Source organism: Papaver somniferum, chromosome 11 (assembly GCF_003573695.1).
Source record: "Papaver somniferum cultivar HN1 chromosome 11, ASM357369v1, whole genome shotgun sequence".
In the NCBI taxonomy this organism is placed as follows: domain Eukaryota; kingdom Viridiplantae; phylum Streptophyta; class Magnoliopsida; order Ranunculales; family Papaveraceae; genus Papaver; species Papaver somniferum.
In genome coordinates this window covers 12,623,524-12,695,612 of record NC_039368.1, presented here as the reverse complement: position 1 = coordinate 12,695,612, position 72,089 = coordinate 12,623,524, and the positions used below count along the sequence as shown (strand labels likewise).

Below are 72,089 nucleotides of genomic sequence, written 5' to 3'. Positions count from 1 at the left end.
AACTCCATTGTTTCAACAAAAACTCATGGATTCTCCATAACTTCAAGGATTCATGAAGAATAATATTATAAAATAGGGAAAGATGTGCGGGACCGGGCAACCTAGTCGGCCAGCCATGCCCAAGCCGTGGCCGGTCCCACACCTTGCAAACCCTAACTGTTCATAATTATTATTTTCCTCAATTCATGAAACTCCTGGGTTTGAGCAAAATTCATGATTTCTTCATATTTTCTCATATATTGCTCAAATCACGAAAATCAAAAGCCAACATGGTCACACGACTGGCTAGCCTCTCATGGAAATTTTTAATATTAAAACACTTTTATTTTAATATTTTCAAAATATTGATGAATTTAGCATACATGCTCATTCCAACAAAAATCAAGAGTTTCAGCCAAGATGAAACTCTTCTGAAAATTCACAATGTTGATCGAACGCGCATCAGAAAATACTGAAACTCTCAGTATGGAGACATAGACACCACGGAAACACGTGTATTCCTTCATGACCGACCAGAGTCATTCCTAGGGCTTGCACAAAGCCGGTCCCACGTGTTTTCATAATTCTGACATAATTTGCTCAATTGCTCATACTGGGCCCAAACTCTCTCCAACCAACTGGAGGATTCTTCAAACGGCCAACAATTGGTCACATGACCACCAAGAGCCGGTCCCATGGCCTCTTGGTCGGTCCTCCATCTCTCATACTTAGGTTTTATCACATAATGCTGAACCCAGCAATATTTCAGAAAATGATGAAACCGGCATTTAATCATCATTTTTTCACCAACTCTCAAGAATCCTAATGTGTGCTCACTTGAGCACTGGGAACCACATGGACGCTCATCATCCCATGTGGTTGGTCCCTCTATCATTCATGATCAATTTTCAGAAATTTGCCAATTGATGAAGGATTGATCAAAAATTATGGTTTCGAACAAACGCCCAAGAAATCAGCATTCTGAGCAAGTTCAAACATTAAATTATGTTGATCCAGCAATCATCATCTAAATTAATTATATAATATTCGGTAGTCTACCAATATTTTAATTAATATTTTATTGGGTCACGTCACCAATAATTAATTCACCGAATCGAGCAATACTTGCTCAATTGCTTGAATATTGACCCAACTATCAATAATTCAGTAATTTGTCGAATTGAGCAATACATGCTCAGTTGCACGTCAGATTATCAAAAATCATTAATTTTTCGAATTGAGCAATACTTGCTCAGTTGCTCGTCAAATTCTCAATATTCAGTAATTTGCAGAATTGATCAATACTTGCTCAGTCGCTCAAATACTACTGATCAATAATTCACTGAATCTACAATATTGACATCATTTCAGAGAACTACATGTTCGACTCATGAATCACTGATCATTCATCACTGATGCTCGATTCAAAAAAATCTAGACTCATTGTCTGAACGGTCAACAACTGACTAATTAAAACACGTCTGCCTTGTAGACTCCACGATTCGTGAGACATCAATCACGTCACAAATGGGGGATATCACTTAGGGTTTTGGTCTGGCGGTCTACGGCACGTGGATTCATCCACAACGAGAAGTGTGCGTAAGTTTTGCAAACGGTTGAAGGAGTTAGAAAAGTAGTGGGTGCACGATCAGTCAAGATCCACACGACATGAAACTTACTTTACCACGATCTCCCACTTTCCCACTCTTTCACTCAAGAAACCGTCACACTTACAGGGATCAATGTGTTCACTACTCTGACAGTATAAATAAGTCTCTGAATCCATGATTGAGGAACAAGAATTACATCAGTAATCATCCACACAAAATTTATCGAGTAACTACTCTCAAGAATTCATCAATCTACCAGCAATTATTCGAACTCAACAGTTCACCAATTATTGCATAAACCCACAACACATCCACAATCCTTGATCATCATTGATCCACACAATTCTCAGCTTCCCTCCTACAGATCAACCCATTTCCCTCTTTGCGACCGAATTGACTCTGGAACGGCCATTGTTTTGGTTTAGGGCGGAGTCATACAGATTGATTTCCTGAATCTAAGCACCCCTTTGCAGCGGTGTATCTGTGTGGGGATTAACATTTTTCCCGGCTGAGGAGTCTCGACAGCACGCTCAACTCTTCACTTTCCCAAAAAACTGGCGGCTCGTTTTTCCCCATCCACACTTGTATCCTTGGTGCAATGTGGAATTTTGGTTAACTTAAGCCTGATTTCGGAAATCATATTAATTAAGTACCAAGGTGGTTCGGTGTTTGAGGTTGGAAATTCCAGAATATTTTCCGAGTCTGTTTCGAATTGCACCTTTCGTCATCCTCATTTTCTCGTCATATTTGAGGCAATAAGCATGGACTAAGTTTCTTCCATGAGGGCGGCAATTATACCCAGCGGTTGGCAAATCGCTAAAATTATGATAGCTTCGTCATTCCTGCATATTATTCCTTCTCCTGCTAATCTTGGGTGTCCTCTTGCTGCCCAATTTGTGTTGATTTTATCCAATCCAAGTGGGGTTTGGTCAATCCTTCTAAGATTTTAGTTAAATTAGGGGACCTACGTGAGACGTTTATAGACGGTTACATTTTAAATAAGACCGATTAGAGGTTGTGTTGAGCCTATGTATGTTCTTGCTGGAATTTGATATCCATTTGCATTATGCTTGTCGGATTTGGTTACTTGCGGTTATACATGACATCGTTGCTGGCTAACCATAGGGACCAGGGAAGAAAGCAAAAAACTGTAATGACTCCATCATGAGTTTTTTTGTTTGAAGAAACTGGGTTATAGTTGTTTGAGGGTTTAAAGAGATCGGTAGTGCTTGATGGGTATTTTGGGGATTGGGTGTACACGGAAGTAGGAGGTTCCAAGAATATGAGGTTACCGGGACATTGTAGAAGGATGTGCGTGGCAATTTCAGGATCAAAATTGGATTGGGTACATAAGTTTGAGTTGCTAATTAACGTGGATGTGGTATAATATGTGAAGGGTTGGTAGCCCCTCGTTTAGTGTTTTACACAAGAAAAGTTGTACTTTTGACGGACATGGTAGTTTCCAGGGAAAGTTGGTGGGAGGGGGGAAGTGGGTGGTGTTGCAATTGATCTGAGCTGTCAGTAAGGCAGTTATATCCTGAAGCAGTGGTGTTGCAATTCAATATAGGTAGTATTTGGTCATTGTTTGTACATATTTTCATGTGGGATCCATTATTTCTAAGAAGGTTCATCAGTCATAAGACCTAGTTACAATTAGGGAAATGGGAACAATTTGGGATAGCAAACGTACTAGTATTGTTCTTTTTGCTGGAGTGTAAATCAAGTCCACTGTTCATCCAACAATTTGTGATTTGTGGTCTAAATAATTCGTTTTAGAAATAAGAATTCGGCACATAAAATTTGTCACACATGCATTAACATGTAAAAAGTATCGCATGAGCTATACATATTATATATGCAATATAATCAGCAAATAACATGGACGTTGGTGGTATAGGGATTAGATTGGCATATATAAGATTTTGAAAGTCAACAATGTGATAGGAAATGGTAATTTGGTGATGACGGAGTAAAATATTATGTAAATTGTACAGGTTGATAATTAGTAATACACATATAAATTGTTTTAAGTTGGAAATTTACAAATCTAAGTCGGGGTTCCAAACGTAAAGATAATACGGACGGATTCGCGAATTGTACAAGTATAATTCACGAATTTACTAACATATATATAGTAGGTCTTGGGATTATATTGTGTCCACCTCGTATCATGCCTTTGGACTATAAAAATTGGTACACTTCTAATAGCTTCTGAAATGCTTCGAATTTCAGTAGTACATATTGTACTTCTTGTTGAGTAATCCTACCTAAATAATAAAAAGCTAACTCAAAGTGTTTTTTTATTAAAAGATTTAAGGTTTAGATTGTGTTCATGTAATAGTTTTCCTTTGAACTAACCAAATTGGTCTTCCTGTAGTAGCTACTGGAATGTTTCGATTATTCATAGTATATACTGAGATTCTTGTGGAGTAAACGCATGATAGATGGATAACCATTAGTAGTTTCCATTCATAGGCTTAAGTTTTAGATAGTGTCCCCAAATATTTTAGTTTCAGAATAACCTCCTCCAATAGATTCTAAACAACTTCAAATTTCAGTAGTACGTATTCAACCTCTTGTTGAATAAACTTGACTGCATGATAAAAATGTAATAGTCCAAATATAAACTTGACTTAAGAAATTAGGTGTATTATCTTTCCAACTATTGGTAGAGTTCAAGTTTCCAAGTAGATTCAACTGCCAATTGTAAATAGTGAAAATCAAGAAGTTGTATTCATTTCATTTTCTAACGAGTAATCCAATTTTGAGGAATATAACATGCCCCAGCTAGAGAAACATATTATGCAAAAGAAATTGACCTTGTAGATTATCGAAGATGGCGCATTGGGAAATCAGAACTTGCCAATTGGCGCATCGCGAAGTTGAAGCTTTCCTATTGGGCGTCGAGAGCGAAAATCATTCGGCCTGTCATAGATGGTATCAAAGAAAGTTAAGAATCATTAGAGACTGAGTGTTTGGAAATCATCAGCGTTTATTTTGTAGCGCGACTAAAAGAATTGCATTAATGATTAGGATGAGTAAATGGATAATTAGTTAGACAATTGGGCCAACTGCCTTGTGTAAAGTGAAATGGTAACTATTATGCTAATTACTTTGTAAACAATTTTGAACTTGACCGAGCATTGTGAGTTTGATAAGCTTTAATTGGCGACCCACCACATTAGTTGTCACCTGTAAGACCTTTATAGGAACACTGGTAGGTATAAAATTGCTCTTGGCACTAGACTGGTCACCCTCACCCATATGGGAAGAACAATGGTATCAGGTCAGTCATCCTCCCACTACATTGGTGGATACCCGAAAGGCCGTCTGCGACAGTAGTTGGTATCTGACTACCATGGGATGTGAGATTGGTATGTACAATAGAACGACGAAAATCACTTTTCATACTCAACGACTCTTGTCAAACTATTTACGATAGTGTTCAAAACCCTTTTTAGGATCCCAAATTGTATATCATATGGGATATATTTTTAACCGTTTTTGTTTTGAATGTCTTGACGAAATTTTTCCTAGGGGTTGTAACACCTTATATTCTTTGTATGACGCATATTCTAGGACACGCCCTAGAATGACATAATGCATTATGTCAAATTGTGACACATACTTCTTAAGAATGTTGCATCTTGACTTTTATGTTGCTTTCATGAGAAAGCGTCATGAAGCGAATTTCTCATTATGCTACCCCACGCACTCGGAGATAAGGGCGACAACAACGATTATAGAGGACATATTCAAAGATGGACGATGATTCAACCCATCTACAAGGATGTGGGAGGATATATTCAAAGAAAAATCATTGACATTCCAAGGGCCATTAAGAAAGAGATCCTCTAACCAATTATTTTTACATGCGTGTTTTCCTACTTCCTTGTTTATGGCATGTGGTGGATCAAGAAATCTTTAAAAGTCAGAGGTAATTCTCGTAGGGTAGAAAAATGATGTACCAGGTGTGGTAGGGGTGTAAAAGATTGAAGGTGGTGCTTCTGTAAGAATGTATCAAAATCGTATAGTTGTTGTAGAGGGGGTTGTAATCAGAGTTTGCTTGAAATGACATGTTATTGTTTTACATCTATTGTATCATGTCATAAGGGATCATATCGGTAGGGCGTCTCATAGTTCCTGGAAGCTCTAGACGATCTTAAAAATGCATGATTTTGATGTGGCACCAATACATTAGCAAAATAATAATAATAATGTTTACACATCAACTGAGGTAAGATAGAAGTACTTGGTAACTGTTACTACTCTTAGAAGTACTTGGTAACTGTTACTACTCTTATATGCTGGAAGCAAAGATTTTTTTTCTCTTTTATAGAGATATTCTTAATTATTTTGCTTTCAAAAGTTATTTCGAAATTTTCCATATTATTTTTTACTTTTGAACTTAACTAAATTAAAAAGCTACTTTGTGTATCCAAAAGCGATCCAATAACAATCAGAATTATTAATCTTTTAGTCACCATCTCACGCAGGGGTCTCTAAAGTCTAAGCCCATTAATGAACTCTTAAAGCGCACGATGGCGAAAGGAAAAGGGACGAACTACTTTAATGAATCCTCTTTCCATCAGTTCGACAATTTTTGAAACTACAAGTGAGAAAAATGTATAAACAAGTTAATTACCTCAATAATTAATTTTATTTTAATATTTTGTATCTTGTTGCTTTTATTCTACTTTTACCTCAAATAGCTGAATATGATAGTTTACTTCCATTTTGATATTTCTACCTCAAACAATTGGTTATGACAATTTTCTTAAAAATAAATGGATCAAAATACATGGTTCCGATTTAAAAAAGAAATGTAAATGCGGTGTAACCATACGCACTTAACCCTTGACCGTAAATGTAGATTTCCAAAAACTTAACCGTCTCATCTCCCATTGTCTTCAGTTCATTTCCATCTCCACCATTTAAAAGATTCATCAAATCGTATCTTAGATACTCATGTGTAGGTATATATAACTTCATCTGAAACTTAGAAGGATTCAGTTTATCTCCACCTAGACCAATTATAAGACGAGTCAAATCGTATCCTGGATACTCCGCCGTAGGTATATACAAGTCCTTTTGACTGTTAAGTTTTTGACAGTTTATTCCGCTGATAGACAATCTCCGACCACTCTTTCATCAATCGCTCTCGATTGCGATATTCTCTATCATTCTAACACCGGTCTAATCAAAAATAGGTTCAGGTGAAGGTGAACGAACATCTTCGAGACTCTGGTCAAGTGGTAATCCAGATGATAACAGTCTATCAATTTCCAATATTTTCATATTAAGAGCTTGAATTTATGTATCAGGATGCCTAACACCTAAATATTAAAGTGCGAAAACTGCACGTTTTCCTGCTTCAGTCGGTGGCATACGTTTACGTTTTTCTTCACCACCGCCGGCTTTAGTCGGTGGCAGACGTTTGCGTTCTTCTTCACCACCGCCGCCGCCTAAACCATCTTTCTCCTTCGCACCACCACTATTCCTAGTATTACCACTGCATTCAGTTGGTGGATTTATTCTATTTCTTCTACTGAATACCAATTGATACGGTTCCACCAATTTTTGTGAGAAAGAAAAACTAGAATTATTCTTGAGAAAGAGGATTATGTGTGCGGATAACAAGAAAAACTAGAATTTTTTTAGTTCATCTTCTTAACATAACTTAGCATTTTTTTTATTTGATCTCGATTAAAAGTATAATATAATAAAATAATGAACTCAAAAAATATATTGAACAAGAGTGAACATGTCGCTGTAAAACATTATAAAATAATAAGACTTTTTGATCACTTTATATTAAACCATGCATTTACCACATGCAATAATATTAACTTGATTATAAAATTGTGATTTAAACACACAATAAATAAACGTGATTTTTTTTGTTTGAAAAACATAGAAAAGTGGGATATAAGTTGTGTTCCTTCATTTTTAAACCATTATATATTTTGCTACATCAGTTGTGTCCATTAATTTTAAACCCGTTATTTTGCACTTCGCTATATATATGTATATATAAGTTTTTCCCCTTCATTTTAAACTCATTGTTTGGAAAATATTGTTGATTCTTGTGAAAGACATGTCTATAATCTGGCAAAAAAAAAATGATTATGTCCCTGTATTTTAAACTTGTTGTGTCCTTTAGTTTAAACCCATTATTTTTCCACATGGCACTTTAAATTATTAGAAAATATAAAATTGAATGTAGTGTTAACATGTCAAATTAACAAAGTGATCCGCCTTTTATAAAATATAAGATAGGATGATTAGTGAATTAGTAATCGATTAAAAGAATTGATGAGTTACCTAGTTACCTTGTATTGTTTTAAAGGAATAGTAATTCTCTAATTCTTTTTGTTTTTCTTCCCCTTTTATTTTCTGATCTAGAAGAAAAAAAGAAAACAAAAGGTAAAAAGAAAAAACAAAATACATGGGTTGCAAAGAGTAAATAGGAAACACGTTTATTTACCTAGGTAGATTTTAGAAAACAAAATTCTTTTGCTACCCATTTTAATATAGTTCAATTTTACCATAAATACCAACAAACTAATTAACATGGGTATATTCGATCAAGAGTTTCATGGATAAGTGTGGATTCTTATTTTACATGAATTATACGGATTTATAAGGTTTCATTATACATCCATGAACTAATGGTAGACTATCATGGATTAAAATATAATCTTTTAGAGATTTGTATGGAATACAAAAGTTCAAAATCAAGTTGTCTGCATAAAACACGGTTAGCATTTAATATAATGTCTGATTGAAAGTTATTATCATGGTCTTCTAATTGATTGTGTTTTTAGTTTGCACACAGTTGAAAGAGGTAAAACAAGTTATTCAAGTTCATGTGTTCGCTATAAAAGTGAGTTTTGATTATGATGAATACGTGGGTACTTTTTGTTTGACAATTATTATAAAAACGGAAAAATTAAAAGAACTAAATTTCTTTTGATGATTTACCAGGGAAAACTAATATAACTTGAACTACTATAATAGCATATAATTATTGGGTATTGACGAAGTGGTAAGACTAACGATGATTGGGTATTGATTGATTTTCCTATTCACCAAAATCAGATTCAATTGATTGATGATTTACCAGGGAAAACTAATATAACTTGAACTACTATAATAGCATATAATTATGGGGTAGTGACGAAGTGGTAAGACTAACGATGATTGGGTATTGATTGATTTTCTTATTCACCAAAATCAGATTCAATTGATTGATGATTTACCAGGGAAAACTAATATAACTTGAACTATTATAATAGCATATAATTATGAGGTATTGACGAAGTGGTAAGACTAACGATGATTGGTTATTGATTGATTTTCCTATTCACCAAAATCAGATTCAATTGATCTTGGCTCCGATACCAATTGTTGGACATTTGATTAAGATTAGTAAAGATTTTGATAAGGATTTATTGAATGGCATAAGCTTCACTTCCCACTCTTCTATCCAATTGTGTTGGATAGGTTACTTGGTTTGTTCCTCTTTCATTATCTCTTTCTTTATATACTAGGTTTAGATAAGCCTAATATATTGAGACATGCGGCTACACTACTTTAGATCTAAAATATAAACTTCACATGAACTAACACACTAGTTCAAGTGCAAAATGTAAATTTCACTTTAACTAAAAAGAATCACGATGGTGAAACTAAATTAATGAACTATATAGAATCTTGGATATAATAACGTAACCCAACATGCATAACAACAGAGATTCACCTGATTCACGTACTAAGCTGAAGCGCGTTGATATTATCATATATGTCACTAGATGATCGATATGTCATTTCAGTAGAAATAGGATTAAGAGTTTTACTCAATGATTTTTTTGTTTTGGTTAATTGCAAAGGAGATTAGTGATGGTAACAGATGAATAATGACAGTGAAACTTAATAATAACAACTTGGATCTTTTGCAGACGTAAACAAACCTAAATAATATGAGAGATGCAAGTGATTCATAAACCTCATATTTCGTGGATATTAAATATAATAGCGAAATGAATGCTTTGGTTCCCCAAGGTTCTGACTTCTACCGGGCCATGTAAATGTCGCTACGTGCACCAGACTGATATCCGCCATTTCGTATGTTATTATTAAATTTACTTATAACCATCTGAATTCTTTTGAACTTGTAGGGTCATAATTACTAGGCTTATATCATCGCTTCTCATCAGGAGGCATACGAGAAGAATTTGTTGATAGTAAAGGAGGTAGGAGCCGAGCGGGCACAAATCTGAAAGGTAAAGAAGCAGGTCACTGAGCAAGAAGATGATTTCTTTTTATCTTTCTCTTTCTTGCTTCTTTAGGTTTCTCGTACATAGGCTCAAGAATTGTAGTTTTTGGTGGTAGCTATCATCAAACGTCTAAATAACTCAGCTGAGTTTACGTGAAAAACACACGGTCATGGAAACTATTCCGAGATAGATCTCTTCATTTTGTATAATAACAACTAAGCAAGAGTTATGAGATAGACTATTAAAAACACCATATCCCTTTGCAGTAGAGAGGGTCGAAAAAGGTATTTCTTCTACCATGGGATAGCGTATGTGATGGAGTGATAAGAAAGAGATTAAATATAAAAATAAAAATAATTATTAAAAAAAAGTGATTCTGGGGCAAATGTTTAGCCGCATACAAAAACTTTCGCCTCACCACTTCATCCGAATTGCGTGCAAAAGACCTCCTCCTCCGATACTGCCCCACGACTACCATATGGTCGGGTTATATACCCTTCCTACCTTTGGACATGTCATGTAAATTAGTATTAAATTAAAAAAATTCCTGCTTTTTCTCACAAACTAGTTATCCTTAAAAAATAACCCCTTCTAAATCTCCGTAAATAGAAGAAAATAACAAGCTTTGAAAGCGTGTCAAAAACTTAAGAAAGACTGCATACTTGAAATACATACACTGGCCGACCACATTGTAGCTGTGGATTTTCTCTAACCATCACTACCTACATTGAGGGTAAAGATTTTTCTGCTTTACAAAATTTACATTCTTTTACTTTCATAGTAATTCTGGAAATTTCCACAATGTCTTTTTTTTAACATTTTGATTAACTAAATTAAAAATGCAACTTCTTTTATGCATCCAAACGCCGACCCAGCATAATCAGAGTTAATCTCTCGGTCACCGTCTCAAAGTCAGCTTATGTTAAGTTGCAGTGTCGCACTCATTGGTATATCCACGCGTGCGTTTCCAAGTCTAAGCCCCACTAATGACCTCTCAAAGGGACGTTGAATTCCAATCCGGCTCTATGATAGAGTTAGGCAACAACTTTGGGTCATAAATACCTATTCCACAGCCACCATATATACAGGTAGCATGTGCTGTTTAATTATTTGCCAGGCCTCGCACGAGTTTTCGTAATTAAGTAGTAATCATGGCATGCATGCTTGTCACGTCTTAAACCTTATAGTTCACCTGAGGTCTGTGGGAGACTCCGGAAAGGTCAACTAAATCATTCCCGCGCCAGCCAGCATCAGGATGTGGATGCAAACTAGCACTTTCCACATTGGCATGTGGAAGGTGATGTGGTTATATTCCTTTTAGAGGTGGCAGTGGCACAGAGTCCATAGGAGGTTTGAATGAAAAGGGAAGATTGCCAAACCTTTATTGGAAAGTGCGACCTTCTTTTGACACGCTGCAAAATTTCATATGTTTATTTTTTGAGCTTTGCAAGTGGCTGAAGCAGCTGTGATTTTAGAATGACTAACATGAATAAACATTAAAAAGAAAGGGAAGAATCATCCTTTGTGGGAATCGATGTAAATATAACGGCCAAAAAACACCGATTTGATATCACTCTTTAATTCAAATTAGCAGAAGCAATGTCACTTGAAATCAAGGTTTCAAAAACGGGTCACGCCCCAGGTCACGGTCGCTGGGTGTGACCGTTATATCACATTTTGTTTATATCACATTTTGTCGAGTGTGAATATGTTTCGGGCAAAAAAAAATATTATTTAGAAAAAGAAACGCGTTTTTTATATGCTATTTTAAAATAACGGGCATTATAACAGTTAAACAGAAAATAAAAAAGAATTATGATCTGAAATTCCTATTTAACGGTTATAACGTGCGTGAAAACAGTTATAACGGGTCTAATAACGTTGTTACGACATTTTTTATATATCGTTATTTTATTCTTTTATTTTCAAAAGTTTTATTGTAAATTTTTAATTTTTATTTTAAAAAATAAAATTAAAATTTTTTTTATATAAAAACGGTTATAACTGGCGTGAAAACGGAAAAATGGTCTAAAAACTTGCTTTAAAATGTTACTTAGAAGCAAAAAACGTAAAATTCAATTTTAGAAAAACAGTTATAACGTGTGTGAAAATGGAAAAACAGTGCTAAAAAACTGTCGTTATTTCCTATTTATCGGCTTTATATAGGCACGGGGTTCGGGGACCCTCACGACCACGGTATATGGGTGTGACCGTTATAACGGCCGTTTTTTCTGAAAAACGGGTGTTTTCAAACCTTGAAATAATATATCGATCTTAGCATTCATAAACTTTCGACAATTTTGTGCAATTTATAGAAACCCTGCGACAATTTTCTTTGTGATGTAACTTTTGGCTTATCAAGCCTAGGTGCAATAGCTTTTGGCTTATCACATCACTGTATTTTAGAAAGAGAAATTGGGTCAACTGTCCAAATATTTTTAAAACATGATTTTAATTGACGAGTAAAAATTAGCCTCGCGTTTTTAGGGGCAACCCGAAAGGATTTATGGGGCCATCAATTTATACCCAGCCAAAGACTCTAGTTAAGGGGTACCCTATATGATATTGAAGTTACATAAATGCCCTTCTGGTAAAACTGTATAAAAACCAAATCAAAAAAAATTCTACTCATTTCAACTCTTCTTCTTCCAGTTTCATATTATCTTCCGATTGTGGAAGAAAAAAACTTTCCCTCGTTCTTGTGTTCAACCGAAACATCGTCGCGAATCGTAAAATCAAAACATCGTCGATTCGTTTATAAAACAATGGATAAGGGAAATGAAACCCACAGACCTAGAACCAAAAACGTTGCTCGGGTATCGATCCAAAGATTGGGATTTTAGCAAGAAATAAAGAAATTGTTGCTTCAAATGAAGAAGAACGCGAAGAACGCGAAGAAGAAGTACTCGTCAATGTAGTCGGTGGTTGCGATTCCGATAGTCAAACACTTCGTCAACTTTAAATGGCCCCAATTAGGTAAGAATCTATCATTTTTGGGGTTTATTTCGCTTTAATTCGACGAATCGAGAAAAAAGATTTCTAGGGTTTTCGGTTATTTATCCAGATACGGCCAATATTCATGCTTATTTACTTCCGAATGTAGTCGTGTTCTTCATTTCTCAAGAACATCGACAGTATTCGGGAGAAATATTTGATGGTTATCGGCCGAATATTGTTGGCCATATCTTCCTGGATACAAACTGGTAATAATCGGTAATTTAATGAATTTTTTGGCTCCCGAATATATTTAAGTAGACACACAGTATTCGGAAGTACACTCACTACCGAATATATATATATTGAAAAAATCTCAAAATTTCTGATATAGGAAAAATCCCATTTTGGGGCCAGTATTTATTCGGAATACAATATAATGTTTTATACCTCCGATTGTGTAGGATAAAATTTTAGAGTTTCTGAACTCCAGTTGATGAATATTCGGTTGTAAACATGTTTAGTTATATTCCGATTGTTTTTCATTCGGGAAAAATATGTGTCTTCTTACTTACGAATTTGTTTATTCGGGTTATAGTTTTGTACTTTTTCTTCCAATTGTGTAGGATGAAAAATTTAGAGCTTCTGAACTCCAATTGATGCATATTCGGTTGTAAATATGATTAGTTAGCTTTCGATTGTTTTGTATTCGGGAACAATATGTGTCTTTTTACGTCCGAATGTGTACATTCGGGTTATATTTCCATACTTTGTCTTCCGATTGTATAGTTTGTAAATATTGTTCCTTTCTTTGTTGTTTAGACAAAGTCGAGAAAGGAGGAATAAAGTGACATCTAGTGCTAGGAGGGAAAGGAGTGCAAAGATAATTCAAGTGCTCAACAAAGCTTACAAGAACAAAGCAATCAACAAGGAGTGCAACCAAGTGCTGAAAAAAGTGTAAAACAACAAGGCAGTGAACAAGGGGGTGCAACCAAGTGTTGAACAAGCCGCTCAACAAAGTGCAGAACCAACTGCTCCACAAGTTACACCCCACCATGAAATTGAACCAGTTGATCCAGTGCCAAGAGTAGAAGAAGAAGGACAACCAAGTGGTACCCAAAAAGCCAAAAAAGGAAAATATGGTGTAAAGAAGGATATTGCTAAGAAAGCATCACATCTTGTCCCTCAGCACTTGAAGAAGAAGGGTATTCCAGCAGGCACAATCCTTGGGCTACCGGCGGATGGAGGAAAATTGCTATTTGGATACAAAGACTCATGGGACAGAGAAATATACGAAACCGAGGTAATAAAATTAATATTTTTTATTAATGTATTGTCTATGTGTTATATAGTAATATTTGTATTAAGGATTTTTTTATGTACTTTAATAGGATCATCAAGATGCGGTCCGTCTACTCAAACCTACCTCCGCACCAACAAAAATGCTTGCGTGGCCTTTATCCGATACTTTTCATATGCCGTTTGGGGGGATGACGATTACTCCGGATGATGTTGTGAAGATTCTTAACCTTCCCGACCAAGGCACAACTGTGAAGTTTAACTACACAAAGCAGTTAACTTGGGCACAACTTTATGCTCTAACTAAAAAGTGCTTAGGTTGGGATGAAGAGACAACAACAGCAGAGTTTAGGAGGCATGCAAGTTACAGAACAAGACAGATCAACATTACAGCTTTGATGAATATGTTCCGAGGCACCTTGGAGAAGGAAAAGAATGGAACGTTAACTGATGAGCAAGTGAACCACGCTGCCACCGCATATCTCATTTGTGTATTGGGATGTGTCATATTCCCCAATACTTCTGGCAACCGGATCGCCGCCAACCTTATACAACTTTTGGATCCTCTCCATGAAGTCGGTGACTATTCTTGGGGCACGGCATGCCTAGCATTCTTGATGGAAGAGTTGAGAAAGGCTTCGAGGCTAGGAACCTGCCAAGTTGCCGGGAACGTGGCTCTATTGCAGGTTTTTTCTTTAACACTGTAACTCACTCTATAGTTATTCGGTAGATAATACATATGATGCATATTCATAACTCCAAATGACGCATATTCGGTAGGAAATGATCCATCTCTTTTTCCGAATGTTGGTTATTCGGTGGCTAGGTACTTATTCTGTTTTCCGATTATATATAATCGGAAATATTCTTTTGATATTAGAACCGAATATACAGGCCAGAAAAACTATAGGTTACTGAACTCCAAATGACGCATATTCGGTAGGAAATGATCCATCTCTTTTTCCGAATGTTGGTTATTCGGTGGCTAGGTACTTAGTTTTATTTCCGATTATATATAATCAGAAATATTCTTTTGATATTACTACTGAATATACATGCCAGAAAAACTATAGGTTACTGAACTCCAAATGACGCATATTCGTTAGGAAATGATCCATATCTATTTCCGAATGTTGGGTATTCGGTGGATAGGTACTCAGTTTTATTTCCGATTATATATAATCAGAAATAATTTTTGTAAATTACTACCGAATATACACAATCTATTTACTAAAACTTGGTTTCTTATGTATATAGGCATGGATCTGTGGCCACTTCCCTATCCTGAAGTTGGCCGGAGAGAACCCGGGGTGGTGCAAAGGTACTCCTAGAGGAACAAAGTATATATTTGAAGACAACCGTTCTAGGATAAAAGAGCAGCAGTTGATTCGCATGAGGGAGATTTTGGACCAATTGAAGGCCTCGGACGTATGCTTTGATGCATACAAGGAAGATCGAGCCAGTGGGCATATAAATGTTCGGTCGTACTTGTCCCTTTATTTTGGACCATTGTGGCACCCCACAGGATATGTGATGTATAACCCCTCTAGGGTGATGCGACAACATGGGTATATACAACATCAACCTGTGGAGAAAATGGGGGATTACTACAAATTGGAGTTGGAGTTGTGCTCTTCTAGTGGTGATAATCTCACGATTGTTCACACAGGCCCACCTACTATTCTTGATAACTGGGATAAGAGGAATGACTTCATTATCGACACTGGTAGACGAACCACCCGAGGTGATGAAAATTCTCCAGACTATATGAGTTGGTATAACAACGTATCACATCCTTTGGTTATCCGTGAAATCAAATCCAACACTACTGAGGCGGGTTCAAGTTATAATTGTATCATCAAAGACAAACCAGCTGGTTATGATAGACTGGTGCATGTTTTTATATTTTTGTTCATTTTATATTATTCCTATAAATCTTAGGTAATTACCGTTTGATGTTATGTCATTACGTATAAAAAACAGGTGAATAGGTTCAAGCGTGTTTCCAAAATGTTAACTGCATGCCTGAAGAGCGGAGATCCCATGCCAGCTGAGAAGATCAAAGAGGCTAGAGACCTAGTTGATAATATGGATAACGAAGATTATGCTGCCCAGTTTGGGGAGAAAGTCACGAAGAGGCATCCGCCCAAGGTGGCAGTATCAAAGACGGGTAAAAGAACTCGAGCTTTATCAAGCGCTGAAGGTGCTCAAACCCGTGGTCGTGCAGGACTGGGAGGTAGTCACGGTCGTAAAGTAAAGAAGAGCAGATAAATGACAATTATTTGTGTTGTGCATTCGGAAGTTTGGGCAACTAAGTTTACTTCCGATTATTGCAAGTTCAAAATTTGAAAAGTATCAGTTTTTCCAAATTCTGATTTTTGGGCCATCGTACATTCAGGACTTTACAAAAAAAATTTATCCTACGAATATTAAAAGTTCAAAACAAACCATGCAGGTTAGACAACCCATATTCAGAAGTTTGGGTAACTAAGTTTACTTCCGATTATTGCAAGTTCAAAATTTGAAAAGTATCAGTTTTTCCCAAATTCTGATTTTTGGGTCATCGTACATTCGGGACTTTACAAAAAAATTTATCCTCCGAATATTACAAGTTCAAAACAAACCATGCCATGACTCTAGGTGGTTCCAAGGGCCAATATAGAAGGTTAGACAACCCATATTCGGAAGTTTGGGTAATTAAGTTTACTTCCGATTATTGCTTTTGAAAAGTATCAGTTTTTTGATGAGTGCCAAATATTGTATATATTTATCCCTTTTTGTTGGCATTTTAACTCATCTTTTATGCGTTAATTCTACATTTTATCCCATATTCTGTATTGTCATTGTTTTCAAGAATAAATATTTTTATTAATTAATTTTGCATTTTTTAGGTAATAAATAAAGTTCGGATGAGTCGCGGAGCGAAAAGAGCAGAAAAGTAGTGAAAAGCCGGGAGGAATTACACAAGGAAGCCGCGAAGAATGTTGTGCACAAGACCAAAAGGCTAGAAATGGGCTTGAAGAGGAAGAATTGTTCTTAAAAAAGATGTGGGCTTGGCATACCCAAGGCCCAAAACCCTCACCCAAGTCCATTTCCTATATCCATACCCGTTTCCCTTTCTAGCCGTCAGATTGGATCATCTCAGCATCCTAAGGTCGCAGCATCGCCATTACATCAAAGTCTGAAGCTCCTGTCTAACACTACAGCACCTAACTCCATCTTGAGCCGTCAGTTTCATTGTATCAGGCATCCAACGGTCGCTCATGTTCTGTCTCCATCTCGCCGTTAGATCCGTCCCAGAAGATAGTATCCCACGGCTCAGCTTCGCAAGACATCAAGATTTGCTGTATCCGCCTCACACCCTAGCGACCGAACCTATACCAGCTAACCAAACACGCCTCCTCTGCCAAACCATCGATCTCACCCCATCTCCTCCCCCATTCCCTCTGCAGAAACCATTCTCGCCACCAGCTCCGCCTGCCTCTGCCTCAACCACCACCACATCCACCACCAAAGCCATCATGGCTCCTACCAACCCTAAACCCCATCGTTACTACCACTTTCACCTACTTTATAGCCTTCTAATCTATCAATTTCACGCCTCACCGATATCAGAAACCCTAGAGGTGAAATTGGTAGATTAGATTGGAATAAAGTTGCAATTAGAGCATGGGAAAAGCAGGAGAAGGAGAGAAGGAAGCATGGGTCGAGACTATTGAGATGAAATCAGAGAGTTAGGTGAGTGAATTTCGTTTTGGTGAAACCCTAATTTTTGGGGATTTTGATTTTTTTTAGCTGGCATGTATAAATTGAAGCTTTGGGTGTTGTTATTAGGACATCTCTGGACTAGCCAGTGAACACTGTAGTAGTTTTGAGTTTTATTGATTTCCAAGTTCAGTTGATTTTAGTTCCTGTTGTAGTTAGAATTTAAGTTAAATTCAGTGCATTTTCCTTTGTTGTTTGTTTCTCTGTTAGTTTTGTAGTTCAGTTTATAACTTCATGTTAGTGTAGTTTAAATAGCATTACTTAATTGCTTTCAATTTCAAATTCAGTCATTTAAGTTCAGTTAAAATTTGAAGTCATTATTCAAGTATCTTGTATGATGTATGCTGTTAGTAACATGTTAGTTATGAGCTAAACCTCATAGCTAAGGTTCAATGAAACCTTTAGGCAAATGCTAGTCAGCTCAGTTGTGAATTGGAATGCTTGTGTGCTTGAGTGCAATAGGTTAGCTAGTTGTGCTAAGTGAACAACTACACTTGTGATTGGTTGTGCTTTAAACAGACAACCAATGCTAGGGGTGTATGAGTGAATTTAGAAGATTAGCAAACTAGTATAAGGAATCTTGGAACACTAGGAGGACTAGAACCCCAACCTTTTGTTCCTTAAGAACAAGAATTCTAAAGAATAACTAAAACTGGTTAGCTCAAGCCAATAGGTGGATTTGATGACCTTAGTTTCACTTTCTCACTATTCATACCCTTAGCTATTTTCTCCACCGTTTGCTGTGAGTTTAGTGCTCAAGTTACACTGCAGCTATTTGCTGCCAATTTCTCTAGTTGTCTAAAAACAACAACAAACCATTTCTAAGTCTCTTGTTACTGTCCTGGCACTTAAAATCAGTGAGGAACAAATTAGAAGCAACTAAGCCCATAGAGTCCCTGTGGACAAACCCCTATTTACTATTTCTTGCTTCAACTTCCCTGTATACTTGCAGGTTAGTTTGTAGGTTACTTTTACCTGCACACCAAGTTTTTGGCGCCGCTGCCGGGGACTCGGTAGCGGTTTGCTTGTTCTCTGATTTTTTTTCCTGATTCCTGTCTTACTTTTGCTTCACTACCTTGCACTGCTGCAGTGCTGCTACTGTTGGTGTGCAAGTGTTGGTGACTCTGCTGGTGCTGCCAACTTGCAGCTGCTAACTGCTGCTGCTGCTGGTGTAGAGCTGTTGCTGCCAAGTCTGCTGTTGCCAACTTGCTGCTGGTGCTGCCAACTTGCTGCTGGGCTTGTGCAACTTCTTCTGAACTGGGCTTGTGCAACAATCTCTGAGCTGGGCTTGCAACTTCAGCTGGGCTCCGTTGCTGCTGCTGCTGGGCTCCGCTACACTTGCTGCTGCTGGGCTTGTACTGAGCTGCTAGGACGATCCTAAAGCCCAACTGGGCCTTGCAACTAAAAGGGGATTAAAAGCCTATCTTTTTGGGCTTCCCTCCAAAACAAGTAAGCCTAACCCATGAGTTAACCCACTTGGGCCTCATTTAAATTCAAATTTGGGCTTGTAATAATTTATTTAATTATTTATTTTGGGATTGTAATAATTTTTATTTTTATTTTTCTTTTTATTTTTTTTTATTTATTTGGGATTGTAATAATTTTTTTTTATTTTCTTTTTTTTGTTTTTCTTTATTTTTCTTTTATTTTTCTTTTTTCTTTTATGGGTTTGTTTAAATTATTATTATTGTTTTTATTTTCTTTTATGAGTTGTGATAATTTATGATAGGTTTAGTTCAAAAATTTTCAAAAACCCAAAATTCTTAAATCAAAAATTCAAAACCCCTTCTTTAAACCAAAACCCATACAAAACCAAATCTTCATAACCCTTGGGCCAAATTGTTTCCGATTGCTCTGTCTGACCAACATGTTAGTTAAGGTACCTACTAGGACATGATTGTGACCTACAGAGACCAGACAAACAGACTTGTTAGAATTAACCCAGACGAACCTATCGAAATTCTAAGTTCTGAGGGAGACAGTCCAGATCAACCAGAAACAATGGGAGAACCACGTACCCTCAAGGATTACATGTACCCAACTAGAGCCAGTCAACCGTCTTGTATTTTGCTGCCCGAGGCTAATGGCCATTATGAGCTGAAATCTAGCACAATACAGATGCTTCCTATTTTTAGAGGTGTTGAGAATGAAAACCCTTACCACCACGTGAGAGAATTCGAGGAAATTTGTGGAACTCTGCGTTTCACTCAAATGACCGACGAAACCTTGAAGTTAAGGCTTTTTCCTTTTTCCCTGAAAGATAAGGCAAAGGCCTGGCTCTATGCTTTACAGCCTCAATCCATCATGACATGGGATGACCTCACAAAGGAGTTTTTCAAAAAGTTTTTCCCGAACCACAAGACTGCGACAATTCGTCAAAGTCTGAATAGCTTTGTGCAATTAGAAGGTGAAACCTTAGCTAGATACCTGGAGAGATTCAATGAATTATTGCTCCAATGTCCCCATCATGGTTTTGAAAAATGGAGACTTGTGCAAATTTTGTATGAAGGTCTAGATGTGTCCACCCGAACAACGGTTGAGTCGATGTGTAATGGTCTATTCGTAGATAAAACTGCTGACGCGTCTTGGGACTTCTTGATTGAAGTAGCTGAAAAGACGCAACAGTGGGAATCCATCCGTGAAACCAGAAAGACTACATCCGAAGCAAAGGCTTTTAGGATTGAAGCGGATTTTGAGGGTAGAGCAAACATGGCATCAATAGTTAGGAGATTAGAAGAGTTAGAACTACATAAAAATTCAAAACCTTCCACCACTACTCTCCGAGAACATGTCGCTTCATCTTTTGTGCTGCTTGTAACGACCCCAACCATCAATTCCAAAATTGTCCAGATTTGCTTGCAGTCCAGGAGTCTAGGCTTGAACAGGCACATGCCATGTTTCAAAACCAGAGCATAACCCTTATTCACAGACCTACAATCCAGGATGGAGAAACCACCCTAACTTTTCATGGTCAAAAGGACCCACTCAAGGAGGACCATCTCAACCCAATCAGAGCTATCAAACAATCAAAACAATCAGGGATATCAGAACAATCAAGGTTATCAACACCGAGAAACCCTCAACAACAATCAAACTCTCAACAACAATCATATCCTCAACACAATACCGACAAGAGATTATCCACCTAGAGGAAATGTTCCAGAGTTTGATGCAAAGTCAGAAAAATCTAGATCAAAAGATGGATCAAATATGTGAGAGAGAAAAGGGTAAACTTCCGAGCCAACCCCAACAAAATCCAAAGAGGATATTTCAAACAGGCACAACATCCTGCACTGAAACCTCACCTGATCAAATCCATGCCATTACCACCCTCCGAAGTGGTAAAGTCATCGAGAACAACGTGGGCGAACCTAATGATCTGATACAAATTCCACGTTGTCTCCACAACCCCAGAAAACCAAAGAATCTGAGCAAGTTGGAAAATCTGACAATTCTACTGCTGTGAATGTCCCTTTGCCAACTCATCTTCCTGTTGCCCATTTCCTCAAAGATTGCCAACAGAAAAGTACCCATTACAATGAGATGTTAGATCTGTTCAAGAGAGTCAACATCAACATTCCTTTTCTTGAAGCAATCAAGCAAATCCCTGCTTATGCCAAATTCCTCAAAGACTTGTGCACTCAAAAGCGCAAGCTCAATGTGCAAAAACGTGCTTTCTTAGCTGAGCAGGTGAGTTCCATCATTCTGAACAAAACTCCACCCAAGTTTAGGGATCCAGGATGTCCAACAATTTCTTGCACTATAGGAGAACACACGGTCAATAAAGCGTTATTAGACCTAGGTGCAAGTGTTAACCTACTGCCATATTCTGTTTATGAGCAGTTAGGTCTTGGGGAGTTGAAACCAACATCTATCACTCTACAACTGGCAGACCGATCTGTCAAGATTCCTCGTGGAGTGGTCGAAGATGTTTTGATCAAGGTTGACAAATTCTATTTTCCCGTAGACTTCATTGTCTTAGACACTCAACCTGTACAAAACCCAGACTGTCACATTCCTGTCATCTTAGGACGTCCTTTCTTGGCTACGTCCAACGCGATCATCAATTGTCGGAATGGAGTGTTGAAACTGTCTTTTGGTAACATGACGGTAGAATTGAATGTGTTCGATATTAGTCAACAACCTGTGAATCTTGATGATGATGATGTGCATGAAGTTAATATGATTGAAGGATTAATGCAAGATTCGTTGACTAACATTCTATCCGTCGACCCCTTTCAAGCATGTATGGAGAACTTTAACCCTGATGATGCATACTGTAGTGACGTCCTATCTCTGCTCGAATCTGTACCTCAAATGGACGTCACTGAAAGGAAATATGAAGTGGAACAACCCCTACTCTCTGATTCCAAGCTATTCCATCCATTGTTGAGCCACCCAAGCTTGAATTGAAAACATTGCCTAGTACGTTGAAGTACGCATTCCTAGGTTCTTCTGATACTTTACCTGTCATTATTTCATCATGTTTAGACACGGAACAGGAAAGTAAGCTTTTAGAAGTACTTAAGGAACACAAAGAGGCCTTAGGATGGACCATCTCAGATCTCAAAGGAATTAGTCCCACCATTTGCATGCACCACATTAACCTTGAAGAGAATGCCAAACCATCGAGGGAAATGCAAAGGAGACTTAATCCTAACATGAGAGATGTAGTCAAAGGAGAGATCCTGAAACTACTTGATGCGGGTATCATATACCCAATTCCCGATAGCAAATGGGTTAGTCCCATTCAAGTTGTGCCTAAGAAGTCAGGCATTACTGTTGTTCAGAACGACAAGAATGAATTAGTCCCTACTCGTACAACCACAGGATGGCGAGTATGCATCGACTACAGGAAGTTGAACACAGTAACAAGGAAGGATCACTTCCCGCTCCCTTTCATTGACCAAATGCTAGAACGTGTGTCTGGACACAGTCACTACTGTTTTCTAGATGGCTTTTCCGGTTATAACCAAATTCACATTGCTCCGGAAGATCAGGAAAAAACTACATTCACGTGTCCATTTGGGACGTTTGCTTATAGACGTATGCCCTTCGGGTTGTGTAATGCACCTGCTACTTTTCAGCGTTGCATGATGAGCATTTTTTCTGACATGATAGATAGTTTTCTCGAGATCTTTATGGATGATTTCTCTGTTTTTGGTTCCTCGTTTGACGAATGTTTGAAGCATCTTGCCCTCGTGATATCCAGATGTAAAGAAAAGAACCTTGTTCTAAATTGGGAAAAATGCCATTTTATGGTGAATTCAGGAATAGTTCTAGGACACATCATCTCAGAAAAAGGAATTGAAGTGGATAAAGCTAAAGTTGACCTCATTCAACATCTACCACAACCTTGCTCTGTGAAGGAGATCAGATCATTTCTAGGTCATGCTGGTTTTTACCGGCGATTCATCAAAGATTTCAGCAAAATCTCCAGACCTCTGTGCAGTCTTCTCTCCAAAGATGTTGCCTTCAATTTCGATGTGCTTGTGTGAAGGCATGGGAGGAATTAAAAACCCTTCTCACCACCGCTCCTATAGTCCGACCACCCGATTGGAAGCTTCCGTTCGAACTTATGTGTGATGCCTCTGATTATGCTGTTGGTGCTGTTTTAGGACAGCGAGTTGATAGACTACCATATGTGATATACTATGCTAGCAAAACCCTTAATGATGCCCAACTCAATTATTCAACTACCGAGAAGGAATTGCTTGCCGTCGTTTTCGCATTAGACAAGTTTAGATCTTATCTGATAGGGTCTAAGATCATCATATACACAGACCATGCGGCTTTGAAGTATCTTCTTTCCAAGAAGGATGCTAAAGCTCGCCTTATTCGATGGATACTCTTATTACAGGAATTCGATCTCGAAATCCGTGATAAGAAAGGTTGTGAGAATGTGGTTGCTGATCATTTGTCTAGATTAACTTTAGAGTCTATTGATGAATGTGAGCTGATTAGAGAATCATTCCCAGATGAACAGCTGATGTCTATCTCAGACCTTCCTTGGTTTGCTGATATTGTTAACTACCTCGCTACAGGTAGGATGCCCTCACGTTGGTCGAGACAAGACCGCTCTAAATTCCTGGCTGAAGTCAAACATTTCCTTTGGGATGACCCATATTTGTTTAAGTACTGTCCAGACCAAATCATTAGGAGATGTGTCCCCAACACTGAACAGAAAGATGTGATATCTTTCTGTCATGACCAAGCATGTGGAGGCCATTTCAGTGCCAAGAAAACCGCTGCAAAGATCTTGCAGTGTGGATTCTATTGGCCATCATTGTTCAAGGATTGCCATGATTATTGTGTTGCTTGTGAACGCTGTCAAAAGCTAGGAAGCATTTCGAGGAGAAACATGATGCCATTGAACCCCATTTTGATTGTGGAGATTTTTGATGTTTGGGGGATAGACTTCATGGGTCCATTTCCCATGTCTGACAGCAAGTTGTACATCCTAGTCGCAGTTGATTACGTTTCTAAGTGGGTAGAAGCCATAGCAACCAGAACAAATGACCACAAGGTGGTACTTTCATTTCTAAAGGAAACATATTTCACGTTTTGGTACCCCTAGAGCTATCATCAGTGACGGCGGTTCACATTTTCGTAACAAGTACTTTGAGTCTTTAGTACGCAAGTATGGCATAACTCACAAGGTTGCTACTCCGTACCACCCTCAGACTAGTGGACAAGTGGAAGTGTCTAATAGGGAAATTAAGCACATTCTGGAGAAGACGGTCAACCCGTCCAGGAAAGATTGGTCATTGAGATTGAATGATGCTTTGTGGGCCTATAGAACAGCTTATAAGACACCAATTGGCATGTCCCCCTATCGTCTAGTGTATGGAAAGCCGTGCCATCTACCTGTGGAATTAGAACATCGTGCCTACTGGGCAATCAAAGAGCTGAACTTTTCTCTGGACGAAGCTGGAATTCAAGGAAACTTCAACTCAACGAGTTGGAAGAATTGAGAAATGAGGCTTATGACAGTGCCAAGCTGTACAAGCAGAAGATGAAGATGTTTCATGACAAGCGTATTCTGCGCAAATCCTTCACTCCTGGTCAGAAAGTCTTGCTGTATGACTCCCGATTACATCTTTTTCCAGGAAAACTGCGTTCCAGATGGAAGGGTCCGTACCTAGTACGCACAGTTTTTCCTCATGGAGCTGTAGCTGGAGGATGTCTCCAACAAGAACGTTTTCAAAGTCAACGGGCAGAGATTAAAGCCATTCCTTGAGCCATTTCCACCCGACATTGAAACAACCAACCTGGAGGACCCAGTCTATGTGGACTAAACTGGTCCACTCTTTCCCTAAATAACCAAAAGTTTTCCAAATTTCCCTAAAAACCAAAATTTTTCTTTTCCCAACAAAACCAAATTTTTCCAAAAAGTCCAATCCCATTAAAAACCAAATTTTCTTGTAGATAATGTGTTAGTTAAATTTCCTTTTGTGTATATTTTGTGCTCATCCATTGTGACTGCTAATATGATGGATTTTTGCCTTGAATAACGGAGTTTTAATCGAGCTCGCCGTACAATCGGGTATTCTCTCTCCTTTTACTCTACTCAGCATGTTCCTCTTCATATATTGTTTTATAATTCTTTCCATTTTTGAAACATTGAGGACAATGTTTAGTTTAGGTTTGGGGGTATAGAGTAGATATGATAGCATAATGACCACGATAATATGACAACAACTCCTTCGAAAAAAAAAATTGAAAAAAAATTAAAAAAATTGAAAAATTCAAAAAAAAAAAAAAAAAAAAATGAAAAATCATAAAAATGGAGCTCATTTACCTTGAAATGTTGACTCTTGTGCAAATATGTATTTTATTAGGAGTCTTAGTCTAGATATTTAGGCACCCTGATTCTAGCACAATTCACATAGTGATAAGAAATTTGCACGCGCACGATCTACCAATACATGTATGGCCTCGATCTTCAAGGTGTTTGATAGGAAGTTACGATTGCCAATCACTTTAGAATACTGAACGAAACTTGACTAGCTTGTTCTTTGGTTGGTTGGGATAGAAGGTGGAGGTTACATTAAGAAAGACAACCATCGAATTTAACTGGGTGCATCAAAAAGGGCTACCTCTTGCAAAGTGTCATGTAATCTTTTGTTTCCTTTTGTTATGTATCAAAAGTTTTTAAAAAAAAAAAACGATGTATATATTCAAAAAAAAAATATCAGAAAAATACAAAAAAATCAAGTATTTATCAATTCCATCATCTCTTGTTCCAAAAATAAAAAGAGATAGTCAATGTAAATAAGAGTCATGTAAATAGTCATTTTGTTGTTTGTTGTAATAAGCAAGGAGGGTGTATGCCATTGATGTACAACGCGAGTAATTGTGAAATACCTCCAACTCATTCACAATTCTCGTAAAGTCCGGACAGCTAGCTAGATTTCGACCCAGTTCTTAGCCTGAGAAACTATCTCTTGGTGATTAGTAGTCATGACTTCAGATCTTTCTTTACACATGTGTAGATACACTTTACACTCTTATCACATGTCTTTTTGTTATCAGTGCTAGGATTGTGCCTTCGATAGCTAGATTGACATCTCCATTTTGCTGTGAGCTTAACTGTTTTGCACATGTCATTTGATGGAATGAGCTTATATTTTGACCTAGAACTTTGTAGGTACGTTCTAAGCAAACCTTCACGAGACTTCAACTCGTCCACTAGGGACACTTAGTGGTTTAAAAGGCTTAGTGCATACGCTAAATGCATTCGAGAGACCAGCGACAGTGGTATAGTTAGGATTTCCTTAGTTTTGTTTTACTTGAGGACAAGTAAAATTTTTCCAAATTCTGATTTTTGGGCCATCGTACATTCGGGACTTTACAAAAAAAAAATCCTCCAAATATTACAAGTTCAAAACAAACCATGCCATGGCTCTAGGTGGTTCCAAGGGCCAATATAGAAGGTTAGACACCCATATTCGGAAGTTTGGGTAACTAAGTTTACTTCCGATTATTGCAAGTTCAAAATTTGAAAAGTATCAGTTTTTCCCAAATTCTGATTTTTGGGCCATCGTACATTCGGGACTTTACAAAAAAAAATTATCCTCCGAATAATATAGTCGTGTTTAGAAATACCAACCTAATCGGTAGATAAAAATTTAAGTTCGCTACCGAATGTCCTATTCGGAGGGAATACGTGTATCGTTAGCACCCGATTGTAGTGCATCATTGATACGAAACCTCAACGGCCATATTTTCAGAAACCTCAACGGTCATATTTTCAAAAATTAGAGTCGTTGGAACTCTAATCTATATAAGGAGGGTAACCCCTCTCAGTTATTATTAAGTAAAACATCAGAATGAAAAACCTTTTCAATGGAAAGTCCATCATCAATCGATAACATACTTCGAAGATGCAAGCGAACAACTATATCTTCTTAGTATTGCTTCGATATTTCCTATTCGTCTTCCGTACGTACTTACTATTCTTTCCCTCGTGACTCTTTCGCGTCCCACCTCGCTCACAAATCATTTCAAATCGATTGTCACTGACTTGATTATTTTGAACTACCACGCACATGTTATCTTTTGCCTTGTTCATAAGCCATTCCTTTACCTCCTTCTTACTTCCAAATGTGTAAACGTGCATAAAACAAAACAAATCTAATAAGCATAACCATTTAACATATAAATTTTGAAAAAAAAAAGAAAAGTAGTAATGAGTATACCAAATCGTTTGCATAGTATAGGGAAGTGTCGGGCCTCAAATAGAAATCATCAACAAACTCTTCAACGGCCTGCATATGAAAGCAACAAATTATTATACAATAATCGGAGGTTATTAAATAAGTCAAACTGCCGAATATACTATATTCGGAATCCTATCGATTACCCAAAACACCCGATTTATGCAAATGAATGTACACAGTTTACTGAGTGCAAAAAATGATATAATCGGAATCTAAAATATATAGTAAAACAGCCGAATATAAATAACCGGGAGATAACTTTAATCGATAAACATCCGATTTTCAAGTTTTCGAAAATTTTATTTTGAGGCCACTGTTATATTCGGCAGTCAAATAATGTTAAACTATTACCGATTGTAAAGGATAAGAATATTGAGTTTTGAAATTTTTTGAGGAATTCGTTTTTGGGGCCATTCGGAGGTAAATAACTCTACATAACTACCGGATGTAGATTTTTTTGGAAAACCAGTTTGGGGTTTTTTCTCATATTCGGCAGTAAACTACTATCTTGGAACTACCGAATATACATATTGGTACTCAGTGTGTTATATTCGTAAGTTTATTCGAGAAATTATCTACCGAATCTGGGTAGTTCATGGCATTCAATGCATGCAATAATCGGTTTTTCTTGTTTACAAAAGCACACAAACGCATGCAAATCGAGTATTTGAGTTTCTTAACACAATACCTGTGTTTTACATGCATCGTTAGCTTCAATATCAGGCGATTCTCCATTTTCTTCCATGAAAGGGTCGTCTAGGTTTTCCTCTCCACAAAAGTTTGGATCATTCAACATATACCCCAAATCGTCTTCGCCATGATTCTCACCTTCTTCTTCATATCCATCCATTTTTGTAGTGATAAAATGGGTTTTCCCTTTTTTCCTTCACCTTCTTCTCTATAACTCTAACAACTCAAAAATGAAAAAGAAATGGAAAAAATGAAACAGAAATCATTCTAATACTGCACCGACTACAATCGGAAGTCTGGGTAAATTTTTGTCTTCCGATTGATATCGGAGGATAAAAATGTTATCATATCCTCCGAATATATAAGGGTAATTTTGCCATTACGAATTATGCGAGATAAGGGCTGGCTACATTTTCCCTTCTGGTGACCTTTTTTGTTTTATTGTTGGCCCCTAAATCCTTTTGAGTGGCCCCTAAAAACGCGAGGAAAATTAACATGGGTGAAATGGACACCAAACAAATAGCGAGGGTGAAACTGGATGCATCCCATAGCTATTTTTACATTCTCGTCCATTTAAACAATATCAAATTTTACATGTCTTTTTCACTTAAAAATTATCGTTATTGGATTAATGATCAATTTTGTGTGTTTTAGAAATTGGTTGCTAGCGTAATACCTTGTCTATTTTCTCTGACTCAACTTACTCGAATATGTTTGACTTGTGTGGATACGGTTGAAATTACCTAAATCATCCGGTTTGAGTCAATATATTTGTTTTCGGTGAGATCTTGTGTGACTCAAAAATATGACCCCCGTTTATATTTTTCCTATTATTATTTTTACCCAACCAGGTGACCACACGCCACATACGATAGGCAAACTTGGTTTTGACATGAAAGACAAAAGTTAAGATCCTCAAAATCCTAAACCCCGCCCCAAAAACAATTAGGGAACAAAACATACCCTAAATATTCGGACACTCCACTCACTAATGTCCACATGATACATGGTCTTTGACTTTGAATTCCTTTGACCCCCTGGAAGTTAATCCCAGAAAAATCATCTAATCTCAATCCTAATCCCTACCCAAATCCATACTAATCCCAAACACAATCCAAATCCCATTTTTACCGTCAAAGTTGACTAACAAACAGTTAGTTACCATCTTCCTGGTAACTTTTTCAGAAATCAGAGTCATTACTTATATAAACCTTTAATCATGTTAAATCATCATTCTCATACCCACTGAAAAAAAATAAGAACCCTCTCTGCTTTTCTCTAGAGAGATCTCATCATTATCTTTTCTTGCGATCTAAGATTGATTTCTCTGATTTAAAACCCAAAAACCCAAATCAAAATTAAAACCCAGAAAAATAATCAATGGGTTCGATTTGTAAATCAAACTGTGTTGTTGATGATGTTAGTAAAGTTCATCCAAGAAGGAAAGCAAGTTATGCAGATTTACATACTTGGCCAGAATCTGATAAAGAGTTTTTGAAATCAGTAAGTCTTTCTCAAGATCAAGAACAAGGAGGAAAGGTGATGAAGAATGGTCCTCCAAGGGTTTTGGATTCTATATCTTGTAGAAACATGTATATTCGAAGTTATAAATTTACTACAGAGAAGAAGAAAGAAACAGTTCCTGAGAAAACTAAGAGATGTTTCGGGAAAGTTAAAGATAAAGTTGTTCTGTATAACAAGAGATCATCATCATCAAAAGGGGGTAGTGTTATCGCCATTAATGGCGGTAAAAAATTAAGAAGAAGAAGAAGAAAGTGTACTATTGTGAGGAAAGTTAAAGAATCTCTGTTTTCTTTGTTCCGTAAATTACTTTCTTGTTCTACTAGTGTTGATGTTGTTGATCATCATCATCTTAGTAATAAAATCTTTTAGATTTTTTATTTTTCTGGGTCATGGATTTGTTTGATTTGTTCTTGTTCTTAGTTATTCGTTTATAAATTTTGATGAGGATTAGATTAAACCAAATTTCTAGGAGTAATTCTCTTTCTTTTTCTTTGTATATATTGGTAATGATTTCAATTCAAGTTGAATTTTACATTCTGAAAGATGAATTTTTCTTTGATGTTCTTAATTGTTCATGAGAGTTTGAATTTTTGTTTGATGATCATAATTTTCTTCTAAACATAGTGTTTAGATAGTGTGGAGTGGGAGGGTGAGAATTAGGTACCATCGATAAGGACCGAACTGCATTGCCAATGCCGCCACAAGGAAAGACGCCAAAAGTCATGGTTATTCTGTTTGGTGCATCCGTACATGCCCGAGTTGACAAAAAAAAAATACTGCAAAACGTGACTTTCAACTTTGAATGTTGGGGGTTTTCCGGACAAGTTTTGGGATTAACTTAGCATAGGGATGATTTTATGCGGAACTTTAAAAACCTAGCATTAGCAATGTCTGCGATATGTCTGATCTCACTTTCCGCCAATGCATACTCTTTATGATTATTCCCACGTTGTGGATCGTCTAGTAGAGTGGTAAATTCAGAGATCTAGAAAAGTAAATACAGTGATTAGCTTGTTGGGTGTTGAAAACTCACATTTTCGAACTAATTAAATGTCTAAATCGCGATTTCTGAGTCAAAATTCATCGATGACATTGGTATGGTACCCTATAGGCTGTAGCAGTAATGCTTCCAATTATGTCGACCGCAACATAACTGATGACTTCCAGAAGTAACATTTCTGCAAAAAAAAATTTATGTACGGCTGTTTCTTGTAGCTTCTTGTGATCTCTTCTCATAAAAAGAAAAGAAAAAAGACATCAAGAAATCAAATATGTACCTAACAAATATAGAATACGTTCCGTACTCGGATTGACGGAGTCAATCAGGTTTCAGACCCAGTTAGGAATGAGTTTATATGCTCTAGCCAGCTGGTATGGTACATAGCATGATCATTTCACTGCATTGCTGTTTCAGAGTGAAACCGAAACCAAATCTATGAAACACGGATTTGACATGGTATGTACTGTACATTAGCTATGACTAAACAGGAGGAGTGATTAGCCATTAATCTCCAATCAGTTGAAATTTGATGCATCAATATATTGTTTTTCATCCCTTTAGAAACCAATCAAATTACGGGGAAAACAACTCAAGTGCAAGACTAATATTGGAGGGAAGTCTTCGTGTAGGCTGTCAAGAGTGGCCTAGTGGCTTCCAGAGAGAAATCATTTGACTTATGTTTTAATGTTGGATAAAAGCACCCACAACTACTAAATCCATGTAGGGAGTAGGAACATCAAATATGGTACCGGCCAGTTGTGTTGTGATGTGTGGCCTCATGTATCACGTATTGTGTTGTGTCAAATGTGCCGATCAACTCCACGCATCACGCTAATATCTTAATATTGCTAAGAAAAATTAATCATGTCAGCATTAGGTATGCTTTTTGACACGGATTCATTAGATAATTAGTAAGTTGATATGCAGTATTAAATAGTGAAGTTATGTTTGGATCGTGCCATAATGGGGGGATAGTCAATGACTCATAAACACTGAATTCCTACGCTTCTAAATCAAATGTACAACACGTTTTAATACGAACTCAGCAGGTCGGTCCTCGAGCCTATATAATTTTACATGGCCGTAAAGAGTCGAGGGAAAGTTAGGACGAAAGGTCCTTTTATCCTTAAATATATTCACTTTAGTAGAGGAACATTTCATTAATACTCAAAAGAACCAGTTACGTAAGATCGATTAACTAAGGACACACACATATATTTGATTGATAATGATACACAAAATAAGGTTAGGTGCAACATATGATGATGATAATGATAATGAGAAACCAAGTTTGTAGTCTTACTTATAATAGAAGATGAGACGATGTTAGTTAGCTTTCGCTTCAAGTTGTTATCTTTATAATTTCAATGCCAAGAAGAAAAAGGCCAAGTACTTTTTGGGCGGAATTAGTGGCAGTATTAGGTGTACGTCCTTTCCTTTTTGACATGAATGAATTTAGACACATTAATAATAATAAGTTAATCAAGATTAGCTTAGTATCAAGTGAAGTTATGTTTGTATTTAGGGGGGTGCCTTGGACGCTGAATTACTACGCCTTTAATCGAAAGTGCTTAATTAAACAACACGTTCCATTGTTGCCTCGATCACAGTATGTTTACTTCTGCTGCCAAAAATGTGGTGATCCAAAATAAAATCTCACTGTATCATTGTGGCCTTGTGATCCTCTGTTAAAAAGACTTCTCTCGCACCGTAACTAAAAATTACTCAAAATTACTCGGTGATCAGTAATCTACAGTGCGACAAAAAATCATTACCATAACTAAAATCTATTTTGCTTCTAACTACTGAAAATCCAGTAGCACACCCAAAAAAGAAAAGAAACAAATCTAAGACATGATAAAAGTTTCGGATAAGATATTCTTTATTGTTTAACCACTCCAAGTAGTGAAAATACAAGTTCTTGCCTACAAGGAAACCCTAATCACTCATCCCCACACCAAAGAATCCGACCTCTATACATTGCCTAAGGTCCTCTATTTATAGTCCATCTTATCATTATGGAGTACATTTCACTTTATTTCGTCTCATCGTCTTCGGGTTCTCGTGGAGATGCTTTATACTTCGCCCATATCATTTTCCCTAAAGTTTTCCCTTTTCTTTCGCTGAAACTTTGGGTGTTTGTCGGGACAGCTGTCTCTTTTCTTGTTCCATAATTTACTTACTTCGCAAGTAATCTTTCCAGCCAAGTAACCTCACTTCCTCCATCTTTAATTTGGTGGTTGGTGTCTTGTCGGGTACTCCAACTGATTCTTCACATTTTAGATTCCTTATACGAGGTACTTCGTTTTTAGGATGCTTCCTCTTCGTGCTTTGTGTTATTAGTTAGTAGCGAGTTAATTCTGACATTTGATTTGACAAGTCACTGATCGAGATCTTTGAATGAGATTCTTCAGTCTTTTCTTGGGCCTTCCTGTGCGGCCACGTGGCGAGCCTATTTTGTGTACCCACAATGCTAATGCAAAATATATTAGTGTTGATGGGCCAACTTTCTTTTTCATGATAATTGTTTTGACTCCTGTCCCAAAATATGCACCGTGACATAAATCAACCATCATGTCCAGAACTTTTTTTGTTGATCCAAAATTTACATGAACTTAAAAATTGTTAGACAATCCAAATTTTTGTCATGTGATCAAACTTGTTATCTAATCTGTCCCTATGAGTATATGGCGTTAAAAAATCTGACTTATATATGACCCAAGTTTACTTGGTAATTCAAAATATACTTTGCAAAAATAAAACAACACCATGTTTGTTACTGATTCATTTGAGTCGTCTGGATCTGAGTTATTTGGATTTGATTTGATATGTTTATTTCGAGTCTGATTCATCTGACTCAAAATCATACGAATCACTGGTTTGGTCCCATGAATCTGGGATCTTTATTACTTGATACAAATGAGTTCGAATTAACGGTTATGTCTGAGTCAAATCTGGCTCAACAAACGGTCTGACTGCTGACTCGGCCCGAATCAGAGATTGACTCAGATCCAGAAGCTGAGTCATCCGTAAATAAACAAGGTCTAAAAGTAACATTAACATCTGACCCAAAATTGGCCCTTATAAGCCAAATGTATACGTAAATACGTAACCAAAACAAACTCTAAGAACTCGATACAAGTATGATAAAACATTTTTAGAATATAAAAACAACTTTGAATCCTATAACAGCATACTGCTGATTCATTGATCCCTCAGCCACTTGACTGAAGCCATTGCCAACATATAAAAGAAAGCTACCTATTCATCCCACCCTCAACAATTGGAGCCATTGTCGACAAACGCTTCTGTCTTTGGACGTTCCCGTGCCAGCCTACAAAAAATCAGTTGGAGAATATAAATGAAAAATCGTCCTCAAAACACCAGTTCTCGTACACTGATTCAAGACATTATCTGGGATTACCAAATTCAAAAGGGGTTACCAGTCCCATTGCGAACCACCCCTTCAACAATGTGGAGTTTGGCAACCCTTCAACAATTTCTAGCCTCAAAAATAAATAGTGGTATAAGATAACTTGTGAAAAGAAAGAGAGGGTTCGTACCAATAGACATGTCAAACCCATGTTTCTTGAGTTCTCTATACTCTTGACATAAAGAACATTCTTCACAGCAACAATGAACAAAACAATCTGTGCATGGACTCTCCTTCAAGAAATATTGCCCTCTCAGTTTCGAACGATAAAAACACGAATACAAACATGAACACCCAGTCACACACATTATCATCATGTACAATGCTCCGCTTACTCCGCATGCTATAAAATTACCACAAAAGGTGACACTTAATTAATTGCTTGCACCAATAATTGAAGAAAATTCTTAAATTCTAATGAAATGCTTACACTTACAGGTAGAACCCCTGTCAACTATCTCAGCAATCCGACCGAATGTAACGCATGGGCACCAAAATGTTAAGCAACCTGTTGCATAATTTCGTACTATATTAAATCTTGCCACAAATAGTTATTACCGATGGGATTAAGTTAACTTACAAGTATGACAGTCGTCGAAACAATCACATAGACCGGAGGACCAAGGGACCGGAGGTTGAAGTTGTTGATGTTGAGACTGATCAAGTGTTGAAGCAATATTGCCACCATTATCATTACCAGCAGAAGCGTAGTTCGAAAAATGGTTATTTGCTGAAGGATTATCCAGTACTACTGGAATACCTGTTGCTATGGTAGAAGTTGATGACGATGGTTGCGGTGGTGCCGAGGGTTTTGGAAAGGGTGTTGGTGGTGATCCCTTCTCAATCCCATTAAAATCACTTTGAGAGTACATTTTTTTCTTTTTGTTAACTGCAGCAAAAAGAGGAAAAGGTTGGTTCCAGTTATGGTTGGATTTGTTCGAGGTGGCCAATTTAACAAAATGGAAAAGACACGAACCTTTGAAACCAAAAGACACCAACGTCTCTTTGGGCCTAACCGCTTAACTAAATCGTCAAATAGATATCTCAATTGTGTTGTTCTACACAATCCGTTTTATCTTTCCCTACCAACGTCTCTATTTTTGGTTCGAACAATTCGAAAAATAGACATCCCAATTGTGTAGAACAACACGAAAACAGCGGTCAAATGTAAGTACTTGTTCCAAATTTACTAATTTTGTACCCTGAACCTCCGCATTATTACTCGTAGCCTCGAAAATCCGACCTGTACTTTTTTTCTCTAGATGTTTCTTCCATTGCCTTGTCTCTGCGCCTATACATCCCTCATTCATGTAAAGCTCTCATATCTCGTCGTCCAACATTTCGTGGACGGCGGGTGGGAGGAAATCACGTAGTTATCTTGTTGCAAACCCACCACCACCAGCACCACCACCACCGCAATCATGACGTCCGTTTTATCTTTCCCTACCAATATCCCTCCTCCAACGAAAACCATGCCCTTTCAACTACTAGAGATCAATTTGATTTCTGCGCAAGATCTTGCTCGTGTTGGTAAAGGAATGAAAACATATGCTGTTGCATGGGTTCATCCTGAACGTAAACTATCGACTCGAGTGGATTCTCATGGCCATACCGATCCAACCTGGAACGATAAATTTGTTTTTCGTGTAGATGATTCTTTCCTGCAATCTGATACAGCAGCTGTGATGATTGAAATCTACTCTGTTCGAATGTTTCGTGATGTATGTGTGGGCGTTGTACGCGTTCTTGTCGGAAATCTTATACCTCCGTCTGCACGTAATCAAAATAACTCCGGCATGCGTTTCGTTGCATTACAAGTACGTCGTCCGTCAGGTCGTCCTCAAGGTATCCTGAACATGGGTGTTGCTCTCTTAGATGGTTCTATGAGAAGTATGCCTCTTTATACCCAACTAAGCGCTTCGGCTGTTGGATATCGGGATCTAATGGGAGAAGAATCACATAGTCCAAACCACCACATCCACCAGAAAGATCATAAAAAAGGTTTCTACATTCGCCGCAGTGTGAGCGAGCGTAGATCAGAGGCAACCTTTACTGATCTATTCCCTCAAAAAAATAGAGAGTCCACCGTTCATTCGGAAGCCGGAGAACCACCATTCGCCGAGGTTACAACCACAGGTTCAGTATGGTCGATGTCGGATGTAGGACCTGCCCCGTCAGTGGTCGCTGCAGCAATGGCAGAGGAACAACTCTATCCGGTGGCGGAGGGGGCGGGAAGTAACAATAACAATGTTTTGGATGAATGGGAAGCGGAAGCTAGTGTTGAAGGTTTAAAATCAAAATTAGAGAGGTGGCGAACGGAATTACCACCTATATATGATCGGAATGCAGGACCGTACAACAGAACTGGCAAGCATCGACGGAGACATACAGATGGTGGAAAACTATTATCATGCTTCGGGGATATGTATGGATTTGAGTGCTCCATTTCTTGTGGCTTAAAGCCTAAAGGTAAAGGTAAGGGTAAAAACGGTCGTAACGAGAACTTCGATGATGATGCAACTCAAGTTACTCAATCATATATGCCATGAAGACGGATACAGGGATAGCGATAGGAAGAGCACAAGGTCGAGAATGCGGTGGATAGTATAGGAGAAGAAAAGAGAAATCATCACTAAACTCATTCTTCTTGCTAATTGAAATGCACATGGGTTCAGCCCTGAATTCAATTTTGTTTAAATATTTTTTTTCTGTCCATGTTCTCTGGAGACCACAACAAGGTGAAGAACCACACAGGGCGTTCATCTTCGCCATTTGAGCCCCATTGAAATATGCAACTGCAGCATGCATTATCCAGCTTCTTTGTATTTGTACAATATTGTACTATATTTATAGTGTGTCTCCAAAACATTTAATTCATTATTTATTTTATTTTTTTTGTAAATTTGCGGCATTCTCATTTTTAGCTATGGTATAATCTAGACTTGCACCTTGTTTGTTTACTCCTGAGTCGTCTGAGTCATCTGGGTCGTCTGGATCTGACTAAGTATGTTTGTTTGACTCAACTGACTCAAAAAAAAAATGTGAGTAGTGGTTTGATCCTATGAATCAGGGGTGTTTTGTTACCTGACTCAAACGGGTCCGAGTCAAGGGTTAGGTCTGAGTCAGAGGTCAAGTCAGATCTGACTCAAAATTGAAAACAAATGATCTGACATCTGACTCGCAACGAGTCAAGAGTTGACTCAGATTCAGATCGCGAGTCAGATGCAAACAAACATGTTCTTGCACTTAGAATTTGGATTGAATCATGCACTTCTAAATTTTTCTGCCTTAACTATTACAATGATTCTTCTTCCTTGGACTAATTCTAATAAAAGGAGTTTAATTAGCTAACCCAATATGAAATTGGTTTTGGATTTACATATATATATATATATAAATGTTGAATACACACCCTAGCTATCTTCTTCTTGGTGATCATTTTCTTCATCTAGAAATTTATAAATAGTCAGTTTAGTCGATGCCGAATCCGCATACTGGACGAGCTGGTATAAGCTTGCGAGATAGTACTAGTAGCAAACCGCGCATGGGATATATGATCAGAAGTTCGAAAAAAGACTGTGTTGCTGCTGTTGGACCATATGTAAATCTGTAGTTGTTTGACATGACCCTTCATCACTGAATAAGTTGATATTCCTGCATGTGAAGTTTTTAATGTTCACAATCAGAACCTACTTATGAGTTAAAGACAATAACTTACTACCAAAATAATGTACCTGGGTTAAAAACTAAGAAAAACTTACTGCTCTCGAGGTCGACTTGCCCAAAGCGAACTAAGTGCTCTTAATCGGTTATAGTATTCACCAATCGCCAGAAAACATCGTGCTGCTTGACGGGCTGTTAAAATACGACGCATTTGATGAAGCGTCTGCTGCCTCAAATTATCAGCCTAAAATATCAAGGACAATAACTCAAATCAGTAGTCCGCTTGTAAGAATTAAACCACTGAGAGGATCGAGTTAAGTTATGAGTTACTTGGCGAAGGAAGCCCTCTAAATTGGAGAGTTTGCCCAAAGCCATGGCCATATGACCCATAAAGTCAGCAACATTGCCAGGTTCATGTTGTTGATGAGAGAAGTTAGCAAGAGAAACAGGATTATTACTAACACCAGAAGCATTACTGCTATTACCAGTACCACTTGATATAGTTTCTGATAAAGAATACTGAAGTTGCTCAAGTCCCTGTGAAAGAGCTTCTTCTGCTTGTTGTGATGATTCCTGTAAACTACATATCCCAATTAACTGTTCCTCTGTCAATGGATCCAACTGTGGCATCAATATCTGCACAAAAGTAAAAGGAAAATTAGCTTTCATTTCATGCACCATGTTAGGATTTTCCCACGTGACAAAAAGAAAACATGCATACATGCAAAAGTGGTTGTTGTTATATACCTTGAGGAGTTCCGAGGGTCGGAAGCCTCCCATCCAGAGGAAGCAACGTTCGGCGGGTGTAGTCCACATTCCGGTTATGAGATGAAAAACATCGGATTTGGTGGCGAGGCTTTTGAGATGAAAGATCTGATCATAGTGAGAGAGGTATCCATCTAAGAGTATCCTAAGATGATTATCAGATAAGTGAGACTGTAACGCTGTTCTTAGCTCTGACATATGTTGCTCATCTTCTTCCAACCATCTCGCATACTCCATGTCAAACATTGTTGCATCTGTACGTAAACATGCCCAACACACAAAGATCATAAATTGTAACAATTTGGAGCAGGCGGTTATTTTGGTCATTTAAGAAATGTAAATAATTTCCTAAAAGCAAATGTTTACAGAGACTGACTGACCAGAAGTCAGATTTCCACCTGCTAAAAATAGGCCCTGAAAAAAATTAAAACAAAAGCTTTAAAAGTAAGTTCCAAATCCAAATTTGTACAGTCAAAATAACATTTATGGATTGGCTGCAAGTACCTGTGATCTTGCTCTGTGTAAGTCTTGTTCAAGTTGAGCAAGTTTTATCCTACTGGTCTCAAGCTGTTGTACATATGCCTGCAAAAAGCAAGAATTTTTTTTTTTTTTTTTAAACACCAAAATTTTTGAATATTTCTGGCCAAAAAAATTTGATTAAATTTGTGACCCACTTTTTTTCTCAATCTGCTTTTTCTTGCTGCTTCTCTATTCTGAGCCAATCTTCTCAACACCTGAAATAAAAAAACCAATCAAATTCATCAGACAAAAAAGAAGAATCAAATTTGATGTGAAATTCTAATGGAGCTTGAAATTTGCTTACTTTTGCATCAAGGGGTTTGCTTGAACTTGACCCAGGACCTTTCCTCTGCAAATAATTACAGTGGTGGTGGTGTTAGTTTTTGTTTGTATGTTGGGGGTAAACTGCAAGAAATTTGATTCTTTCTTGTTCCTACTTTTGATTATTCTCAAAAAAGTTCAAACTTTTCAGTTTCCCAGAGTCTTAACAGGGTAAAAAAATTTCAGAATCTTGAACTTAAAAGGGTCTCTGAAAAGTGAAATCTCAGTGGTTTTATCCTCCTTCTTTGGTGATATCTAGAGAAATGTGTTATTTTTTCAGTATAATTCATAGATAATGTCAGGAATCAGGAAAGACACAATGATTTCAATAGGATTCTAACCAAGAATACTATTCACACTTTTGATTAGCAATCTAGATAAAAGATTGATTTTTTTTGGAATTTGGATAAAAATTCCCCTAAAAAAAGCTGACAAAATCCAATAATTTCATTTTGGAACTTAATTTGGGAAATGAGTCCATTCAAAGATACACACAAAATTTCAAATGAGTAATGATGTCCACCTAAATGTAAAAACCAACTTTTCTGTGATAATTATTAGATAGAAAGAAGAGAAAAGGAGATACCTTTTCCAATGCTTTTGGCTGTTGTTGATTCTGTACTAGTCCTGTTCCTCCTGCTGCAAGTCTAGTACTCCCACTGGTGTTGTGGTGGTTTTGATGCAAATCACTTTCCATTTCCACTAGTTGTTTTTGGTGGTCAAGAAATTGATTTGATGACTTTTTACTACTCATGGGAGATTCTGGTTCCAATTGAAACTCAGCTTTATGTTGATTATTATTGTATGAAAATGTGTTCTGCCCTGACCCTGAATCATCAGTACTTTCTCCTCCTGACTTTGAACTTCTCTGTATTCATTCAATAAACACAGAAATTTCAAACAAAACCCATGTCCCAAATCATCAAATTAAGACTAATTAACATACAGATGAAAAGATGTGGTCAAAGGGGTTCTTCAATGAGTGAGTAGTACTACTTACTCCTTGAGTTGCAGCAGGCTGGAAGCTCATTGGCCATGAAGGAAACATTTCCAGTGTTGCAGCTGGTCTTGCTGTATAAAAAGCTGCAAGAATCATACACACAAAAGCAAGCAAGACAATCAAGTCATCTATTGTACAAAGATGATTGATCACAATTTCTCACAAGTATCAAGAAGAGAGAACTAGTCCAATTTTCTGGAATATATTCTTCTCTCTTTTATTTTCTCTGCACTTAAAGAGTCAGTAAATCATGCTAAGTAGACAGGTTTTCTATCTATCTATGATATCTTCTTCTCACACTATTTCAAAATTTTCTGTTTGTGAATGATTACTTTCCTTGGAAAAGAAAACATCCTCATCATCATCATATCCTCTTTATTCTTTTGTCTCTTGAGTCAGTAGACCAACTCAAACCCACCTATAGGCCCCTTTCCTTCCCTCTAATACTCTGTTTTTTTTTTTTGGAAGTTGGTTATTTGCTTAACTAAATCAACTTAATAAAAACATGACATTAATGGAATCAAAAAGGACTAGTAGTACTACTTACATTTCTTAGCAGCTTCATGATGATCATCATTTCTGATATTAACTCCTTGAAGAACAATTGCTTCTTCTAGCTCACCAAAATCAAAAGCATGATGATGATGATGATGATGAGACCCTTGTTGTGTACTGAATATATCCACAAGTACAAAAAAAAAAACATGATTAAAGGAAGAAAATGAAAACCCATGTCAAAAATCATGATGAAGAAAAAAAAAAGGATGGGGGAGTTGAAGAAGGCTTACACGAAATTAGTGGATGATGAAGAAGAAGTGTTGAGACCATGTTGCATAGCATAAGCCATATGTTGTTGTTGTTGTTGCTGTTGGTGGTTAGATGATGGGACTGATTCTCCAATTCTATGATTAGCCATGCAAAGAATACATACCTCCAACTTATAAGATCATTCTCTGCAACAAAACAGCAAAAAACATCAGGATCGAGCAAAAAAAGAGTTTGAAAAATTTCCTATGTTTTTTGGAAAATCTTAGGATGAAGTTTTCATATCCATCATCATCACCTGATGAAGTGAAAGTTCAAAGCTTTCTTTTCAAAGAGTATGACTTCATGGGTGGTGGGTGTCTTTGTATATTCTCCTCCACTTTGAAAGCTCTATCTATCTATCAATCTCTCTCTAATAAAAGGTAGTTCCCTGAAACCTGATTATTCTGTTAGCTTGTTTTGTCACCCTATGGAGTAAATACTGCCATCAAGATTTGAAACTCATTAATGGCACAGGAGGATCTCTCCTTTGAAAATATGTCTCAAAAGTGTGTAGAGGGTCCTCGAGAAAACAAACAAATGTGGGGTCTTTGGAGGAGGAACCCACTTTTATAAAAACTAAATAAAAATCACTGCTTGCTGCTTCCAACTCCACTGCCTCCCTCCTTGATCAACTCTGATTGCTTCTTTGTATGGGTTTTTCAGAGGTTTTTAAGAAGACTCTCAGACAATCAATGAATGAATATACCAGTTCAAACATTCAATGGGTAGATCAGATTTCTTTTCTTCTCTTCATTAATAATAAAGAATGGAGAAATTTTGTTTTGTTTCTACCCCTTTTTCTTTCTTCATTTCTAGTCATAGTTTGGAGTAAAAGGAGGTGGTAATAATTTACATAATTAACCAATTGGGGTTATGAAAATTTCAATTATTTTTTAGGGCCTTGAAGAAAAAAAGTAATGAATTTTATTTTATTTTATGTATTTGTAGAGGTTTTGGTTCATATAACACACCACCTATAACAATTCACAACCAAATCAATACAATAATTTTCCCTATTTAATTGCAATTTAATTCAACTAATTTGTTGTTTAATTCTCTTGGAAATGGGGGGTTTTTGTATTAAGTTTGATATATGATATGTTTATCTATTAGTTGATGGGTCAACATCCCTTTTTTTCTTGTTTCAATACCTAAAAGTCTAAAATCATGTCACACAAACCCTTCCTCTCATTTCAAAGGCATGAAAACAGGTACAAAAAAAACATACCCAAATGAAGAGAATCTTTTTTCTACAAATAGAATTTGTGGATGGGTTGGGTGATCCATGGCAAAATGGAATTCAAATGCCTCTTGTTTTTTCGTTAATGCTAATTGGCATGATTGCTACAGGTGTATACCAATATTATTAGGATCGTTCAGGATTATTTTGTTTTATATGTTTTTGCCATGGAATTCAAATGCCTCTTGTTTTTTCGTTAATGCTAATTGGCATGATTGCTACAGGTGTATACCAATATTATTAGGATCGTTCAGGATTATTTTGTTTTATATGAGTTTTTAGTGATAATGGCTTAGTTCACATTTTCATCGTATAGTTGATTCTCCTTCTTTTCCCCACCTCCCTCTTTGTGCTTTTGGAGAGGGAAAGGTGTATGACTGGTTTGTTAAGGGGGTCCAAGGTGGAGATGGATATGGTTATGGAATGTAGATGTCCCAAATCTTGCTTTTGGGGGAAAATATTAAGCATTAGTATTACGAAAAGTTTATGATAAACACTTTATATCCTTATCATTGTCTTTGGATTAATAACACTATCATTGATAAAAAGGTTAATAATAATTGCATTTTAGTCAAGTGCACCATGTACAATTGGGCATATCAAACTTATTTATTTTGATGGTTTTCGTTATCAACTCTGATTTGTAATTGAGACGCTATAATTGGCAAACTATGGTATTCGTTTTTACCTTTTCTTGTAAATTAGATGTCACTTTTATTAAATATGATTTACCTTTTGTACGAAAAAATAATAAAAATCAATTGTTTTTCATTTCTTATGCAAACAAGGGGTGGTTTATTCTTTTTAATCTTTAAATTAATTGTTGTGTCTTTCGTACTTGTCTTTTTTACGAGCCATCTTATTTTTCATCTTTCATGGAAATACAAAAATGCCGAGGGAAAAAATAAAGATCCAGCGAGCAAAATTAAATACAAGTGATTGATATTATCGTTACAAGAAATGATTCAGCAACTGATCACAAGATTAAAAAAAAAGGGTGTTTTGCAAGCAGAATTCAAGCATTATTATTGTCTAAGAATCTAAAGACTAATTTCGAAGGTGTATACAAGCACCCGATGAGAACCAGACCGAAACTTAAGATGTTTGGTAAATATTGCTAAACAAATGTCAGAAAGGCAGACGAAACTGTGACACAATGGTAAAATCATTGGATGATGATGCCAGGGGTCTAAGTTTGAAACTTAAAATGGGAGATCACAAAGAATAAAAGCTAAAAATCGACAAGCACAAATTCACATTTTTAAAAATAACAATTTTAGATAGACAATAAAAAAATCCGATTTTAAAATTTGACTAACAAACACAACGGGTAGGTCCTCCTTCCCGCCTCACAAAACTAGTAGGGGATGCCATTATTTGTGAGCCTGGCTAAATTGGGGCCTATACCACTTAATTGGGGCCTATAGCTAGATGACAAAAAAGGTCACTAGAAATCACTTTACACCACCCCTTATCAAAATAATTACCAAACTACCTATCTTTTCACTGTTTAATTAGCATTAATTAATCGTATTAGGGGATAATTTTGTTTTGGATGTGAGATTAACTAATGTTAGAGAGTTCATCAAAACATCAAACTTTTTCTTTTTTTCGTAAACAGTACCCAGAATCGGTTTATATTCATTCACTTGTAAACCAATTCTGGATTGGTGTTTACGAATTAACATAGGACATCCATAATCGGTTACGTTGACATGTTTTATAACCCAAATTCGAGAATCGGATTTTACTTATGACATATATAAACCGATCGTTTCCTTTCATTACCAATTTTCATTCATTGCATTATTATTGTTGGATGCATTTAGCACATGCATCAAGCCTTTAAACCCCTAGGCGACCCTAATGGACGAGTTATAGTCTCGTGAGGGTTTACATAGAGGTCTACCCACAAAACCTATACAAAAAATTCTAAAACCATCAATCTTCCTCCGACGAAGACGATACAGCATCCAAGTAGTCTGGGTTATCCTACGGAATTCTATCTGCCAAGAAGTGATAGCTTGCATCAAAGGCGAATGCTTCCTCCTTTACTTCCAAGTAGCGCGCTTTCACGACTTCGTGCTACAAAAACACAAAAACAAGCTTACATTTGTTAGTGGTGTTTCGTTGGAAGATAACACAACATGGGATACGTAAAAAAAAAAACCACAAAATTACTTACAAATTGTGCAATGGACAAGGTGAAGGGGCGAGTGTTAAAAATCCGAGGTTGGAGAGCTAAAAAAGCATGTATCGCATTTTCGATGACTAGGTGCCTATCATGGAGTTGTTGAACACTTCTTGCATTAGGATTCCCAAATTCTTGGCTAAATTTGTTGTGTAATTTATCCCAAAAGGTTGTTGAATCCTCTCTTTCGGAGGATTGACGTCTAAGTCGATTTTCCGCATACCATGCTTTCGTGACTACCAAATCTTCCGCGGAGTCGAATGATGTGATTTCTTGTATGTATATGTATGAAATGAGTAGTTGTGGAGTATATGGAGTGAGGAGGAATAAAATGATCAATTTTTGGGAAAATGGGGTCCAAGGGTGAGGTTTCTATTTATACAGAAAGTCCCGAACGTTTTTTTTTTTGAAAAACGTGAAATAATTTGAAATAATCGGTCTTTTAGAAGGACTGTAAACCCCGATTGTGTTTGTATGCCACAAGGAATCGGACTTTCTTGCGACCAACGTAGACCGATTAAAAACATTTTAATTCACCGACACTAATCGGTTATATATTCATATGTGAACTGATTCTAGATTGGCTTAAAAACATCCAGGAAGAATGGCTTGCACAATCGGTTTATGCTGACATATCGAGTAAACCGATTGTTGGCATGTCAGGCTAGAATCAATTTAAACATTTAGTGCATTAAGTTCAACACAAGATCATCCAAAATAAAAACACCAACAACACAAATATCATCCAAAATACAAACATCAACCATCTCAAAAGACTTAAAACAACCACAAGTCTTGTAAACTTAAAGTTTTAGTATTTAAAAGTTAAACTTAAAAACTGAAGGAGCACCAGGAGCATTTGCAGAAGCAACAGCATCGGGAGCAGCATCACCACCACCAGCACCAGCATCTGGAGCAGCTGCAGCATCATCAAGAGCAGCAACTTCTGCATCATCCATGGATATACATTCATCCATTTCTTCAAACATACCTTCCAACTCATGGTGGCAATCCCTCTCAGCTGAAATAATGTTTCTCCTCATCCGAGCGAACCTCATGACCTCAACAAGCTCTTCCAGTGCAAGCATATCAATCAATGCGAGGACTTGTTCAAGACGGGTCTCAGCTCCGAAAGCAAACTTATATAGGACTATCTCTGGCACTCTTTGTGGTTTCCTCAGAACATCCTCCAAGGTTACCTCTCGATTGTAAAATGCTAGGTTAGGTGTGTGAAGTCCATTCTAAAAAAAAAAAAAAAAAGTAAAAAAAGTAAGAAATCGGTACATATAGAAACATAAGTAATCCGATTCTGAAGATACTAAAGGAATCGGGTTATGTGGTACATGTATAAAACCCGATTGTGGAAAGGAAGATGAAGAGACTATAGTAATCGGATTATACATATTACATATATAAACCGACTCTGGTGATGTATTTTCATATTTCATTTCTACCCCAGATACGGGTTATGTTAATCATCATGTAAACCGATTACTGTGGATGCTCTTCATGGACGAAAACAAAACCCAAAATCGGTTTATTCGATAGGTCAATAAAAACCGATTCCGGGTGTAATCAGAATTTTGATTTGTCAAAAACGAAGATTTAAACATGTAAATCAACAAGATATGAAGAATCATAGATTGAGTTGATGGAGATTTATCTTTTTCTTGTGTGGATCGAAGATTCGTTGGAGAAGAAGATGAAAATTAGGTTTTTGAGAATTTGGAAAGATTGGGATGGAAACAGAAAGTTTTTTTTAAGTTTAGGTTTTTTTGTTTTTGGATTTACTGAAAATAGAAAGATTAGAATTTATATGAGAGAGTTTTAGGAATTTGTGGGGGTAAATTAGTTTTTTTTAGAAGTTTGGGTGTCTATAATAATCTGGCGGTGTAGGAAGGAAAATTTGATAGGCCCCAATTTAGCCAGAATATATGTGTCACTTCATTTTGATGTTTTGCTCTTCCGTTTGTCAATCATTTTTGTTTTCAAAATGCCAACTTCCTCTAAATATAAAACCTAAGATATTTTGTCTTATGGATCTTGAGACACCCCCGAAAAAACTGGTACCTTTGTAAGCATCCACGGATGTCACTTTTATTAAATATGATTTACCTTTTGTAGGAAAAAATAATAAAATCAATTGTTTTTCATTTCTTATGCAAACAAGGGGTGGTTTATTCTTTTTAATCTTTAAATTAATTGTTGTGTCTTTCATACTTGCCTTTTTTACGAGCCATCTTATTTCTCATCTTCCATGGAAATATAAAAATACCGAGGGAAAAAAAAAGATCCAGCGAGCAAAATTAAATACAAGTGATTGATATTATCATCATAAGAAATGATTCAGCAACTGATCACAAGATTAAAAAAAAAAAAAAAGGTGTTTCACAAGCAGAATTCAACAATTATTATTGTCTAAGAATTTAAAAACTAATTCGTTATTATTTTCTAAGAATCTAAAAACTAATTTCAAAGGTTATACAAGCACCCGATGAGAACCGTGCCGAACCTCAAAATGTTTGGTAAATATCGCTCAACAAATGTCAGAAAGGCAAATGAAACTGTTATACAGTGACAAAATTATTAGGTAATGATTCCAGCTATCTGAATTAGAAACTTAAAGTGGGACATCACAAAGAATAAAAATTAAAAAAAAATCAACAAACACAAATTCACATTTATCAAAATAATAGTTCTAGATAGACAACAAAAAATCTGATTTCAAAATTTATCTCACAAACGCAACGGGCAGACCCCCGTTCCCGCCCCACAAAACTAATAAGGGATCCCATTATTTGTGAGTGTGTTTATTTTGATGTTTTGCTCTTCGGTTTGTCAATCATTTTTGTTTTCAAAATGCCAACTTCCTCTGAATATAAAACCTAAGATATTTTGTCTTATGGATCTTGAGACACTCCCAAACAATCTGGTACCCTTGTAAGCATCCACGGATGTCCATTAGAAAAGATTCAAAGATCATTAGGGGGCTAAATATTAGAGTGTATGGTTTAGTAGGTACTTTATTGCAATTTTCCAATACTTTTGAAGAGCCGTACTCAAACTTATTCAGAAATAAAAAACTTTTGGTGTTATATCTAGGAAACCACAAAGTAAGCTGCCAAGGAAGTTAGGCATCAAGACAATGTCCATTACTAAAAACTGTTACACACATTTGGCTTTTATTGGGAGAAAAAGAAGATAAGAGCCATAGAATTTTGAAAGAGTTCATGGACCCATGATCATCTATCTACTGGACTCCTACTACTACTACCTTTGAAAGATAATATATGTGCCCCTTAAAAATCCCATTATTCCTTTCATCTACTACCCAATAGTTGTAGGGCAAATGTCTTCTTGTACCTATTATTCCTTTGATTTCTTCTCAACAATGATTGGCTAAAAAGAACAAATCTTAAAATCAAATAATTAAAAAATGGCATGGTTAAGTTATTCTTAATCTACAATAAAGTTTCTAATAACAACAGCTTAAGGAAATTTACTCATAATTGTCTCATGATTGTGAAGTTCGATTTGAATCGGTGTTGACCAGGTTGCTCGAGTTTAACTTTGTTTTTTTATTTACTTTTTTTGACTTAATAGAGGGTCTAGGTGCTCCTCGTTAGCAAGGTCAAGACCAATATAATTTGTGAAGATTAATTCAATAATCAATACTTGAAATTTGGTGAGGATATGAAATTTTATGTCGTTATATGTTGATCAACTTATTGCTTGGCTCTAATATAAGCACTTATTGTAATGCAAAAATGTATTATATTGTATGCTAATTTTTTATTATTAGAAGCAAAAAGGATGATTAAAGTCATAAAAGGTAGAGAATATTGGCCCTTGACCTTTCATTATTAAGAAAGATCACACTTTGACTTTGCACACACCACATATAGCCTAGATCCTTAATTTGACTTATTCATCTAAGTCAAGATTAATTAAGCCTTAAACCAAGTTAATATTCCAATTTTCGTTAAATCGAGTGAATATCATAAAACTTACCAGCCCCATTTCGATCCTAAAAGCAACATCAATGAGTTAATTACTGAAACTAAGCAAACATCTTGATCGTAAGAAGTTATTTTAATCGTGTGTCAATAATTGACTATATTTGAACTAGATTGATCATAAAACCAAGTTTGAATGTATCTTAAACGTGATTAAGATATAAAATATATTTAACTATCAAATTATCTTAATTTAACTAATTTGATTAGATCCTGCCAAGCTAATCGAGTACAAGGAAGTAGTTCAGAAGTTGTTCAACATTTTTCTAATTTTGTTTTTTTGAAGTTTAATATTCTACAAAAATTAGGAATTCTCTGTAGCGATTCATGCATGCTGATTGGTTTCCCATACAACAGGTAGGTGTTGAAATCTGAATAATGCTTATATTTTAGATTTAGTTTAATAAGCAGACTTTTTTTTTTTATTCAGTAAACCTTATCTATATGGGAAAAAAAATTGATTAACAGAATTCAGCAAAAGATTATAAAGTTCAGACCAAATTTATGGAACCTAATTTGATGTGTAAATGGTTCTGACCACCTAATTTGGGCCAGGTACATGATTCCGATATGGATGGAGTTAACTCAGTCTTCTGCCTCAGACGGCTAAACTGAGTCGAAAACCAGGATTAAAAGTGGAAGTAAACGAAGTAGAATGTCTGCAATGTGATACGATGGGTATGGTAAAATAGAATATGATTTTCTGCAATTGACTAGCAAAAGTGAAATAAGAAATAAGAAACTACTCATAAAACCCCTAACATTGAGGAAAAGAACAACCATCATCAAAACCTTAAAAATTAGTTTGTCACTATATTCTGATCATGTGGAGGTTTTGGCCATAAATGAGTAAAGTTGCTGATGCAGCTAACAAAACCATAACAACATGGATGACCTAATAGAATCATCCCAATGTGATCCATATCATAAATAAACATGGTCTTGTTAGACTTTTTCTTAATTTCTTCACCACACATAAAATACAAGGGTCCCACACTGCATAACAAACACTGTCTTCCAGTATCGATAAGCACTATAAACATTCAGATGATACAAGATGAATCCTCAAAAAATAAAGCTAACGTTTCTTAGAATTAACAGTGTGCGAGTACATGTCAATATAGGAGGACATCAAGGTTTAACGCGGTATCTAGACATGATTTCAGAAGTGCCATATCCTTGACTGTGCAGAATTTTCACTAATAGCATCCTAATCGACTTTTCCTTCTATTATTCACTTTCAAACAAGTATAAAGACATAACTGTTTTTACAAAGAGCTGGTAATATTATCATTCAAATCTAGGTGTGTGATCTCACGTAGTTTACAAAAGTTTGACACGAGTACCACATAAACATCCGTCAAAAATATGCATACAGAAGAAAAAAGAATCAACGAAATCTACACTATCAGTATTGGTATAATGAACATGATTCTTCAGAATTCTATTACACACGTTTGTGTTTACTAACCCAATAGAGCTACATCATCGATATATACCTTTGCAGTCAAACGTTTATTTCAGCAACTGCCTCATTTTGATTTGGGCTTAGAAAATAAAGACAGATGGGATTTTCAACTACTTTATTTACCTCTATCATGTTAGTTATGATGATTGTTGACGAGGGCTTACTTAGCAGCTCCACTGTTTCTTTTTGTCATAAATGATTCTCCACATCCACATTTACTTTCGGAGTTTGGGTTGTTAAACACAAACTCAGACCTATATCAGGACCAAATAAATAATAAAGTTAGTCAGCACTCACATATATAATCTCAGTGTCAATTACATCCATTGACACTTAAGTTGGACAGCCGGCGGCTGCAGTTCTACACCATAGCCATAAAATCAGACAGCCGTACACCATAACCATAAAATCAGATAGTAATGTTCAATATCACAGACTTATGGATAACCTTAGCTCGGCAAGCAGAAAATGAAAATAAGAAGCCTTCATGAGGCAGGAAACAGGTAAAGGTGATCCTCAGAAAGTTCAAATCAATTAGCATGCGACCTAATGTGTTCATATCATCTCGACCATGCAAGTTAAGATTCAGTTACTAGGTTGAATTGAATGAACATCAAAAAAACAAAGCCTACATCCTCGCCTCACTCGCGATTTTTGAGGAATTTTATCTCTATAAAAAGTAAGATATGACTATTGTCGCTGCTTTTTTAATCATCCAGGTGTAAGCAGATAGCATAAAGAAGTAACATGAAGAAACAGGATCACTACAAATGTGTACTTATCGTAGGTAGGCACGCATCATAGGCAGAACTTGTTGAATTCATAGATAAGACGCAATAACATGACTAGATTTCTTACCTGAGTGTGTCATCTTCAAAATCCATTTCGGTTCCTATAACATGCATTTGTGCCTTTGCATCGATCAATATCTTTACACCCTTCTCCTCCACCAATTATCATTCTCAGCTTTCTCATCTGCAGCAATTGAACATGTAGAAGCATTAGGAGCTAGCACGGGTTTTCAAAACTGAAAAATGAAGGTTTTCATATTAGTAATCTACTCTAAATTCATGAATTTGATATCTAGAAGTTCAAATCCAATCGACAAAACAATATATTCAGTGAAGTTGTATTACCAGTATCATTAAATTACTGTAGAACATACATTGATGACTCCATTACCCACTGACACAAATCCATTCCACTCCAATGTATACCAGAGAAGCCATATCAAATCGACCGAAAGAGAGATAACTCTGATGTGAATTGCATATTTAAGAAGTTGAGGTTTATGGAAGGAATTATATTTAGTTAAGAGTGAGTATAAGAATCTATCTCATGTGCATTGTCTCGCAATCATTAAGATTGGGCCATCTTCTCCATTTCAATACCAGTACAGATTCCAGGATTGCTTTCCAAATCTCAGAAAACACACATATAACGATGCAACATTTACCCTCTGAAACACTCGATCTCAAATCTCAAACTATTTTTACAATCACCACTACAGGGTTATCGTGTTCATGAAACTGTTTTTTTACTAAAACTGCTTAAAACTTTGCATATTTTCCCTCAAAAAGCTTGAGCCGCAATATATACTCTCCAGGTGGAGCACATAAAAGCTTCTGCAATATCTTCTGCTTTCTGCCACATTAACTGAAACAGGTTGCCCTCACATCTCATCTCACCAGACCAGAGTTTGAAGATTAAGTTCTTAAACAACAATCCTTTAACAAACTATCCAGTAAGAGAATCCCGTTGTGCCTTGCATCTTATAGCCCTATTGAAAATCTAATTAGCTATCGCCACAAAATAATTAAAGAACTCGACCAAAACTACTTTTCTATTATACAGACTTCCAAATCGTCTTAAAACAATATACTTCCACAGAGACAATGCCGCATCAGGTGGTAAAGGACAGCAGGGCCTCCTCTCAAAGAAGACTCGGCAAACTGATTAAACCCCCTTAACACTAAGCTATATCCCAAACTCTTAAAAGGCATATTTGGGCACATAAACCCCTAATAAAGGCATGTTTTGGCACATATTTGTAAGTAATTTAACTTACCCACTTACTAATTTCTCTAACAACAATGAACCGACTACTAAATCGAGCAACTACTTTTCCGTTATACTGTGTTATATTATGTGCAATATCACCAGGAAACATTTATGCAACAGAGAAAGCCAGGTATGAAATCAATTTTCTGAACCACGATAGTTCATTTAACAGAATATAGATTTCAGACGGCAACTGAGAGATTACAAACAAACTTTCTACAGTCATTTTAACCTCGTTCGTTCTAGCAAAGACAATTGTTAATCATGCATAAGATACAAATAACATCAACTCAGGTAAGCCACTCACAACCTAGAAAGAAATTATACTGAAAATACTCTATGATCCAGAATGGAGCATCCCTTGAGAATCATGTTCGTCAGAACTAGGGTACACTTAGAAAACAAAACAAATTGATGGGGTTCTGATTGGATGATCCTGAAAAAGCCAACTAAGCAAGTGTGCAATTCTACATTTCCTTCAATACCAGTTAAATCTCCCTCAATTAACATACCACATAATACAAGGTTGCATAAGGGTACCTAAATCATATATCTCATACCTTCTGAGTGGGAGCTAATAAAGTGATCAAGAAAATCTAACAACTAATTGTATCAAACACTGAACATGACCGTCTTTGATTTGCTGCAGGTTTTGATATACTAGTTAATGGTATATACTTCTGACTTGTTTTTGGATGAAATGTCATTGACCTCCCAGTACCTGAAATGTCATCTAACTAACTTCAGATGTCCGAGTCGATTTGCTGCTTGAACTAGTTAATCATCAATATGAGACCTGACGCAGCAAATAGAAGAACTACCGTGAACTTATCTAGGTCTACCTTTGCGTTTCAACTTTCAACATAGGTCTCCCTATTGTCTAGAATCGGAGAATTGGAAAGGAAGCTCGCACCTTCAAGAAACAATACCTGGCTCAGGTGCATGGAGAGAGGAGCCCATGGAGGTGTCTAATTCAAGAGAAAGCAATGAAAGGTAGGAACCACATTTCTGAAGAATAGCCTCTTTGTCATGACCGGGATAGGCATGTCAAAGGCAAATGACACTGTGCAAAAGAACTTGCAGATACCGTTGATCAACCTATAATTCTTTATGTTTACAAGTTGATTAGTAGATAAGAAACGTATCTTCTTTCCCCTATGCCATTCTTCAGGAAACATAATGTAATGTGTAGATTCTGCAATAATTCATAAGGAATAGAGATATCTATGCACTGAGCATGTCATGCTCTATTTCCCATATGCTAGTGAATTGTGGTTCTACTTTATCAAATATATCGGATCTCTAAGGTGCCACCACAATCCTTGTTAGTCGTCTAAAAAGTTGAGAAGTAGTCAACTAGATGTGGGTTAAATTTGTACGTTTTCAGAATAATCAATGAATGTTTCGTGTGATTAAGCTTGTAAACAGGTTGAGGTATCTTCTTTGACATTATGGCATATCTCCAAAAGGGGAGTTCTTGTTAGATTACCATCCAAACCTAGATAACCACTACAGACTCACTAATTCTCATAAATTCCAACTCATAAACCCGATTCTTCCCAAATCTATGATTGCAAAACCCTAATAAATTCTAATTTGATAAAAAAAAAATTATACTAATTCATCTCTCCATATCATCAAAATCCAATAAAACCCAAAACAAAAAAAATAATTGACTACACAGAGAGAGAAAGATTCTTACCAGAGTAATTAAGCGTATAGCTTAATCCATTACACCCTCGAGATTTCAAGCCAAACTTAAGAAATTGACGCTGTCTTTGTTGCAGAAGATGACGTATTCTATCAGCTGCAGCATCTGTTAATCTCACTGCTGGTTTGGTTGCTGCTATTCTCATTTTCTTCGCCGCTGCTGTACTCATATTCTTCGCCGCTGCTGCTATCGTCGGCGATACCATATCTCTCTCTAAAAACCAGACCTCTCCGATCCTCGAATCTCCACGGGAAGAAGAAGAAGATTTCTTTAATCTGGTACGAAAAGGGCATTTCCTTTAAAAAATGAAAAAGTAAAACCCATCACGATAAGGGTATTTATGTAAATAAATGCATCAAACAAGGGTATTAATGTAAATTAGACTTGCAATTGAAATATTACCTCATTCTTGTCTGCATTGTTCACCTACTTTCTCAGTCTCTCAATCTCTCTCGCTAGACTGCTGGAGCTTCTTCTTGTGTTGATGGCGAGAGAGATGAGACTCGTGAGAATGAAGTCGTTCATGATTTTCTTAGTGATTTTTGTGATTATGGTTGGGAATGGAGAAAGTTCATTGGATAATCATGTGTATGGTTTTGGAGATCATGTACCTTTGTTTGCCAACAAGATTGGTCCATTGAATAATCCAAGGTTAGTTAATCTTATTTTACTTCTTCTCTTAAAATGTCTACTTATCATTGGCATTTCTTTGATCATTTTGTTGTAATCTCACTCCAATTTTCATTTCATTTTGGTCAAACCCATAATCTGTTCAGTAGAAATTAGGGTTTCTCTTTGTTCTCAAATTGTTAGAGTTCAATTGAATCTTTGAGCCTTGATTAGTGTTGAGTGGGACTTAACAATGTAGATATGCAAGGATTTATTTGCTAAGCATTGGCAAGAAGCTTAAGGTTTTTGAGCTTCAGTGGCAAAATTTTTTTTTACTGTTATTGAGATTTATAGTAATTTTGATTTTGATGTCCTTGCAGTGAGACATACCAGTTCTTCGACTTGCCGTTCTGCAGTCCAGGTTAGGTTCTTTTTACTTCAGTTTAGCTGTCGTTTGGATGATCTGTGATTGGTAACTTGGGAGTCGTATAATGTTCATATGGTGATTGGTGTTAGTTGATTATCCAGTTAAAACACATTAGTGACCCTGAAAACTGCAGCTATCAGTTGATTTGTTCTAGCTATTATGCTGAATAGACATTGTGGTTGTCTGAAATGCATGTATATTTCTTCTTTATCTTGTACCATAAATTGTTGAGGACGAAATTAAAGTAAAGTAACTGATAAAAAGTCAAGGATCTTCTCGTTTACTGTGAACTTGAGATGTGCTGCGTCAGCCAGAGTTTAATCTATTTTAATGAACACCCATATAATGAGCGTGCCTCTTGTATGATTATCTACGGCTCCAATCAGTTCTTATCCCAGAGTATTTGCAACCTAAAAATCTTAACCGTCATTTCTTGAATTGCAGATACCATTATCCCACAGAAGGAGTCTCTTGGGGAGGTGTTAAATGGTGATCGTTTGACCAACTCCCCATATGAACTGAGATTTAGGGAGAACAAAGATATGGTCACCCTTTGCAAGAAGCGGCTGACAAGATATGATGTCGCTCAGTTTAGGGATGCCATCAAGAATGAATTTTATTTCCAGATGTATTATGATGATCTTCCATTGTGGGCGTTTATAGGGAAAGTTGAGGAACAGTCATGGATCTCTAATGTTACAGGACCCCGGTATTATCTCTTTAAACATGTTGATTTTGATGTTCTTTACAATGAGAACCAAGTGATAGAAGTGCGTGCTCTCAGTAACCCAAGTTATGCTGTGGATATAACTGACAATGTGGAAACTGAAGTTCAGTTCACTTATTCAGTTTTGTGGAATGCAACATCAAAACAGTTTCGGAACCGGATGGACAAGTATTCACGATCTTCGTTACTTCCAGAGCACTTACAGGTTCATTGGTTCTCAGTCATTAATTCAGTTGCTATTGTGGCACTCTTAACAGGGTTTCTTCTTACACTGTTTTTGCGGACCCTCAAGAATGATATTATGAGGTACTGCATTATCCATCTTGATGTACGTGTTAATGAAATCTTATGATCACTAGTCTGATATTTATCAACCATCTTCAGATATTCTGGGGGAGATGAAGAAGCAGACATGGAGGAGGTTGGCTGGAAGCACCTTCACGGGGATGTGTTTAGATATCCTCCACGAGCATCCTTGTTATGTGCAATCCTAGGGTCTGGTACACAGCTTTTGACCCTGTAAGTTATTCAAATAACTACTGTTCTTACATTACTTCTGATATGTTAATATCTTGGCCTCAATATGCTGGTGCATCAACTGTATAATCATAACAGAAGTGGCTGACTGAACCACTTCTGTTACCATGCAGTCAAGCTGGAGTAGTCATTCCTCTGCAAGCTCTTATGGCACTGAACCAAATTCCTGAACTTCACAACACTTCTTCAAGCTGAAATCTTCAACTTCCAGTGCATTAGCTCAGTAACAGATAGATTTCTTCCAGAGTTACAGACAAGTCTTCCCTCTTGAACCATTACAGGTCTTAATAAGCAAAATGAAAACACTAATTCTAGCTTGAAATGAACACGAAAGGAAAATACGAAATCTGAAAATTCTTAGATGCTAGATTTAAGTAAAAATATCAACAACAGTTCATTTTTTTTTTTTAAAGGCGGACACTTGTTATATCTTATAAAACTGAAATGAAATATGTAAATATTCAATAAGATTTGTATGTGGCTCCACCTAAAAGGGTTAACTATTTGGTTGTTGCAATGGAGGATTAGAAGTCAGGAATTTGGTTCAGTGCCATAAGAGCTTGCAGAGGAATGACTACTCCAGCTTGACTGCATGGTAAATATGGCGAACAAATCTTGTAGACACATGTCTGCCTGACTATCATGTGCCGGGAACCAAATGTTGACAATATTGCTGTTGATGCCATGATTTAGAGATATATCTTCCAATTTGCTAATAGTACAAGTATTAACCACAGGATTTACCTTATTCAGATCTTTTTTTTATTTTATTTGGCAGAGTGTTCTTCATTTTCATTCTGGCGTTTGTTGGTGTTCTTTATCCTTTCGCCCATGGAGCGCTCTTTTCTTCACTTGTTATGATTTATGCTCTCACAGCTGTGGTTGCTGGGCACACTGCTGCTTCATTTCACTCTCAGCTGGCAGGAGCAGAATGGGTATTTGAGTGTTTCTAAAACATCACATTTGTCAATTCATTTTTATCTTTCTGCTAAATCTATCTCATCCTCACATTGCAGACAAGAAGTGTTCTTTTGACCGGCATCTTATTCCTTGGTCCTGTGCTTGTGATCTTCTCTATCCTGAATACAGTTGCCATATCTTATAGGGCCACATCTGCACTTCCGTTTGGCACCATGGTGGTCATTTTTCTAATATGGGCCCTCATCACAATTCCCTTGCTCATCTTGGGAGGAATCATTGGGTATACTTTCAGATCTGAATTCCAAGCACCTTGTGCTACCAAGAGAGTGCCGTCAGAAATACCTCAATTAGTATGGTACAGGAGGGCCCCTGCACAAATGTTTCTAGGAGGTCTCCTACCATTTAGTGCCATCTTCATCGAGTTGCACTACATATATACAAGCTTGTGGGGACATAAGATCTACACTATACACAGCATTCTATTCATAACATTCATAATCCTCATCATCCTCACTGGAATCTTGACTGCTGGGCTGACATACTTTCAACTTTCTGCGGAGGACCATACATGGTGGTGGAGGTACTCATTATAATTTATCCATTTCAAATTTTAACTGGTTCATTTCAAATTTTAACTGGTTCTTGATGCATTGCAGTTTTATACTCCCTACGTCCCACTATTAGTTATAAACTAGGTCAACTAATAGTGGGACGGAGGTAGTATTTTTTTTCTTTTTATGAGGATTAGTGAGTTTCCAAAAACTATTATTGCTTAAATCTGTATAACATTGTTCTCTATTTGTTTCTTGTGTGCAGATCTGTTTTTTGTGGGGGTTCTGCTTCAATATTCATGTACTGTTATAGCATTTACTTCTATAACCAGTCAAGCATGAGTGGCTTCTTGCAATTCTCCTTCTTTTTCGGCTACAATGCTTGTATATGCTATGCTTTCTTCCTGATTCTTGGTACCGTTGGTTTCCGTGCTTCATTGCTGTTTGTTCGCCATATTTACCATGCAGTCAAGCTGGAGTAGTCATTCCTCTGCAAGCTCTTATGGCACTGAACCAAATTCCTGACTTCTAATCCTCCATTGCAACAACCAAATAGTTAACCCTTTTAGGTGGAGCCACATACAAATCTTATTGAATATTTACATATTTCATTTCAGTTTTATAAGATATAACAAGTGGCCGCCTTAAAAAAAATGAACTGTTGATATTTTTACTTAAATCTAGCATCTAAGAATTTTCAGATTTCGTATTTTCCTTTCGTGTTCATTTCAAACTAGAATTAGTGTTTTCATTTTGCTTATTAAGACCTGTAATGGTTCAAGAGGGAAGACTTGTCTGTAACTCTGGAAGAAATCTATCTGTTACTGAGCTAATGCACTGGAAGTTGAAGATTTCAGCTTGAAGAAGTGTTGTGAAATTCAGAAGGAAGATGATAATAAATACAATTTTAAGAAGTTTTTGGGGCAGAAACAGGTTTCTCCAAAGGTTGGCTTTATGTTTTGGGTAAAAACTTATAATTCCCTTCTGACTCATACTATCCTGAGGCCTCAGGCATTACAACGCCAAGTAAGAGCTGCTATCTTTGTCAGAACGAAGTCGAAACTGCTGACCTTATCTTGTGAAACCATTCAGAGTCCTGTTTCTCTCTTGAAGCTTTCTGAAGCATGGAGTTATACCAATCTTAAAGGCAGAAGAAGCAAGGAGGTGTGGGAGAAGCTGCATTTCGCTGCATTTTTTTTTTTCTTGAACAAAGAAACCTTCATATTAAACAGAACATAAGCTTACATCATTATCTAAGCGAGGAATTAAGACATCTGGTGGATGTAACCACCATTCCCCACAAAGATTATGTTTCTTGGCAGCTTTTGCTAAGGCATCAACAGCTTTATTACACACACTATTCACAAAAGGGAAAAATATTGTTTGGTCCTTTTTTAGGTGGGTCCATGTCTGTTTAGTCCTTTGGTCAAACGCCTTTACTGTTTGGTCAATAATTATTTAAAAATATTTAAATGGACAACAATACCTTTTCGTGTTAATTTTTTTTGTTTTTTTTTGTAGCAGTTCATTATTCAAAATAAACTCCTGTTAATTCTTACTTATTTTTTCAGAAATCACCTAAAAAAACAGAGTTCATTCCAGAAAATTAACTCCATATAAAACCTAAAAAAAAACAGAGTTCATTCCAGAAATGAACTCCATATAAAAACCTATACAAACCAGAGTTCATTCCAGAAATGAAGTCCATATAAAACCTAAAAAAACAGACTTCATTTCAGAAATGAAGTCCATATAAAACCTATACAAACCAGAGTTCATTCCAGAAATGAAGTCCATATAAAAATCTAAAAAAACGGACTTCATTCCAGAAATGAAGTCCGTATAAAAACCTATACAAACCAGAGTTCATTCCAGGAATGAAGTCCATATAAAAACCTAAAAAAACAGACTTCATTCCAGAAATGAAGTCCATATAAAACCTATACAAACCAGACTTCATTTCTGGAATGAACTCCATATAAAAACATCAGCAGCATCATCTTCAACAACAACAGCAACAGCAAAGAACTTCATCAAAATTCATCGTCGTCATTCATCTTCAACAACAACAGCAACAAAAAACGCGAAAAACACCCAAATCTTCATCTTCTTCATCGATTTCAACAACATCATATTCATCGACATCTTCAATATCATCTTCATCATCGGCTTCAACAGAAACAACAACATCATCATCTTCATCTTCTTCTTTATCAAGACAGCAACAGAAAAAACCCTAAAAAACAGAGTTCATCTTCATCTTCAACACAAGCAGCAACAACAACATGAGATCTTCGTCGTCTTCATCAAGTAGATCGGGTTCGTCATCGTCTTCAACATCAAATCTGATCAAATTATCAAGAAAAAAAAAAGAGAAAAGTAGATCCGAAAAAGAAAAGAAGGTGAGAGAGAAAGTAAATCTGAGAATAAGATATTTTCTAGTAATTTTGGTATATATGTGGTCACCCTAGGACCAAACCATTATTTTCTAGGACCAAACAATAATATAAGGGTATTTCTGCCACCACACAATGAAAATTATATCATCCATGATATCACCCTAGGACCAAACCATAATTTTTAGGACCAAACTATAATATATTTTCCCAAATAGGACCAAACAGACACATGACTGAGTCAACTGGACTAGACTCTCTCTAATATATTATTCCTAGGACCATATGGTATTTCCTACTTCACAAAATCACATGACCAAACCTCATTTATATTACATTTATTCACACATTTTCTAACTATAGGAAGACTCTGCCAGGGTGAAAGACAAGAACTATGTTGCAAGTAAGAGTTGATATTCAAGTTATCAGCTTCAAAAATAATTTGAGTTCAACCTTGAGTAGTTGCCATATCCATAACTTCTAGCAAAACCCATGCTTCAACCTGTTGAACATTGATAGCCCTTTTTACGGTTTCTTTTCCCACCACATGTTGTCCTGCATAATTTCTTGTTATAATGCCCGATACAATAACTAACAGGGAGGTAGTCAAATGATTTCTGGGGAGTTTCCAAATCTATTGTTATTCCATTGAGATTTTTGGAGAGTCTCTAGATGTCTCTTATTATTGGTTAGAGATTTTTTTAAGTCATTTAAATTCTCCAAAACTCCATGTTATTAGATTATGATTTCGGAAAAGTTACTCAAACACTCTTGTTATTCGAAAGATAATTGAAAGTCATGGATTTGTAATTTTCAGAGATTTGGATAGACTTTTTTTGAAAAATAGGCATGGTAAAAGTCTCTCCCCAAGAGGTTATATTTTGGGAGACTTGAGAATTCGGGAATTTTCTAATCAGAAAAAAAAAAAGAGGAAATTTTGGTAAACATCATAGCCGAGATAACCCTGTTAAAGGAATAATGGAGGGTTCCATTTTTTTGTCTTTCGTGTAATCTTGTGATGCTTTTATAACCACCTTTGAATTATATGATTAAAAAAAAGGTAAAAACTATCGCATACAAATGTCATGGATAGCAAATAAAATATGAGACGAGTGGAATAAAGAGAATGAAAATTTAGGCATAAGACAACTATGATGAGATTTATTTAGAAAATAGTTGTTTTTTTCATTTTCATTAGGTATTCACGGGACTTTAATGAACATTGTAACGTGGATAAAAAAAACTGTCAAAATTTTCATTTCCAGACCTTTAAAGATGACATTTCTCTCTCCTCTCTATGACTCGGTTACTAAGGATTTCTAACTCAGTACTCTTTTTATCTTGTTTTCAGTACTAATTTAGTCTATTTTGTTTGTTGATAATTATGCAGTATCATGTGTTGTGTTAATTCTAATTCTTCAGGTTTTTAGTTTATTTCACTCAATCTTTAAAAAGTTTCAAGTTTTCCTTTCTAGATTTTTTTTTCCTAGTTTTAAATATTTCAATGAGTAACTAACCTCCTCTTGCTTTCTCCATGATGTGTTTACAGTTTGTGTTTACTCTAATGGCGTTTGCCTTTGTTATCGTTCTGACTTACGCGTTTGCGGAGTTTGAAGATAATCGTTTGAAGATTTGTGTTGCTTTCAATGGTAGATGGTTGATTGAAATCATTATCAACTCAGTAAATCGGTCATTTAAGTTTGCCCGCCTATCACTCATTTCAAAATTCAAAATCCCAAGATTTAGTCATCCCCGGTCTTTCAGGTTGATTACCATCTTAGGTTATTTGTTTTCCAGCTGCGGTTACCAAATTAAAGTGGATTCTGAATCGGAAAATATTATGAATATTAGCCAGATTTTAGGTAACAATATTTTGATACCTATCCCTTTTATTCATAACCCTAACAAATATTCTTTCCCCTCCCCTCATTATACCTATAGTCATCTACGAAACCCTAGATATCTTTTTGTGATCACAATGGATTCAGAAGACGACACAGGTTAGTAGTTTGGTTAAAAAGTTCAAACAAGCAACTCTTGAACTGGGAGATACGTCTGAAGCTATCACCTTTGTTGTAGACACCTCTGGTACTCATGAAGAAGACAAAGAAGAAAAAGAAAAATGAGAAGCTTGCGCCATCGACAAAGTCATTATTGAAGGCAGAATGAATTATGAAATGTTCGAAAAATTTATTGGTTTCACTTGGCCTTTCATCAAACCTAAAGAACTCAAGATTTTCGAACCTAACCTTTTCATATTCAAGTTTATCAAGTGGGATTACCTTAACAGAGTTATCGATGAACGTCCCTGGCATATAAACAAAAAAAAATTTGTTATTCATGATGAAATCACTAATGTTTGTGTCTCTAAGTAGATTAAGTTATATTATGAAAGGCAACCTAGTGGTATCTGCACCACCTGTTATGTCATTAAGCATTGCAAAGTTGCGTGCAAAGAAGCTGCAAATTTTCTGGCAAAAGCTCATGAAAAACCATACTTCTTTGGTAAGGTTAGAAATCTAAGGAATAACATATATGTTTTATCTTCATCAAATGCCCCTGCTGTTAAGAAGAATCCGAAAAGTTTCACGAAGAGGACTGTCATTGTTCCTCCAAAGGATAGCGTTCCTACCAATATGGATTTCCTGCTCAAGGATGGTAGTGAAGATGCTGATGACACCTCTAGGCTGTGCAAGAGAATTAGAACCTCTAGTGAACCTGAACTTGATAATTCTGAAACTGCCTCTTTATCTACCAATACTGAAAGCAACACAGTCATTGTTCAAAATCTGAAAGTCACAACAAGAGATACACATACTGGAAGCACGGATATGGAGGAACAGGTACCTTTTCTTACCAACTCTCTTGCATTTAATTCCGTTCATAACATTAATCTCTCTGTTCATTTAATTTTTGTTATCTGTCACGTTTGGTGTCTGTTAATCTTTTTCTCCTTTATTTTGCTTAGGGTTTTCAGTTTCTTCCTACATAAGTTTCCTATTATTATTGTCGTTGAATAAGTTTTCTCTGATAATTATCATACCTCATTGTTCTTCCTTTTTTCCTGGATTGTTGGCTATTACTTTCTCTACCAATTCTAGCTCTATCTACAGTATGAAGGTCATATCCTGGAATGTCCAAGGTTTTAAACAAACCAATACTAGAAATCATCTGAGTGATCTCATTAGAACTCAGAACCCCGATATCATCTTTCTATGTGAGACCAAAATTAGTTATACAAAATGCAAACCTTTACTAAACTAATATCAATACCCAAATCATTGTTACATAGAACCTGAAGGACTTTTTGGTGGCTTAGCTTTGCTTTGGAAAAATGGTTTTACTTGTGATGTTGTAGAGTCCACAATGTAGTAATTCAGTATGATTTGAGCAAACCTGAGTTCTTTCTCACATGTATGTATGGGTACAATAATCAGATTAAGAAAAGAAACCAATTGGAGTTCATTCACCAAATTTAGTAGAGCCAACACTGCTCCTTGGATTACCTTAGGTGATTTAAAATTTCATATCCTAGGTGATAACAATAGTGCCTATTCATCTATGGATGAATGGGTTAATGGCATGATGCATGATTGTGGTTTAAAGGATATTGGCTTTGTAGGAAAATATTATACCTGGACTAGCAACAATTTGGGTACTGGAACTAAGAGAACTAGAATAGACATGGCACTAGGAACTACTGACTGGAATCTGCAATTTCCTAATTCTAAATTGTTTCCTCTTTCACAAGTTGGAAGTGATAATTGCCCTATAATGCTAGTTTGTGACTCTAACACTGCTACTTGTTGGAAGCCTTTCAAATTCTTTTTTCACATGGTTGAATGATAACTCATGTGCTGATATTATTAAAAATTCTTGGGATATTAGTGTTTCTGGTTCACCTGGTTACCAGCTTGTTAAAAAACTCCATTCTTGCAGAAAGTTTCTTTCTATATGGAATAGAGAGCATTTTGGCAACATTAATCAGAAAGTTGATACTCTACAAGCTGAACTCACTACTCTTCAAGAACAACCAGCAAATGATGATACTCACGACGAGATTTTTAACATCAACAAGCATTTAAGTCAATTCCACAAGGAAAAGAGTGAATTTTACCAACAAAAGTCAAGGGATCATTTTATCAAAGACATGGATCCCAACAACAAGTACTTTCATACTAAGGTTAACTGGAAGAAAGCTAGAAACAACATTGATTGTATCAAAGACTATAACAATAATTGGCTTCATTCTAGAGAAGATATATATCAACACTTAACTGAGCATTTCAAGAGTATAAGTACTTCCTCAAACACTCAGTTAGAAGAAGGCCTTTACTTGTCTCTTCCAACATTCATCACAGCTGCAGATAACCTTTTATTAACAAGAATTCCTTCTCATCAAGATATTCATGATACTTTAAAGAGTATGGAAAACTGGGTGCACCAGGTACTGAAGCGTTTCAAGCAGGTTTTTATAAAAGTCAATGGAGTATTGTTGGTGAAGGTGTTTGTTCAATAGTAACTATATTCTTTCAAACCAAGCATATCCTCAAGAAGATTAACAAAACTTATATCTCTCTTATCCCTAAGAAGAAGAAAGCTAGTTGTGCTGCTGATTATAGACCAATTGGTCTATGTAATACTTCATACAAAATCATCTCCAAAATATTGGTTAATAGAATGAAGCCACTCATGGACAAGATTATTTCTCCATTTCAAGCATCATATGTCTCTGGAAGACTGATCAATGACGACACTGTCATTGCTCAAGAGATTATACACTCTATGAAGAAAAAGAAAGGACAAACTGGTTGGATGGCTTTAAAATTGGACATGTCTAAAGCCTTTGATAGGCTTGAATGGAATTTTCTCATTAAAGTGCTCACTTACTTTGGATTCAGTGAAGACTTTTGTGATCTTATTCATCAATATATTAGTACTACTTCTTTATCTGTGATGCTTAATGGATCTCCCTTTGAAGAATTTCATCCTACAAGAGGTATAAGGCAAGCTGATCCTCTCTCACCTTATTTGTTCAGGCAATGGAATTTCTTTCAAGGAATCTTATCACTGCTCAACAAATCAACACCATTAAAGGTGTTAAAGTGGATGGAAATTCTCCATCCATTAATCATTTGCTTTTTGCAGATGATTGCTTGATATTTACTCAAGAAAATCTCACCTCAGTCAACAACTTACTTCATCTGCTCAAGGATTTTAGCTCTCAATCAGGACAAGTAATTAATTTTGACAAGTCTTCAGTTCATTTCAGCAAATACACTGATCCCATCTCAGCAGACACTCTTACACAAATTCTTGGAGTTGAAAGGATGTCTTATAAAGAAAGGTATTTGGGATCCCCACTGATTTTAGGTCACTCCAATCAAGAAGCCTTTAAAGCTATAGAAGAAAGTTTGATGAACATAATCATTTTGGTCTGCTATATCTCTGACTCAAGCTGGGAGAGCTACAATAGTAAAACATGTTCTTAACTCTGTCCCAATTTACCAGATGGGTGCCTTCAAACTACCTACTCATCTTATCAATAGGTTTACTTCAATTTAAAGAAGATTTTTCTGGGGATACAGTTCTAATAGAGGTTTTAATCCTCTAGGTTGGTAAAAAGTTTGCAATTCTAAGGAAGCAGGAGGACTGGCATTTAGAGATTTAGAACTATTAAACCTTTCACTTTTGACAAATCTAGCTTTGAGATTATGCACAGAGAAAAACTCTCTCTGGTGTAAAATAATGGAGAGCAAGTACTTCGGATTTGGTGATATTTTACATCAACATATTGAAGCAAAAAACTGCTCTTACACCTGGAATGGTCTCACTAAGGGACTTAAGATTGTTCAACAAAATTTCTTTATGGAAGTTAACAATGGCAGAAAAACTAAGATCTGGTTTGACAGATGGATTCCAGGTCTCAATGTTCCTCATATGCATGTTAATGATCTTCACAGGTTTTACTCAGTTGTGGAAGAATTACTTATTCCAAATACTAATACATGGAATATCAATCTTCTCAACCAGTTATTTTCTCCTGATGTTTCCCTCAAGATACAAAATATTTTTATGGATATCAGTAAAGAAGATACAATGATCTGGATGCCTTCTACTGACGGTAAATTCTCAGTTAAAAGCACATACAAAATGATTTCTAACAACACCATTGCAGCGTAATTCAATGCCAGAATTGTTTCATCTAAGGCTTGGAAGGCTTTATGGAAAATCAAGGTGGCACATCGAGTTAAAAATTTTGCTTGGAAGTGCATCCATGGAATTCACTCTATAAGGTTCAAGATAACTCTCTATAACAGTGACATTGATACTCAATGCGGCATTTGTGGAAGACAGATGAGACTATGGAGCATTAGTTTTTTGATTGTGGTCATTCTAAATCTGTATGGAAGCTTTTAAACATCAACATTGATGTATAACAGCAAATTATGAATCAGTTTCTAGATGGGTTGAAGATTGGTTTTCCCACAACTCCACTACTGTTGATAATGAGAAGCCCTTCACCTTGATGGTTGGCTCATGGATTTTATGGAAAGACAGATGCGATGTTGTCTTTCAGGAAGCATCTTTAAACCCTGTTTACACCACTCATAAAATACGCTACCACCTGCACTCACTCATACATGTTAATGACATGCATTCCACTCATTCCGATGTGTTAACTGTCTCTAGATGGATTCCTCCTGCTCAAGACTGTTTTAAATTTAATATTGATGCATCTTATGATTATGATACTAATCAAGATGGTACGGGTATTATTATCCGTGATCACACACGTAGTTGCGCGGGTATCAAAGGGAGTTACTCAGATGGAGTTCTAAGTCCTGAGGCGGCAGATTGCATGGCAGTGCTTGAAGCTATTCAATGGGAAAAGGAGCTGCACTTTAATAAAGTTCACATTGAGTTCGATGCAAAACTTGTCATTCAGTCAATAGTTGAAGACAATCTACTCATCCAATGGGAGAACATAAACATTCTTAAAGCTATAAAACATCTAAGCTTAAGTTTTAATTCTTGTTATTTTTCTTTTACTAATCGCAACAACAATCAAGTTGCAGACAGTATTACTAAATCTGTGAGAGAGACATCTATTCCTGTCTATCTCACTAGTAATTTCCCTGAACATCTTTGTAGCCTTATGGCAAAGGATTTACACAATCATGTTACTTAAGCAATAAAATTTCTCTTTATCAAAAAAAATGAAAATAAAAACTGGTAGACATATTGGATTTTTCAGGAGATATTGTACATTTTTTGTCTCAACGAGTCACAAAGACTTTTTACAAATATCATTTTTTTTATCTCCACAAGTCACAAATATTATCTAAAATACTCTCAGAGAATCAATAAAAGTCTCTAGATTTTCAGAGAATCTCCGGGAGTCACTCAAACTAAAAACCTATGGAAGTCCATAGAAATATCGTTTGACTATCCCCCTGTAAAGCTTGAGGATTGAAGGAGGTATCAATATTAACTTTAAGAACATTCATAAGAGGAGGCCTCCAAGTGTTGTTCAAAGATTTCTAACAGTAACTGAATGATGCAGAGTGTGACTGTTATCAACAACAGTATTTAAATGATGCAGAGATATGTAATAACTTATTTGATGAATGACTGTCTTTGGGTTTGGATTTATGTTACTAAAGATAACTTTACACCTATGCTTCCATTTTATGTGCATAACACAGACTATAATATGAATAGAGTTAGAGTTACTATATTTTTTTATTGGAGAATCCTGTATTTTCCAACTCTAAATCCATGATAAAAGCGTTGAATGTTGCATTATAGAAGAAAGGTGTTGTGGTAGAAACTTCCTCCAAACAACTTAAGCAAAGGGACGGTGGAGAAGCAAATGATCTACATCTTCTAAATTAACAGTATTATAGATAACACATTGTTGATCAGAAGTACTCATATGACGAAACAATCTGGCTTTAACTATCAGAGTATTGTGAAGACCTTTCCATAAGAAGATTTGAAATTTATATGGCATTTTGAGTTTCCAAAATTTAAGCCAAAATGATTGGGATAAATTCATAGATACATCATTAGGGGAATCCTTAGCGCGGAGCATTTTGTAAGATGGAGAAGTGGTAAAAATACATGTTGTTGTGAAAGGCTAAATAAGAATATCCAATTGATAGCTGAATGAGAATTGTTAATATTGAATTCACCTGTTCAGAAGTAAAGAATTGTCGTAGAATATTAATGTTCCATTGAGCAGATGATAAACCAATCAATTCAGAAACCTATTCTAAGTCATGAAGATGTGTAATTCATCCCGAAGAGCAATAGACATAGAAGGAATCCAGTTTCAAGTCCAGATGTTTATAGTCGAAACATCACCCACTTGCCACTTAGCATTTTCCATTATAATTTGAAGACCATAACACAAACTCATACATAACCAGTGTTAGAGCATTGCCCGGTCGAACTCGCAAGCGTTGTTATCTCAAGCTTGTTTGTCAAGTTTAGTTGATCAAAACTATAGTCTTGATTTCTAGTCTAGTTATATCTATGTCTCGGATTAAGATAGAATGTGTAGTTGAGCTTCAGACTTCACGACGTTCATCGATTGAAGACGAAGATCTAATGAGGAGAGCTTGGAGGAACTTCATCAACAAAAGTTATGTGGAGACTAAAACTTATCTATCACTCAGAAGTCTATTATATTATATCTCCTAATGAGACTAATTCATATAGCTATATAGACTTTTATATTATACACATTTGATATTTCGAGATGAGTTTATCTCAGTTATCTATTTCTCGAAATATGTGTTGGAAGCTTTTTGCTTTAGCTACGTTCATCATATTTTTGACGAGTTTAGTTGGAAATATTTTTTTTTTGGAAACTAAATATTAAGTCAAAAGATGATCATGTGTAAATTGCCTGGAAACATCTTATACGATTTGTGTGAGACAATCATTTGATGTCGACTCGTAATGTATCGTATTGATCATTCGATCACTTGAAAATTACTTTAAGCTAATAGTTCGTGTGAGACATCTATTTTCGTATTCTAAGGATGTTATTCAATAATTGAAATGGGAGTTTAGAACAGAAACCTTTTTCTGGATACAACACACTATGCGTACGTAGTATGCAAACTGTTTTGGTATGATTCAAGTCCGGGAACCCTGTTTTGTGTGAGACATCTATTGTCGTGTACTCATTACATGTAATACGACTTCAGACTTATAATAGTTTTCCCAGTTTGTAAGACTGATATGTATACTGTCTTATACACTGAATGTACAGTAGTTCTATATTTCTCTCTAAATTGATTCGAACATTCCCGAATAACATCGATGACACATATCACTGTTCCAGTCTATTTTCGAATGATAAAACTGGAATCATGATTTTGATTGCGAAAAATAAATTGTCCTTAACCGAAATTCATCATGTATGAAAAATGTTCATTAAGCTTAGTCATATTTCAGGAACAAATTATAAGATGAATCTTGACTCGAAATTCTTGATATGCTTATGATAGTCGAATTAGTTATGCGACATCATCTCATAGATACAAATATGAATATAACTTGAGAAATAGGTGGTTCAATCTTCACTTATCTTTTGTTGAAGAAGTTCTCCAAAAGCTTTGATTGATCGTCGCCTTCAAACGGTAGAATGTAATGTTGATTCTCGTGATGTTTGTTTCTCAACTACACTTTTATCCTAATACGAGAATTCACTAATTGTAGACTTGAAATCAAGATATAGTTTTGACAACTAAATTTGACAACAAGCTTGAAATAGCAACACTTGGGATTTCGACCGAATGCTCTAACAACTAATGATCCACTGAGAGTTTACTAGTGTTATTTCTAATCTAAAAGATACATGATCAATACCAGGATCCGTGGTTAGACCAAGTGGTGTCAGAACCCACATAACCCCAATCAATTAGTCTTAGTTGTTAAAAATAATTTCTAATATGACTAGTATGACTATGATTTTCTGAATCTGACATGGTAAAATTTAAATCACCTAATAAAGCCCAAGGAAGATCGACAGAACTATGCATATCCAAAAGATATTGGCACTGATTATTGTTGTTAACAACATTATGAGCACCATACATAAATGTAATTAAGAAATCGGAGTTATGATCATGAGTATGTATAATAACAAAAATTGTATCACTAGTAGTATGCATAATTTCAACATCTACTCCATCTTTCCAAGCTAAAGTAATACCACCAGATAGACCAATTGTAGGATAAAACCAATAATGAGGATATCTGGTATGAGAAAGATAAAATCTCATATTATTAGGTTGAGCCTTAGTTTCTGATAGGAACAAAATATATGGCTCATATTAACTTAAACAAAAATAAGATAATCTCTAGTATGAGGGTTTCCTATACCTTGACAGTTCCAAAAAAATATTTTCATACTTTTAAAACTAAAATAGCATATGTGAAAGGAGTAGTAAAAACAAAGTCTCAAAAAAATAGAAGAAAATATATAAAGAGAGGTTGAGACAACCACTTGTTGCCATGCATCAATATGATTTTGAGCAACATTAGCAGTAGCGATGTCCCACATATTTTCTTGATCAGAAGCAGCATAATCATCTTGCACATAGACAGTTTCAAAAGCTTGAGTAATAGTACTGTTATTTTCAAAATCATCAGCATGCAGCATATTGAGCCTCAGAAGTTATAACCAAAGTAGGATTATGACGATATCTTTTCATAGTGCCACTAGTACTAGTACCATCCCTTGACAAAGTAGACACCGGAAATACTGAAGTAGAAGGTTGAGATTGATGTTACGTGATGAAGAACCTCCAGAATCAGAGTCAGTAGCTAAGAAAATTGATATACGCATCCCATCAAACATACGAGATTGTTCTTGGGCAAAAGGTTGTCTCAGTCTGTTACGTTGTTGAGACGCATGTTGTGGAAAAAGTTGAGCTTCCTGTTGGGGATTTCTATGAGATGCAAAATAGGTTCAGCAAATCCAAAACCTCGAACAGTTTCTTCCATCCCAATCCTTCTATGAGCCATATCAGCACAATCATTTTCTTCATGATTAGGGACCTTATAATTAGAACAAAGTCGATATGATTGTTTCTCACAAAAGAAAACAATCCATATCTAGTCACACCAGTAACTTTAGTGTTAGATCACTGCTCGGTCGAACTCGTAATCGTTGCTATCTCAAGCTTGTTTGTCAAGTTTAGTGATCAAAACTATAAGTCTTGATTTGTAGTCTACTTATAGTGATGTCTCAGACTAGGATATACTGTATAGTTGAGCTTTAGACTTCACGGTGTTCATCAATTGAAGACGAAAAACTACTAAGGTGAGCTTGTGAAACTTCAGTTAAAAAAGGTATGTGGAGACTGAAATTCATCTATCACTCCGAAAGTCTATTTCTACTCTATCTCTTTCTTGAGACAAAAGTCGCATTACTATATAGTACTCGATTTATACACATTTGATATTTAGAGTTGGTTTAACTCGCTTATATATTTCTAGAAATATGTGTTGGTAATATTTCACTTTAACCAAGTCCATCTTATATTCTTGACGAAAGTCAAAAGATGATCATGTGAAAATCGCATGATAACATCTTACATGATTTGTGTGGAACAATCATTTGATGTAGACTCGGAATGTTTCGTATTGATCATTTGATCACTTGAAAATTGCTTTGAAGCTAATAGTTTGTGTGAGACAACTATTGTCGTCTTCTAAGAATGTTTCAGTGATTGAAATGGAGTTTAGAACACTTACCTTAATTGGATTATAGACATAGTATGCGTACTTGCATATATGTTGATCCAAGACCGGTGTAGTATGCATACCTGAATGCGTACTGGCAAGATCAGCTGAAGTCCAGGAGCCTTGGTATGCGTACCCGTACGCGTACTGGAAAACTT

At 36.2% G+C, this 72,089-nt stretch overlaps 5 protein-coding genes and 1 pseudogene across 7 annotated transcripts; 3 read left to right on the top strand and 3 right to left on the bottom strand.

Moving 5' to 3' along the window:
* The first annotated feature begins 29,533 nt into the window (after window positions 1-29,533).
* Window positions 29,534-30,259, top strand: LOC113320581. Its single transcript, XM_026568486.1, has one exon. The coding sequence runs from the start codon at window positions 29,659-29,661 to the stop codon at window positions 30,169-30,171; it is 513 nt and encodes a 170-aa protein (XP_026424271.1). The 5' UTR covers window positions 29,534-29,658; the 3' UTR covers window positions 30,172-30,259.
* Window positions 30,260-33,803: 3,544 nt separating this feature from the next.
* Window positions 33,804-35,140, bottom strand: LOC113320378 (protein PLANT CADMIUM RESISTANCE 2-like). Of its 2 annotated transcripts, none has more exons than XM_026568291.1 (4): window positions 34,816-35,140; window positions 34,666-34,743; window positions 34,366-34,578; window positions 33,804-34,136 (listed from the first exon to the last, which is right to left on the bottom strand). In XM_026568291.1, exons 1-4 carry the CDS (start codon window positions 35,105-35,107, stop codon window positions 34,060-34,062), a joined length of 660 nt encoding a protein of 219 aa, XP_026424076.1. In that variant the 5' UTR covers window positions 35,108-35,140; the 3' UTR covers window positions 33,804-34,059. The 2 variants fall into 2 exon arrangements, with proteins under 2 accessions (XP_026424076.1, XP_026424077.1); XM_026568292.1 differs by having other exon boundaries at window positions 34,672-34,743.
* Window positions 35,141-35,656: 516 nt separating this feature from the next.
* Window positions 35,657-36,784, top strand: LOC113324126. Its single transcript, XM_026572461.1, has one exon. The coding sequence runs from the start codon at window positions 35,657-35,659 to the stop codon at window positions 36,782-36,784; it is 1,128 nt and encodes a 375-aa protein (XP_026428246.1).
* A 676-nt stretch (window positions 36,785-37,460) lies between these two features.
* On the bottom strand, window positions 37,461-42,076 carry LOC113321912 (transcription factor TGA2.2-like). Of its 2 annotated transcripts, none has more exons than XM_026569870.1 (13): window positions 41,567-42,076; window positions 41,292-41,456; window positions 41,051-41,175; window positions 40,504-40,586; window positions 40,090-40,371; window positions 39,487-39,531; window positions 39,338-39,397; window positions 39,168-39,245; window positions 39,044-39,077; window positions 38,646-38,917; window positions 38,229-38,534; window positions 37,997-38,142; window positions 37,461-37,889 (listed from the first exon to the last, which is right to left on the bottom strand). In XM_026569870.1, exons 2-13 carry the CDS (start codon window positions 41,417-41,419, stop codon window positions 37,793-37,795), a joined length of 1,656 nt encoding a protein of 551 aa, XP_026425655.1. In that variant the 5' UTR covers window positions 41,420-41,456; window positions 41,567-42,076; the 3' UTR covers window positions 37,461-37,792. The 2 variants fall into 2 exon arrangements, with proteins under 2 accessions (XP_026425655.1, XP_026425656.1); XM_026569871.1 differs by having other exon boundaries at window positions 39,062-39,077.
* An 8,071-nt stretch (window positions 42,077-50,147) lies between these two features.
* On the bottom strand, window positions 50,148-54,263 carry LOC113323700 (annotated as a pseudogene).
* Window positions 54,264-54,442: 179 nt separating this feature from the next.
* On the top strand, window positions 54,443-59,068 carry LOC113322532 (transmembrane 9 superfamily member 3-like). The gene is made up of 7 exons (XM_026570638.1): window positions 54,443-54,648; window positions 54,987-55,027; window positions 55,478-56,066; window positions 56,145-56,279; window positions 57,076-57,232; window positions 57,314-57,798; window positions 58,035-59,068. The coding sequence occupies exons 1-7, from the start codon at window positions 54,482-54,484 to the stop codon at window positions 58,249-58,251; spliced, it is 1,791 nt and encodes a 596-aa protein (XP_026426423.1). The 5' UTR covers window positions 54,443-54,481; the 3' UTR covers window positions 58,252-59,068.
* Window positions 59,069-72,089: the final 13,021 nt, after the last annotated feature.

Bases quoted from the DNA above. Each gene is read 5' to 3' on its own strand.
- LOC113320581 (XM_026568486.1), top strand. From the start codon at position 29,659: ATGGGTTCGATTTGTAAATCAAACTGTGTTGTTGATGATGTTAGTAAA.
- LOC113322532 (XM_026570638.1), top strand. From the start codon at position 54,482: ATGGCGAGAGAGATGAGACTCGTGAGAATGAAGTCGTTCATGATTTTC. The intron at 56,280-57,075 runs GTAAGTTATTCA...TTTATTTGGCAG, and splicing joins GGTACACAGCTTTTGACCCT to AGTGTTCTTCATTTTCATTC. The intron at 57,233-57,313 runs GTATTTGAGTGT...CTCACATTGCAG, and splicing joins AGCTGGCAGGAGCAGAATGG to ACAAGAAGTGTTCTTTTGAC.
- LOC113321912 (XM_026569870.1), bottom strand. From the start codon at position 41,419: ATGGCTAATCATAGAATTGGAGAATCAGTCCCATCATCTAACCACCAA. The intron at 41,176-41,291 runs GTAAGCCTTCTT...GGATATATTCAG, and splicing joins TCATCATCCACTAATTTCGT to TACACAACAAGGGTCTCATC. The intron at 39,078-39,167 runs GTACTTGCAGCC...AATTTTTTTCAG, and splicing joins TACACAGAGCAAGATCACAG to GGCCTATTTTTAGCAGGTGG.
- LOC113324126 (XM_026572461.1), top strand. From the start codon at position 35,657: ATGACGTCCGTTTTATCTTTCCCTACCAATATCCCTCCTCCAACGAAA.
- LOC113320378 (XM_026568291.1), bottom strand. From the start codon at position 35,107: ATGTACTCTCAAAGTGATTTTAATGGGATTGAGAAGGGATCACCACCA. The intron at 34,744-34,815 runs GTAAGTTAACTT...ATTATGCAACAG, and splicing joins TTTCGACGACTGTCATACTT to GTTGCTTAACATTTTGGTGC. The intron at 34,137-34,365 runs GTACGAACCCTC...GATTTTTTGTAG, and splicing joins TGGGTTTGACATGTCTATTG to GCTGGCACGGGAACGTCCAA.